Consider the following 72,089-nt stretch of genomic DNA (forward strand, 5'->3'; position numbering starts at 1 on the left):
GACTCTATTATTAGGCAGACAGACAGGTTCATCTGCTGCTGAGGCAGTGAATGTCGAACAGTGTGTTGTCTGCTGGGTGCTGAGGTTTAGCATATTGCAGATTGGATAAACAGACTGTTGGGTGGCTGGAGAAAACCCACTGGTCATGATACACATCAGTACCAATGACAAACTTAGGGGGAGGTGGAAGGTCCTTAAAAATGATTACAGGGAACAAGGAGAGAAGCTGAAGGCCAGGACCTCCAAGGTGGTGTTTTCAGAAATACTGCCGGTGCCACATGCGTTACTAAAAAGATAGAGGGAGCTTAGGGAGATAAATATGTGGCTTAGAAATTGGTGCAGGAAGGAAGGGTTTGGGTTCATGGAGAACTGGGCCGACTTCGCTGTTGGCTACAGGCAAAGGGATAGTATGGGCTTCAACTGAATTAGGAGGGTGCAGCTGTGCTGGTGGAAAAATGGTCAGATGGATGGAGGAGCTTTTAAACTAGGATTTGGAGGAAGGGAGGGTAGTTGTACAAATAAGGGGATAGATAGAGTAGACAGAGTGAGTGAGACAATAGGGGTTAATGATGATTTGGGGGGGCTGGGATATGCAAGGAAAGTAGGGAGCTGAGTAGAAGTAATAAATGTGCTAATAATATTGAATGGAAGAGAAAGGGAGAAAAAGCAGGCTATGTGAAGGACCTGGTAGGTAGATGTGATGGAAACAGCCAAAAGGCCACTCACCTATTGGAGTTGTGCACCCCTGCACAACTCCAGTGTTAGTGTGAGGATGGAAGGAGCAGGCACGTCTCACTGCAAGGTACAGGTAGCTTGGCACACCACGTGCCGTGTGCTGCAGACCGTCGCTCGTGCTCACCGCTTCCAGGTTCCAAAATTGCAGGCCACGTGTCCGCCCACAGATCACGTGACTCAGGATCAGATGTGCATCACCACAGGTCCTGAAAGTTAGGAGAGTGCAGCCCCCAACCGCAGGTCCTGAGTTGAGCAGCCAAGGGGGATTTTATAGTGGGGGGATTTAAGAATGATTAACTAGAAGCTGCTCCTGCTGCAACCCCCCAAATGGGGACTGAAAGTGGTCCAAATTAAAAAAAATAAAAAAGCGGTCTATAGGGCGCTAAAAGAATGAACACTAGAGGTGAAAAAATTTTTTTTAGGGCTAAAAAATAAATTTAATGAGCCCTTTCCACAATGCGTTTCCATAGTGAACTATCTTCCTCAGGTGGTTAAATTCAACTTAAGACCTGTGTTCAATGATATCATTGGGGGGAGCTGTGACAATGTAGAGTCAGTATGGGTAAATGTACATGGGAATGGCAATAATGGAAAGCTGATAAATGGAGTTTGCTAAAACATAGCTGAACAGGTGTAGGATGAAATGCTGCAACTAATTAAAAAGGCAGCATACAATAATAGGGTCTTTACTATGGGAAATTTTAACCCCTTAACAACATTAGACGTACTAATACGCGTCTGTGCCCTGGGACTTAAGAGCCAGACCCGTAATAGTACGTGATGGCGATCGCGCGCGCACACAGGCTGTGCGGGCGCGATCGCCGCCGGTGTCAGCTGATTGTCACAGCTGACACCCGGTACTATGTGCAGGGAGCGGTCACGATCGCAGCATTGCGGTGGCAAGGGGAGGTGATCGCAGATACTCACCTCCTCTTCCGGCTTCCAGCGCTGTCTGCCGTGGCTTCCAGGATGTTGCCATGACGACCCAATGTCGTCATGACAACATCCGGGTCACCAGACAGCAGGAAGATTTTTTGGACATGCGCAGTGCATCTCCAAACAATCTTCTCCGTGTCCAGCTCGGACAGCCTGCATGGCACAGGGATGGTGCTGCATTCCTGTGCCATGCAGGCGATCAGAGAAAATAAAGTGAAAGTCCCATAGTGGGACAAAGTAATAAAGTATAAAAACTATCAGAAAGTGAAAAAAAAAAAAAAAAAAAATTGTAAAAAAATAAAAAAATAAATAAAAAAAATAATCCACCAAAAATAAAAATATAATGTACCCATCAATAAATATTATTATAAAAAATAAAAAAAAAAACAATAAAAGTACACATATTTGGTATCACCATGTCCGGAACAACCTTACCTATAAATCTGTCCCACTAGTTAACCCCTTTAGTGAACACGGTAAACAAAATAAATAAAAAACGAAGCAAAAAACAATGCTTTATCACCATACCGCCAAACATAAAATGGAATAACACGTGATCAAAAAGACAAATATAAATAAAAATGGTACCACTGAAAACGGCATCTCGTCCCGCAAAAAACAAGCCACCATATAGCTCCATCAGCCAAAAAATAAAAAAGTTATAGCTCTCAGAATAAAGCTATGCTAAAAAATAATTTTTTCTATAAAATTGCTTTTATTATGTAAAAGTGCAAAACATAGAAATACGATATAAATGTGGCACCGCTGTAAATGTACTGACCTGAAGAATAAAGCTGCCTTATTAATTTTACCACACGCGGAACAGAATAATAAAAAACAAAAAAAACAATTCCTGAATTGTTGGTTTTTGTTTATTCTGCCTCCCAAAAATCGGAATAGAAAGCGATCAAAAAATGTCACGTGCCTGAAAGTGGCACCAATAACAACGTCAACTCATCCCGCAAAAAACAAGCCGTCAAATGACTGTCTGCCAAAATCTGGAAAAATTATAGCTCTCAAAATATGGCGATGCAAAAACTAGATTTTACAAAAAATGCGTCTTTTAGTGTGTGACAGCTCTCAGTCATAAAAACCCCATATGATTCTGGTATCGCTGTAGTCTCACTGACCCGAAGAATAAGGTCGTCTAATCACTTATACCGCATGAGGAACGGCGTAAAAAATAAACTCTCAAGTTAGGGTTGTGCTAGGGTTAGGGTTGTGCTAGGGTTAGGGTTGTGCTACGGTTAGGGTTGTGTTAGGGTTAGGGCTGGGGTTGGGGTTAGGATTGGGGTTAGGGTTGTGATGGGTTTGGGATTTTTTTCAAAAGTAAGAAAAAATGATGACGATATGGCGACTAGTGTTAAGCGCAAGTGCTCGCTACTTGAGTTTGCATCAGGTGTTCTGGTATGCATTGAGTATCGTGGGTATTTGAGTGACATGCTCGAGTCTCTGCCCCATATGCTTCACGGCCCAAAAAACTTTGCGGGGATTGCCTGCCATGCACGAGCGATCTCCGCATGTTTTTTTTTGGGTGTCTAATAACCGTGAAACATCCTGGCGGGGACTCAAGCATGTCACTCGAGCACACGCAGTACATGGTGCATACCTGAGTACCCGATGCAAACTCAAGTAGCGAGCACTTGCGCTCAAGACTAATGACAACTTATTCAATATGATGACCTAATGTTATCAAATTCTTTGTCGTACCTCTGGGTTCAAAATGTTCACTATACACCTTAATAAAATTCTTGAGGGGTATAGTTTCCAAAATGGGGTCACTTGTGGGGGAGCTCCACTGTTTAGGCACATCAGGGGCTCTCCAAACGCGACATGGTGTCCACTAACAAATTGAATGGAAAATCGGCTCAAATTGTTAGCGGACGCCATGTTGCGTTTGGAGAGCCCCTGCGTGCCTAAACTTTGGAGCTCCCCCACAAGTGACCCCATTTTGGAAACTAGACCACCCAAGGCACCTATCTAAATGCATAATGAGCACATGGTGTCCACTAACAATTTGAGCTGATTTTCCATTCAATTTGTTAGCGGACACCATGTTGCATTTGGAGAGTCCCTGTGTGCCCAAACATTGGAGCTCCCCCACAAGTGACCCCATTTTGGAAACTAGACCCCCCAAGGCACCTATCTAGATGCATAGTGAGCACTTGGAACCTACAGTTGCTTCACAAATTGATTCATATAAATGAAAAAGTGTTTTTTTTTTTTCACTTTTTCATTTTTACGAATCAATTTGTGAAGCACCTGGGGGTTCCAAGTGCTCACTATGCATCTTGATAGGTGCCTTGGGGGGTCTAGTTTCCAAAATGGGGTCACTTGTGGGGGAGCTCCAATGTTTGGGCACACAGGGGCTCTCCAAACGCAACATGGTGTCCGCTAACAATTTGAGATGATTTTCCATTCAATTTGTTAGCGGACATCATGTTGCATTTGGAGAGTCCCTGTGTGCCCAAACATTGGAGCTCCCCCACAAGTGACCCCATTTTTATTTTGGAAACTAGACCCCCCAAGGCACCTACCTAGATGCATAGTGAGCACTTGGAACCCCTAGGTGCTTCACAAATTGATTCGTAAAAATGAAAAAGTGAAAAAAAAAAACACTTTTTCATTTTTATGAATCAATTTGTGAAGCACCTGGGGGTTCCAAGTGCTCACTATGCATCTAGATAGGTGCCTTGGGGGGTCTAGTTTCCAAAATGGGGTCACTTGTGGGGGAGCTCCAATGTTTGGGTACACAGGGGCTCTCCAAACGCAACATGGTGTCCGCTAATTATTCAAGCAAATTTTACAATCAAAAAGTCAAATGGCGCTCCTTCCCTTCCGAGCCCTGCCGTGCGCCCAAACAGTGTTTTTTACCAACATATGGGGTATCTGCGTGCCCAGGGGAAATTGCGCAACAGATTTTGGGGTTCATTTTTTCTTGTTACCCCTCTGAAAATAAAAAAAATTGGGTCTAAATTACTATTTTTGTGAAAAAAGTTAAATGTTCATTTTTTTCTTCCACATTCCAAAAATTCCTGTGAAGCACCTGAAGGGTTAATAAAGTTATTGAATGTGGTTTTGAGCACCTTCAGGGGTGCAGTTTTTAGAATGGTGTCACTTTTGGGTATTTTGTGTCATAAAGACCTCTCAAAGTGACTTCAAATGTGATGTGGTCCCTAAAAAAATGGTTTTGTAAATTTTGTTGGAAAAATGAGAAATCGCTGGTCAACTTTTAACCCTTATAGCTCCCTAACAAAAAAAATTTTGGTTCCAAAATTGTGCTGATGTAAAGTAGACATGTGGGAAATGTTATTTATTAAGTATTTTGCATGACATATCTCTCTGATTTAGGGGCATAAAAATTAACATTTTGAAAATTGCAAAATTTTCAAAATTTTTGCCAAATTTCAGTTTTTTTCACAAATAAACGCATGTGATATTGAAGAAATTTTACCACAATCATGAAGTACAATATGTCACGAAAAAACTTTCTCAGAATCAGGGGGATCCGTTGAAGCGTTCCGGAGTAATTACCTCATAAATTGACAGTGGTCAGAATTTAAAAATTGGCCTGGTCATTAACGTGCAAACCACCCTCGGGGGTTAAGGGGTTAACTATCCAGACATTCAATGGGACATAGAGTCTTCAGTTTGTACTAAAAACTGCAAGTTCTTTTCTGCAGTTCAGGACAATTACCTCTCTCAGCTGCTAGATGAACCAACCAGGGGAGGTAATCTGCTAGATCTGGTTCTGACAAATAGACCAGATACAATTTCAGATCTACAGGTCTGGGAGCATTTGGGATGCAGTGACCATAATATAGTAAGTTTCAATGTAATATGCAATAAAACTTTTCAAAGGGAAAATGCAAAAGCTGGGAACATTAGGAAAGCCGATTTAAAAAAATTAAGGGAAGTGCTTAATCATGTAGACTGGGACCATGTCATGGTAACTGAGGATACCGAACATAAATGGGGCATGTTTAAGGATATACTACTAGAATACTGTAGATAATTTATTCCCTCTGGTAATAAAATGTCCAGGAAAAAAAAGAAACCATTATGAATAAATAAGACAGTACAAATTTTAATAAGACAAAAACAAAGGGCTTTCAAAATTTTGAAGGTCGAAAATACAGAAATAACTTTTCCGGAGTATCAAGATCTCAATACGAAATCTAAAAAAGATATCAAGCTAGCACAGCTATCTACTGAAACACAAATCACCAGCGACATTAAAATAAATCCCAAATTTTTTTATCAATACATCAATGCCAAAAAGAAAAAAATGTATGGTATCGGTCCCTTAAAAATTGATAATAACAAGATATTTATAGAGGACAAAGAAAAGGTTGAGATATTAAACAGGCACTTTTCATCCAAGTTCACCAATGAACTGACTGTTCCAGGAATCATTCAACGAGGCAAAAATCAAAGTTCACCACCTGATATAGCACGTTTAACACAAGAAGAAGTACGCCTGTGTGTCACCCCAGGCCTGGATGCCACAAATAATAATCTGTGTCTGAGAGCACGAGGGAGGTTCCCTGGTTAGGGACCATTAGCATGCAGCACCTCCTGTCCCTGGCCAGTAGGGGGAGCTGGCTGCCCTATAAAAGCTAGAACTGGGGCAGGGTTAGAGAGACCAGAACCCACTTCTGAAGTGACCAGAAGGGTTCTCAGAGAAGAGGGACAGGTCAGCAGCAGCTGAGGAGTCCGTGAGGCAGAGGAGAAACTGCAAGCCAGGGACAGAGGAAACGAGAGCCGGTCCTGGCAGAGAACCAATCTACCGGACATTGGGGTCCGAGGATGTCAGGGTTATAAGCCCAGCAGCAGAGAACCAACCCGTGAGGGATTTCAGGTCCCTTGGCCTAAGAAGCCTGGAGGCTCCGCCACACAGAGGGACCAGTACAGCGAGGAGAAAGCAAAAGGTACCCAAGGCCCGAGTCACAAGCCATACTGGTGAGAAGTACACGGCCAGCTCAGGGATGTGGGCTATTACACCACGAAGAGGGGGATAGTCAGAAAGAGCATAGAGAGAACGGTAGACCTACACACTCACCCTGACCAGTGGGGCTCGCCCGAATGCTCTCAGACACCCAGTCCCATTCCTAACCGGTACCACTGTTGGATCATTAATAATACCTACAATAAAAACCCTGGACTGTTTGAAGCGGACTCTGAACTCTTACTATTGCGGCCTGCACTATCACCCCCAGCATCCACCTACACTGCCCTGAGGCTACACTCTTCCCGTGGGGAGTTGTCCTACTCCTGTGCTTCACACCAATACCAGCCTCAGCGGTCTGCCTTGCAGCGGCAGTTATCACTGACCGCAATCCACGGGTGGCATAGTCGGACATTCACAAAACACTGATAAATAGACTGCCACCATTTGGTCTGACCACCCTGAGCCACGGGATCGGGTTGCCACTACTACCCCCAGCATCGTACAGAAGCCCGGTTCTGGGTACCCCATGGCCCAGGGAGCGAGTCACCTGGGTCTGAGCAAATTAAACATTGCCAAATCCCCCAGCCCAGGTGGAATTCATTCATGGATATTGAGGGAATTGAGCTCAGTAATTGACAGACTGCTGTATCTCATATTCTTAGACTCTCTTGTAACAGTGTTGGTTCCACAGGATTTGTAGGATGGCTGATGTGGTACCGATATTTAAGAAAGGTAAAAAGGTGGATCCAGGCAACTACCATCCAGAAAGCCTGATCTTAGTAGTGTGCAAAGTTTGTGAGGGCAATATAAGCTATGACCTGCACACAGGGCCGGCTCCAGGTTTTCGTGTGCCCCGGGCGAAGAGTCTCAGTGCGCCTCTTTAACACATACCATGATTCATGATGCACAGATACAGCAGAGAAATATAGGGATAATACAATGCCAAACATTTCACTGACTTCTTACATTACATGAGTGATATCTATTGTAAACTCTACAATAGCTCCGAAACCGCCGAATCCTCAGAGCGCACAGGGAGTGCCCTGGAGGGATTCAAAAGTTTTCATTTTAGACCGGACAGTCCTCCATACAGTATTATGGGCACCACATAGTCCTCCATACTGTATTATGGGCACCATATAGTCCTCCATACAGTATTATGGGTACTACATAGTCTTCCATACAGTATTATGGGCACCACATAGTCCTCCATACAGAATAATGGGCACCACATAGTCTTCCATACAAAATAATGGACCCCATATAATGCTCCATGCATAAAAATGGACCCCATATAATGCTCAATACAGAATAATGGACCCCATATAATGCACCATACAGAATAATTGACCCCATATAATGCTCCATGCAGAATAATGGACCCCATATAATGCTCCATACAGAATAATGGACCCCATATAATGCTCCTTTCAGTATAATGGACCTCAGATATTGCTCCATACAAAATAATGAGCCCCATATATTGTTCTATACAGTATAATGAACCTATATAATGCTCCATACAGAATAATGGACCCAATATAATACTCCATACAGAATAATGGACCCCATATAGTGCTCCATACAGAATAATGGGCATCATATAATGCTGCATAAAGAATATTGGAACCCATATCATGCTCCATACAGAATAATGGGCCCCATAAAATGGTTCATACAGAATAATGGGCCCCATATAATGGTCCATTCAGAATAATGGGCCTCTTATTATGCTTCATATAGAATAATGGATCCCATATAATGCTCCATACAAAATAATGTACCATGTATAATGCTCTATACAGAATAATGGGCCCCATATAATGCTTCATACAGAATAATGGACCCCATATATTGTTCCATACAGAAAAATGGGCCTCATATATAGCTCCATACAGAATAAAGGAGCCCATTTAATGCTCCATACAGAATAATGGGCCCCATATAATGCTCCATACAGAATAATGGGCCTCATAAAATGCTGCATACAGAATAATGGACCCCATATAATGCTCCTTACAGAATAAAGAACCCCATATATTGCTCCATACAGAAAAATGGGCCTCATATATTGCTCCATACAGAATAAAGGAGCCCATATAATGCTCCATGCAGAATAATGACCCCATATAGTGCTTCATACAGAATAATGGACCCCATATAATGCTCCATACAGAATAATGGATCCCACATAATGCTGCATACAGATTAATGGGCCTCATATTTTGCTCCATACAGAATTATAGGCCCCATGTAATGATCCATACAGAATAATGGGCCTCATTTAATACTGCATACAGAATAATGGACCCCATATAATGTTCCATACAGAATAATGGGCCCCATATAATGCTCCATACTGAATAATGAGAATAATGGGCCCCATATAATGGTCCATACAAAATAATGGTCCTCATAAAATGCTGCATACAGAATAATGGAGCCCATATAATACTTAATAAAGAATGGGCAACTTATAATGCTCCATACAGTATGGGCCCCATATATTGCTCCATATAGAATGGGCCCCATATTATGCTCCATAGAGAATGGGCCCCATATTATGCTCCATAGAGAATGGGCTCCATACATTTAAAAAAGAAAAATCAAATACTCTCCTCACTGGCGGCAGGTCAGGATTCTTCAGCATCCTCCGGCTTTCTGCACTGTCAGAGCAGAGGGTTCACTGTACTGACATTATTGTGCCCTCTGCCCCTGACACGTCACAGTGTCAGAAGACGCGGAAGATGCTGGAGCTGCAGAGGATAATGGTGAGGTAAATATAAGTGTCCGGGCCCTGAGCAAAGCGGGGGGATCTCACTCGCTCGCTGGCACCATGCTCCCCCAACTCACTGGCCCCATAGCGTGCCGGGGTGCCTGACGGCGAGTGGACCGTCCTCTTGCTCAGGCACTTGCCCGGGTGCGCCGGGTGATGACGCCGGCCCTGCCTGCAGAGACATATTGCAGACAATCATATAATAAATGACAACCAGCATGGATTCATGAAGAATAACTCATGTCTAACTAGCATGTTGGGTTTCTATGAGGAGGTAAGTGCAAATCTGGATATTGGAAATGCGGCTGATGTGATTTATCTGGAGTTTGCAAAGGCATTTGATACTGTACCACATAACAGCCTTAGGCCACTACCACCCTATATGTGTTTGGTCAGTATTCGGTCAGTATTTTTTCTCAGGAGTGGGAACCAAAACCAGGTGAGGGACAATCAGAGAAAAGGTATAATAGAAACAAGTCACCAATTCTGCATTTATCACCCACTCCTAGTTTTGGCCCACATCTAAGAAAAAATACTGACCGAATACTGACCAAATACTGATAGTGAGGCCGTGGCTTTATACTGAAGCTACAAAAACAGGGACTGGGGGAAATCGTATACAGATGAGAAAGGAATTGACTAAAAGACAGGAAACAAAGAGTCGTCATAAATGGAACATTCTCTAAATGGGATATAATCAGCAGTGTGCACCGCAGGGATCTGTATTAGGACCAATTCTTTTTAACCTCTTCATTATTGATCTTGTGGATGGGATTGAGGGTAAAGTGTCAGTCTTTGCTAATGACACTTAAGTATGTAGGATGTTAAAATCTGACATTAAAATATTGCAAAATGATCTGGATAAGATGTCTGAATGGGCAAACACTTGGCAAATGAGATTTAATATTGATAAATGTAGAGTAATGTACCTGGGATGGAGTAATCGTATTGCTGCATATACATTAAATGGGAGTATACTCGGGACTACAGAACAGGAAGGGACTTGAGTATTCTGTTTACAAGTAAACTGAGCAGCAGTACTCAATGTCAAGCAGCAGCCGCAAAAGTAAAAAAGATTTTAGAGTGTATAAAAAGAGAGATAAAATCCTGTGATCACAACATATTGTTACCCCTTTATAAATCACTGGTGAGGCCACATTTAGAATATGAGATCCAGTTTTGTGCTCCACATTTTAAAAAAGATATTCAGAAGTTAGAGTCAGTTCAAAGGCGGGCGACTAGATTATTACAAGGGATGGAAGGACTTGCATATGATGAGAGGTTGGAAAAGTTGAGCCTGTTTTGCTTAAGAAAAAGACATCTCAAAGAAGATATCATCTAATGTATATGTATAAATATATGTGTGGTCAATACAAATGACTGGCACATGACTTATTCCTTCCAAAGTCCATACTAAGGACCCAAGGGCGGGCGAAAGAAAGGCGATTCCGGCAGCTAAATAGAAAAGGGTTCTCTACAGTTAGAGCAGTCAGACTGTGGAATGCCAGACCGACCGCAAGAGGTAGTGATGGCAGACACTATAATAACTTTTAAAAAAGGGCTGGATGATTTCCTTAGTAAAAATAATATTGTGGGTTATAGTTAAATTAGTGACAAAATGTATAATTGGTAGAGAAAGGTTGAACTTTACATTTTGCTATAGAAATTTGTGAATGAGGGTAAAGTCATATTTGCATGTAGCTGAAAAGTGGGGCCCTGGAATTGATGTCACTGGTGGGCCCTTGACACCCCACTGCGACACTGCATAGTAATAGGGGAATTATACTATATATAGAGGAGCTGTGAACCCATAATACTCTATATAGGGGAACTGTGGGGACATCATACTGTGTAGAGGAGAGCTGTGGGGCCATTTTACTGTGCATAGTGGAAGTATAGGGACATTACATTGTGCATAGGGGAGTTGTGGTGTATCAAACTGTGTAAAGGAGAGCTGTACATGGGGTGATTCAGGAGAAATTATTATTATACATGGGAGGGAATCAGGGGACATTATTACATATTATTTGGGTACTTAAGAAGAATTATTGTTTTGGAGCACTCATTACTTTCTGAGGGGAAAAAGGTGGGTACTGCTTTTTAGGGCACTTGCAGCGGCCATTAATAGTTTTTATTAGGCAATTTTGCCATCTAGATGGCATAAGGGAGGCATTTTACTTTGTAAGGGGCATGGTACAGGTGTGGGAATTATTATGTGGGTCCTAAGAGAAGCACTAATTTTGTGCCTTACAGTAACAAGGACAAATACGGCAGCTGAAAGCTCAGCATTCGAGTGACAGTAGGATGATGAGTTTGGATAGGTTGAAAATAGATGTGGATGGTGAGGGAAATATGAAAAGTCAAATGTATCTTTGTTGTAATCTCTGGAGATAAGTCATGACAGGAAGAAGTTGTCATGTTGGTCTGAGCCAAATTGAAAAGATGGGAAAAGTGAATGACTCCACAGTAAGAATGTCAGTTGTAAGTCACTATAACTGTGCTGTAATCTCTTACATGTTTTTCATGACTGGTATCTACCACTATACAGTCACCATATTGCAGTAATATCTGTGTTGGCCTTTGTATAGTGATTGGTTTACAGTAACAGTATAGTCATCTACTGAAGTTCCCACTATACTCATTATTATGGTGCGCCACTATAGTTGTAAGCATGGTTACCTTGTTAGGGGCTCATTCGGATGTGTGTCCCCTACACACTGATCCTGTGCTGAATAGCTATGCTTCTGATTATAGACTATATATCTGTGTTGTTGAAGGTAAAAACATAAACTGCGCATAACAGTAGTCAATTAAGTAGTTTGGCACAGAGAAGTTATTTGTGACCTGGACTATGAGCCTATTATGGCCTGAAACAATAAAGAAGACCTGATGGTATTTTCAGCATCTCCAAGTTCTGTTTTACCCTAAATATTATAGATTACTACTGTGAGAGATCAACACCTAACTTTTCTGGGTATAATTTAGTGCAAGTTGCTCCTTGATAACTGGCCTGAACCCAAAATTGCAGGGCTGTGTTTGTTGCAAGCAGAAACTGTCTGCTGTTTGTGCTCAAGAGATTATTCTTTTAAATTGCTATCACTGACTCTTGCAGCTAAGATTAGTGCCTCAAATTTGAAGTTAATCCATAAAGTACGGTTTCATCCCTGATGTGTAGTTATTACAGATGTTTTCCATTTTCAGGAAAATTGTGTTACCAAGTGCAGTTTGTTACAATAAAATAACTGTGCAATATGCACCCTCCCCTGGTCCAACACTGTCTCACTCATAGCCCCAGTTTCCGTTGCTATCTGCAGCACAGTAAAACTCCATTTCCTTTTTTTAACAACAAACTGTGCCCAGGAAAAACAACTTTCCCGAGAATGGAAAACCCATTAAAATGTAATTATCAAATGATAGACCATTATTCTTTCCTGACTCAATTTGAGTAAACCTCTTACATCTCATGCCATATTTGTTTCCTGCACTGCTCCATCCTCCATTGACCTCATATAGGTTCAAAGCACCTCTATATAAGTTCTGAACTGCTTAAAGGTGCCACTGGCTAATACAGAGGAACTACCACATTCAGGTGGACCACTTACAGCTACTGTTAGTTACAAGTGAAATGTTTAACTCACCAAAATACAATACAATACAATACAATACAAATAGCCTTTATTGGCAGAACCAAAATGCAATTAGTGTTGCCAAAGAAAGAAAAAATAAGTGTGATGGGAGGGGGCTTGTGGGGTTGGGATGTTGGGGGAAACAATTTGGGTGGTAATAGACCATTCGGGAGTCTTACGTTCCTCTCAGCTTATGGCATGTGGTGACACATTGGGCTGCAATCTTCACCGTTGATTCCTCTTCCCCCAGTAGGATGCAGAGTATTCTTTCCTTGTCTATGGATGAGAAGTCTGGCATGTGAGTGGAGAGTCTCTGGGAATGGGAGGCCCTCACTGCTGAGTATTTGTTGCAGTGCAGCAGGAGGTGCGCTTCATCCTCCAGGGCCCTGTGCTGGCAGTGTTGGCACAGTCTGTTCTCCCACGACTTGTATGACTGTTGGTGCTGCCCTGTTTCCACCTCTAGGATGTGGGCACTCAGTCTGTACAGACTCAGGGTCTGCCTGTCTTTGGGGTGGTGTAACCTCCCCAGATATGGAGCCAAAGTGTACTCCCTCTGCAGTGACCGGTAGATGATGAATTTCTGGGCTTTCTCTAATTCACTTTTCCATTCCTTCATGTATTGCTTCTTGCAGCTTCTGACGTCCCCCTTATTTGGCCTTTTGTCAGGGTGTGTTGCTGACTTTGGCTGGACTGGCTGCTGGGGTTCCTGGCTTGCTCTGGGCTCTGGCTCAGCAGGGCTTTATGATGGTAGGAGTTGGGGTTGCTGCTCTGTATGTGCGCCTGGAGTGGATAGTGAGCCAAATGGGGAATCAGCCCAGCTCAGCCCCACAGGCTATGTTTGAGGTGCTGTGATGGACCTGGAGAACATATTTGCAGAACTCCAAGTGGAGGACTTCAGTTGGGCTGAAATCCCACTTTGTCTGGTCTGGGTAGGTCTCTGGGTCCCATACTTCGCTGCTGTACAGCAGTATAGGGGTGATGATGCTGTCAAATATGTTGAGCCAGACTCTCACGGTGGTTTCAGGTGGTATAGTTGTCTTCTGATGGCGTAGAAGGTTCTGCACGCTTTTCTTTTCAGGGCTTCTGCTGCTTGCTTGAGGCTCCCAGTTTGGGAGCTCCAGACTGAGGTAGGTATAGCTGCTGCTCTTCTCCAGCATGGTGCCATTTAATGTGAGAGAGGGAGTGGGGGTTTTGTTCTAGTTCCTTCTCTGAAACACCAACCAAGACTTTGGTCTTCTTTTGATTGATAGTCAGCGCCCATGTGGTGCTGAATGTTTCCAGCACTGCCAGGCTATTTTGGAGGCCTCTCTCGGTTGGGGAGAGTAGCAGGAGGTTAGCTGCGTACAGCAAGAACTCTTGGTCATGCAGACTGAGGCTGGGGAAGAGGAGGATTCCAGAGCTACAGCCAGTTCATTTATGTAGATGTTGAACCGGGTTGGGCTCAGACTGCATTCCTGTCTGACCCCTCGGCCCTGTCTGAAGAAAGCTGTCCTTTTCCCATTCACCTTCACGTTGCAATGGTTCTCAGTGTAAGAGTAAGAGCTTGATGACGTCATAAGTAGTGTTGAGCCACCCCCGCAGTGTTCGGGTTCGGTTCGGTTCGTCGAACACCGGGATGTTCGAGGAACTGTTCGTCGAACTGTTCGTCGAACACCTTAGAACACCGTCGAACACCGTTAAAACCAATGGCAGGCAAACAAAAACACATAGAAACACATAGAAAACACCTGCAAAGGTGTCCAAAAGCTGACAAACTGCTCAGAAGACACTCTCTTTAAAAAAGCCGGCCGGCAAATTCAGCAGCGGCATACACCGGTACCCGACAATTTAGACAAGAAGGAATAGAGCATCACACATAGATTAGATAGATAGAAACATGTCAGTCACACATATAAGAAGCACAGTGACAGTGTTGGTTACTGCACTTGTGATTTAGTGTAAAGGATTTATTAAAAAAAATATTAGTGTTTTCATGCACTGTCTCTTTAAAAAAGCTGGCCGGCAATTCAGCATCTGTACCCGACAATTTAGAACAGAAAGAATAGAGCTTCACACATAGATTAGATAGATAGAAACATGTCAGTCACATATATAATAAGTACAGTGACAGTGTTGCTTACTCTACTTGTCATTTAGTGTAAAGGATTTATTTAAAAAAATAATAGTGTTTTCATGCACTGTCTCTTTAAAAAAGCCGGCCGGCAATTCAGCAGCGGTACCCGACAATTTAGAACAGAAAGATAGAGCATCACACATAGATTAGATAGATAGAAACATGTCAGTCACATTTATAATAAGTACAGTGACAGTGTTGGTTACTGTACTTGTCATTTAGTGTTAAAATAAAGGATTTATTAAAATAAAAATTGGCGTGGGATCCCCCATAATTTTAGGCTCTAGCGGAGGTTAAGCAGACGGCTGGGGCAGATGTTTGAAGCCTCGGAAGGGGGTAATACCCACGGAGCTTACCAGGCTACTAATATCAGCCCCCAGCTGAAAACTTAGCCTTTACTAGCTATTAAAATGGGGGACCCCCCCAAAAAAATGACGTGGGGTCCCCCCTATTTTAATAGCTAGCAAAGGCTAGGCAGACAGCTGGGGACTGATATTAATAGCCCAGGAAGGGTGCCATGAATATTGGCCCCCTCCCAGGCTAGAAACACCAGCCGTCAGCCGCCCCAGAAATGGCGCATCCATAGGATGCGCCAATTCTGGCACTTAGCCTCGCTCTTCCCACTGCCCTGTAGCGGTGGCAGTGGGGTAATAGGGCTGGGGTTGATGTCAGCTTATAATGCCAGCTGACATCAAGCCCAGGTTAGTAATGGAGAGGCGTCTATAAGACACCCCCATTACTAACCCCATAGTCAAAGTTAAAAAAAACACAAACACCCAGAATAAAGTCCTTTAATTGAAATAAACACACAATTCTTTATTGTTCTAAATTAAACCATACTTACCGTCACGCCCATTCCAGCTGAAGCCAACGATCTCCTGTAATAAAAATAAAATAATAAACCAACATCATCCTTACCTTTCCATGGTTCCCAGGACAGCTCCAGCTCTGCTACATCGAGATGACTGGCTGGACCGCAGCAGAACGCTGCCATCCAGCCTGTTATCCTGCGGACACTGAGAAGCGCAGGCATGCTTGCGCTCCTCACTGTCTCGCTGTGACGGCATCCAGATGAGCCGAGGTCATGTCCAATGAACTCGGCTCACCTCATGCACGTCACTGACAGCGTGGGAAAATTCTCACGCTGAAGCGCTGAGTGCAGGAGAATTTTCCCACGCTGTCAGTGAGGTGCATGAGGTGAGCTGAGTTCATTGGACATGAGCTCACCTCATGCACGTCACTGACAGCGTGGGAGAATTCTTCAGCGTGAGAATTTTCCCACGCTGTCAGTGACGTGCATGAGGTGAGCCGAGTTCATTGGACATGACCTCGGCTCATCTTGATGCCGTCACAGCGAGACAGTGAGGAGCGCAAGCATGCCTGCGCTTCTCAGTGTCCGCGGGATGACAGGCTGGATGGCAGCGTTCTGCTGCGGTCCAGCCAGTCATCTCGATGTAGCAGAGCTGAAGCTGTCGTGGGAACCATGGAAAGGTAAGGATGAGGTTGGTTTATTATTTTTCTTTTATTGCAGGAGATCGTTGGCTTCAGCTGGAATGGGTGTGATGGTAAGTATGGTTTAATTTAGAACAATAAAGAATTGTGTCTTTATTTCAATTAAAGGACTTTATTCTGGGTGTTGTGTTTTTTTTAAATACTTTACTAGAAATTCATGGCGGTCATGTCTAATACTGGCGTGACCCCATGAATTTTGGGCTTGGGGCCAGCTGATAATACCAAGCTGGCCCTAACCCCTTTATTACTCAGTGAGCCACCGCACCAGGGCCCTGGATGAGTTGGGTACAGCGCCAGAAGATGGCGCTTCTATGAACGCGCCATTTTCCGGGGTGGCTGCGGACTGCAATTTGCAGCGGGGGGGGGGGCCCAGAAAGCTTGGGCCTCCCTGCGCTGCAGATTCCAGCCCCCAGCTGCCTAGTTGTACCTGGCTGGACACAAAAATAGGGCGAAGCCCCACGTATTTTTTTTTTAATTATTTCATGAAATAATGGCTGCCAGAACGCTGCCATCCAGCCTGTCATCCCGCAGACACTGAGAAGCGCAGGCTTGCTTGCGCTCCACAGTGTCTCTCTGTGAGGGCATCCAGATGAGCCGAGTTAATGTCCAATGAACTCGGCTCACCTCATGCACGTCACTGACAGCGTGGGAAAATTCTCCGGCACTCAGCGCTTCAGCGTGGGAGAATTCTCACACTGAAGCACTGGGTGCAGGAGAATTCTCCCACGCTGTCAGTGACGTGCAGGAGGTGAGCTGAGTTCATTGGACATGAGCTCACCTTATGCACGTCACTGACAGTGTGGGAGAATTCTCCTGCACTCACCGCTTCAGCGTGAGAATTTTCCCACGCTGTCAGTGACGTGCATGAGGTGAGCCGAGTTCATTGGACATGAACTAGGCTCATCTGGATGCCGTCACAGAGAGACGCTGAGCAGCGCAAGCAAGCCTGCGCTTCTCACTGTCTGCGGGATGACAGGCTGGATGGCAGCTTTCTGCTGCGGTCCAGCCTGTCATCTCGATGTAGCAGAGCTGAAGCTGTCGTGGGAACCATGGGAAGGTAAGGATTATGTTGCTTTATTATTTTTCTTTTATTGCAGGGGATCGTTGGCTTCACCTGGAATGGGCGTGATTGTAAGTATGGTTTAATTTAGAACAATAAAGAATTGTGTGTTTATTTCAATTAAAGGACTTTATTCTGGGTGTTTGTGTTTTTTTTTAACTTTGACTATGGGGTTAGTAATGGGGGTGTCTTATAGACGTCTCTCCATTACTAACCTGTGCTTGATGGTTGCTGGCATTATAAGCTGACATCAACCCCAGCCCTATTACCCCACTGCCACCGCTACAGGGCAGTGGGAAGAGCGAGGCTAAGTGCCAGAATTGGCGCATCCTATGGATGTGCCATTTCTGGGGCGGCTGACGGCTGGTGTTTCTAGCCCGGGAGGGGGCCAATATTCATGGTACCCTTCCTGGGCTATTAATATCAGCCCCCAGCTGTCTGCCTAGCCTTTGCTAGCTATTAAAATAGGGGGGACCCCACGTCAATTTTTTGGGGGGTCCCCCATTTTAATAGCTAGTAAAGGCTAGGCATTCAGCTGGGGGCTGATATTAGTAGCCTGGGAAGCTCCGTGGGTATTACCCCTTCCCAGGCTTCAAACATCTGCCCCAGCCGTCTGCTTAACCTCCGCTAGAGACTAAAATTAAGGGGAACCCCACGCCAATTTTTTTTTAAATAAATCCTTTATTTTAACACTAAATGACAAGTACAGTAATCAACACTGTCACTGTACTTCATATATATGTGACTGACATGTTTCTATCTATCTAATCTATGTGTGATGCTCTATTGCTTCCATTCTAAATTGTCGGGTACAGATGCTGAAATGCCGGCCGGCTTTTTTAAAGAGACGGTGCATGAAAACACTATTATTTTTTTTAATAAATCCTTTACACTAAATGGCAAGTACAGTAATCAACACTGTCACTGTACTTCTTATATATGTGACTGACATTTTTCTATCTATCTAATCTATGTGTGATTCTCTATTCCTTCTATTCTAAATTGTCGGGTACCGCTGCTGAATTGCCGACCGGCTTTTTTAAAGAGACGGTGCATGAAAACACTAATATTTTTTTTTATAAATCCTTTACACTAAATGACAAGTACAGTAATCAACACTGTCACTGTACTTCTTATATATGTGACTGACATGTTTCTATCTATCTAATCTATGTGTGATGCTCTATTCTTTCGGTTCTAAATTGTCAGGTACCGGTGTACCGCTGCTGAATTGCCGGCTTTTCATGTTTCACTGTGAGCACAGTTCCCATCGATTTGGGCAATCACTCTAATGCCACAACCACCATGGCTGTGGCATTACAGTGAGTGGCAGACAATCCCTGCATGATTGGTGCTCTAAATAGCGCCAGACATGCAGGACACGCTTTTGGTGCACGAACAGTTATCGAACATAACCTCGAACAGCCGAATTTTTTGCAAATCGTTCGGGTTCGTCGAACAACTCGAACACCGCCCAAAACAGCTCGAATTTGAGATTGGCAAACAGTTCTAGTCTAACACCGCTCATCTCTAGTCATAAGTTCTGACGCCTTTTCCGCTCTCTAGGAGTTTCAGGAACAGACCAGGGTGCAACACTGAGTCAAAGGCCTTCTTGAAGTCCAGAAAACATGCAAATATTTTACCTTGTTTTTTGCTGTGGACATGGGTCTTGATGAGGCTCTGCAGGGTGTAGATGTGATCACTGGTGCGGTGGTTCAACATGAACCCTGGTTGGCTTCTGCTGATGATGTCATGTTGGGTGAGGAAGGTGGTGATCCTTTAATTAATGATGCTGTTAAACAGTTTTCCCAGAATGCTGTTGACACAGATCCCTCTGTAGTTTGCTGGATCGTATAAGTCTCCATTTTTGTAGATGGGCGTTTTGAGACCTTGATTCTAGCTTTGAGGGAAGTAGCCGGTACTCAGGATGTGGGTGAATAGTTTTGACAGTGCTGCATGTACAGTGGGTACGGAAAGTATTCAGACACCTTTAAATTTTTCACTCTTTGTTTCATTGCAGTCATTTGGTAAATTCTAAAAAGTTCATTTTTTTCTCATTAAAGTACACTCTGCACCCCATCTTGACTGAAAAAAAAACAGAAATGTAGACATTTTTTGCAAATTTATTAAAAACAAAAACTGAAATATCACATGGTCATAAGTATTCAGACCCTTTGCTCAGTATTGAGTAGAAGCACCCTTTTGAGGTAGTACAGCCATGAGTTTTCTTGGGAATGATGCAACAAGTTTTTCACACCTGGATTTGATGATCCTCTGCCATTGTTCCTTGCAGATCCTCTCCAGTTCCGTCAGGTTGGATGGTGAACGTTGGTGGACAGTCATTTTCAGGTCTCTCCAGAGATGCTCAATTGGTTTTAGGTCAGGGCTCTGGCGGGGCCAGTCAAGAATGGTCACAGACTTGTTCTGAAGCTGCTCCTTTGTTATTTTAGCTGTGTGCTTAGGGTCATTGTCTTGTTGGAAGGTGAACCTTCAGCCAAGTCTGAGGTTCAAAGCACTCTGGAAGAGGTTTTCATTCAGGATATCTCTGTACTTGGCCGCATTCATATTTCCTTCAATTGCAAAATAGTCGTCCTGTCCCTGGAGCTGAAAAACACCCCCATGGCATGATGCTGCCACCACCATGTTTCACTGTTGGGATTGTATTGAGCACGTGATGAGCAATGCCTGGTTTTCTCCACACATACCTCTTAGAATTATCACCAAAAAGTTCTATCTTTGTCTCATCAGACCAGAGAATCTTATTTTTCATAGTCTGTGAGTCCTTCAAGTGTTTTTGAGCAAACTCTATGTGGGCTTTCTTATATCTTGCATTGAGGAAAGGCTCCCGCCGGGCCACTCTGCCATAAAGGCCGACTGGTGGAGGGCTGCAATGATAGTGGACTTTGTGGAACTTTCTCCCATCTCCCTACTGCATCTCTGGAGCTCAGCCACAATGATCTTGGGGTTCTTCTCTACCTCTCTCACCAAGGCTCTTCTCCCATGATTGGTCAGTTTGGCTCTACAGCCAGGTCTAGGAAGACTTCTGGTGGTCCCAAACTTCTTCCATTTAAGAGCCACTGTGCTCTTAGGAACATTGAGTAATGCACAAATTCTTTTGTAACCTTGGCAAGATCTGTGCCTTGCCACAATTCTGTTTCTGAGCTCCTTGGGCAGTTCATTTGAACTCATGATTCTCATTTGGTCTGACATGCACTGTGAGCTGTGAGGTCTTATATAGACAGGTGTGTGCCTTTTCAAATCAAGTCCTATCAGTTTAATTAAACACAGCTGGACTCCAATGAAGGAGTAGGACCATCTCAAGGAGGATCACAAGGAAATGGACAGCATGTGACTTAAATATGAGTGTCTGAGCAAAAGGTCTGAATACTTATGACCATGTGATATTTCCGTTTTTCTTTTTTAATAAATTTGCAAAAATTTCTACATTTCTGTTTTTTTAGTCAAGATGGGGAGCACAGTGTACTTTAATGAGAAAAAAATGAACTTTGTAGAATTTACTAAATGGCTGCAATGAAACAAAGAGTGAAAAATGTAAAGAGGTCTGAATACTTTCCGTACCCTCTATATACCTGAGGAACTGTATTTGATCATGTATGGCAAGATGCCATCACTGCCCCCAGCCTTCTTGCATTTCATCAGTTTGATTCTGTATTTTATTTCCATCACATGAAATGTCAAGAGGATTTTTGAAGTCCTTGATTGTCTCCTCCATGTCCCTCAGTTTTGTGATTAGGTGCTCCTGTTCTGGGGTTAGGTCTTTTTTTGGTTTGTTCCTGTAGAGGCCCTCAAAGTAGCTGTGCCAGATGTTGCCATTCTGAATGTGGAAGGTGCTCTGCTTGGGATTTTTGCCGATGTGACTCCAGGTCTCCCAGAATGAGTTGTCCTGGGGGGTGTCTTCAAGCTACTGTAGTTTGTGGGAGATGTGCCTCTGTTTTTTCTCCTTGAGGATGCGCTTGTATTGCTTCTGCTTCTGTTGCTTTCATGGGCCGCTCTTAGGTATCTGTTGTTGGGGTCTCTGTTTTTTTGGTTTGAGGCTACCCTTAGGGAGTTGCGTATTGTCTTGCATTCTTTGTCATACCATTTTTGGCACTGTTTATTTGTAGGTATCTTGGGGTTAGGTCTTCTGTGACCTGCAAGTTCTGCCATGGTATATAAGATGTTATTAAAGTTATTCACTGCCAGGTTGACCCCTTGCTGATTTGGTGTATAGGGACTTGTGCTAAAAGTTACAAGTAGCTCTTGAATCTCAATTCTGTTGGTCATTTTGGTGTATTTAATGGCTAACTGTTTGTGCCACTTGAAGGATGATGGCAGGTTGTGGAGACCACTCAAGTGTGGTTTTTGTGTGGGTGACTTGTCCGTGGATCTCATGTACAGCAGTGTTTGGTTGTGGTCTGACAAGTGGGTTTCAGGGGTGACTATGGAGTCATTTATGTTTGCTGAGTCCATGTCGGTAATGGCATAATGTACCACACTGCTGCCTGTGTGGGAGTTTAGTGTAAATCTCCCTAATAAGTCCCCTATGAAACGCCCATTCAGTATATACAGCCCAAGGCTCCGCGTGTCCAGCTTTCCTTCTACACTCTATGTCTTTTTCAGTTTCTATCTTGTTAGTATCAATTAACCAGTTGATGGAGATAAGATGGAGATAAGATCCTACAGTTTACAATATAGGAAAGGGGGAATGCTTTTTCTGTGGTCAGACGGACCATTATATTAATATTAACGTCTGTCCGGCTCGTGCCAAGGCTGCTACTTCATCGCAGAAGCCTCACTCCCCTGGTCATTTGGAGGGAGACAATCAGGGTGACCCTGATGGCGTCTCCATGGCTGAGTCTAAACTCCAGAAAATCAGGTGAGATGCGCTGCCGGCTGAGGAGTATTGCTTGGAGTTCCGCAGATGGGCCTCTGACACTCAGTGGAATGACCCTGCACTGAGTAGTCATTTTATTCAGGGTCTGTCAGGTAGGCTGCAGGATTCTCTTGTCCAGTACGCTACTCCGGGTTCGTTGGAGGCCGCCATGGATCTTGATATCAGGGTGGATAGATGCCTCAGGGAGAGACTAAGACCTACATTGCCCTCTGTTGTTGGCCCTAGGGGGGAGGACACACAGTTGTCATCTAAGGAACTCATGCAGTTGCGGGGTACCTCCGTTTGAGCTGGGATGCCTGTTCGTTCCCCAGGGAAAAGGGGCATGGTTTTTCTGTGGTCACACGGACCATTATATTAACGTCTGTCCAGCTCGTGCCAAGGTTGCTACTCCATTGCAGAAGCCTCACTCCCCTGGTCGTTTGGAGGGAGACAAACAGGGTGTATACACTTCTTCCATTAACCGTTCGGCGTTTTTCATTCCAGGTGAAATTGTTGTTGGAGGGAAGATGGAGACCATTCAGGTTTTTGTGGACAGTGGAGCTGAAGTCAATTTGGTGGAATCTCACTTTGCTCAGACCATGGGTCTAACATCTAAGGCTCTGGTGAGTTCCATTCCAGTCTTTGCCATTGACTCAGCTCCTATCAGCCAGAAGAGTCTGACACATGTGATTCATGATGTGAACTTGCGCATGGGTTCTGCCCATAGTGAGTCCATGTCGTGTTATGTGTTTTCGGGTCTGCCTGCGCCCATTGTTTTGGGTTATCCCTGGCTGAAAAAACACAACCCAATCATTAATTGGCGGTCCAGTAAGGTAGTCAGTTGGGGCAAACTTTGTGGTAAAAATTGCCTGGCTACCACTATTTCTACCGTCCTGAGGACACCTACCCGTTCTCTGGTGGGGGGAAGAGGTGCAACCAGAGAATATGGGTGAGTCTCTTCCTATACCCCTGGTTAATGGGAGACTGCGGGGCCCCCCTGGGATGTGTGACCAGGTGGGGGTGGGAATTGCCACAAGTCATCCAGTGGGTAAGAGTTCTTGGATAAGGGGAAACTCTTCCTTAGTCAGACCTTCAAGGGGAGATCCATCTACTCCCAGTCGTGTGTGTGGTAATAAGTGTCCAGGTCCGGACCTGTGTGTGAATGATCACGTATGGGTGTCCACTAGAAATATGAAGTGGAGGTACTCATCAGGGTCTCAAGGTTCTCGGGAGGTTGGTCCATATAGAATTTTGGCCATACTCAGCCCTATGACCTTTCAGGTGGAGTTACCCTCGGTGATACCATGTCATAATGTTTCCACAGGTCATCGCTTATGCGATTAGTTGTGACTTTGAAGCTTGCGTCTCTATCACCTTCTTTAGTGTATTTATGACTATGGGGACCATGTGTTTGCGGCAGTGACCTCTGACATTCGAAGTGTCACTTCTGCATGTCATTTGCCCGATAAATCCGGTCTTGAGTGTCCTGGGGCCACTCGCAGAGGAGGGGGTACTGTCACAAAATATTAAATGATTCGTGGTGGCCCTGTCTTCTTTGCTGTTTTTTCCCTTTTGGCTTTCAGAAGTTAATGTCAGTTTCCTTGCCTAGTTTGATGAGTTGATTGTTCTGCTGATTTGGGTGTGGCCTCTTGCTCCACTTTATAAATAGTCTCATGCCCCTTCAGCTGATGTTGGTGTTCAGATTATTCTGCCTAACCTTGTGTGAGGAATAGGAGTCTGTCATCTGGAGAAATGGAGGTTTTCCTTTTCTTTTATTTTCTGTGTGTTTAGCTGAGTGTTTTCTTATCCTTGGTCCCATTTAGTTTACCTACCTTCTCTTTCCTGATGTTTACCTTTGTGGCTGTATTTTTGGGGAGCTAGCTTTTCTGTTATCCCTGTATGTGTTCCCCTGTTCTGTCGGTTCTGTTCCCTTCTTCCCGGGAGGAGAGGGAGTCACTGACAGGGCTTTGGTAAGACTCAGGGATACGCTGGAGACTCGAACCTCGGCACCATTAGCTGTATCTTCAGATTAAGGGAAAGCCAGGGTTCCCCACCCGTTGCAGGGTCAGGTGTGGGTCCCTGTTCGTAGCCACATCTCACCTATCCGGTGTGACAATAACTCTTGTTTTGATTATATTTTCTTTTGAACAAAAGTTTAATTTGGCATCAAGACTGATTTCACTCGTAAGGTGTCAGTTTTTTGAGGCAGTGCTGTCCCAGTGATACAACCCTCTGTCTGTTTTCTTTCTGACAAAGTCTTGTTCACCTTCTTGATACCTGGCCTCACAAGGAAAATTACAGGTAAAGTTATGGTGTTGGTCTTATCTGATGGATCTAGATGCTAAATCTGTAATGATACTAAATCGGGTGGTGAGGCTGGAGGCTAGAGCGGAGTTTAAAAAAACAGTAGACACTACCTCCTGAAAGGTTCCTCCCTAATCACTTGACCTCTGACCTTAGTGATTTACTCGGCTATCTGCTGATGTGCAGTCCAAAGGCTCATTTGATTTTATGTAAAATTTTCTTAAAAAAACAATAAAAGAGAAAACTATAAAAAAAAATCATATTGTAATATATTTTCAATTATATAAAACTAATTCTGATGTGCTTTATAAAGGCCTACTTAACCTAACAAATACAACCTCAATTTACAAAAAAGTTGGAACGCTGTGTAAAATGTAAAGAAAATAAGAATGCAATGATTTGGAAATCTCTTACAGCCCTGTCTTATTCATAACAAAATATAGACCACATTTCGGAAGCTGAAAGATTAGGTATTTTTGTTTTATTTGAAAAAATTAATTAATTTAGAAATTAACGGCAGCAACACATCTCAAAAAAGTGGTCATCGGGCCATGTCTGCCATTGTGCAGCATCCCCCCTTCTTTTTACAACAGTCTGTAAACATCTGGGAAGTGAGGAGACCAATCTCTAGAGTTTGTGGAGAGGCATGTTGTCCCATTTTTCTCAGATGCAGGGTACTAGTTGCTCAACAGTCCTGGGTCTTCTTAGCCAGATTTTTCATTTCATAATGGGCCAAATGTTTTCTATTGGTGAAAGATAGGGACTGCAAGCGGCCAGTTCATCAGCGAACTCTTCTTCTGTGTTCTTATGCAAAGTCATGCAATTGTGATGGTTGCAGTATGTGGATTAGCATTATCTTGCTGAGATATGCAAGGTCTTCCCTCAAATAGACGTTATATGGATGGGAGCATATGTTGTTCTAATACCTCCATTTACTACTCAACATTCATAGTGCATTTCAACATGTGTAAGCTGCCCATCCCATAGGCACTAAAGCAACCCCATACCATTGGAACAGAAGACTTTTGAACTGCATGCTGATACCTAGCTAAAAGGTCCTTCTTCTCTTGAGTCCGCAGGACATGGCGTCAGTGGTTTCCTCTCCTTCAAGAATTTCACATTTTGATTCATCTGAAGGCAGAACAATTTTGTTAATTTTGCCTTAGTCCATTTTAAGTGAGCTTTAGCCCAGAGAAGAATGCAGTGTTTCTGGATTGTGTCAATATATGGCTTCATCTTTCCATTATAGAGCTTCAACAAGCACTTGTGGATTGCATGGCTAACTGTGTTCACAGACGACAATTATTTCTGGAAGTATCCTTGAGCCCATGAAGTGATTTGATAACCAAATTATGCCTGTTTACAGTGAAGTGCCGGGTGAGGGACCATAGATCAGGAGCATCCAATATTGACCATCGGCCTTCTCCCTTTTGCATCTTTGAATATGTTGATGAAATTATGCACTGTAAATAGTGTGATATTCAAAGACTTTGCAATTTTACATTGAATATTTTTATCAAATTGTTCCACAAATTTTAGACATAGTTATTCCCAGATTAGAGAACCTCTGACCATCTTTGCTTCTGAGAAATGCTGCCTCTCTAACAAACTTTTTTTGTACACATTATGCCACTTAGTTAAAAGTTCACACCTCAGCTGTTTTTCATTAGCAACTTTTCAAGCCTTTTGTTAGCCCTGTCCATACTTTTTTGAATTGCCATCAATTTCTAAATGAGTTATTTTTTCAAATGAAATTGAAAAATCTCTAACTTTAATCTTCTGATCTGTGTTCTATTTTCTGAATAAAAAATGACTATAAGAGATTTCTAAATCTCCATTTTACAGTGTCCCAACTTCTTTGGAATTGGGGTTGTATATATACTGTATGCTACACAAGCTTGAATAAACTAATAAAATTATGGTGTCAACACTTTTTATAATCTACTTCAATTTTACTGCTACATTTGTTAGGGCTTGCTTGCAAATTACTCTCACCCTTGCTACCAGATCAGAATGATAAGGAGAGACAAGAATGACAATCTTGAGAAAGATGCATTATGTATTCAAAGATCAAATGATAGCAACCAGTGCTAGAACAATATTAAACCACTACTCTCAAATTGTTCTTACAGTTTAAATCCCTTCTATTCTCCTGCAACAAAATACATCATTTATATTGATGAGGATATATTAGTTTTCCTTAACACTACTCAATGTTTTCCATCAGAAACCTAATAAAAAGAGTTTAATGCCAAACATTTAATGAAAGCAAATAGAGCAGACATGAAAAAAGCAGGTCTTGTAATGAATAAATCTGAATAATAAAACTCCCTGTGGGGAACTGAGGCAGACAGGTTAATTCTTTCACTTGAATTTTAAACTTTTACATACAAATGTGTATACTTTCATACATGGGTACTTAACACTTGGGATTTCTCATTTTACAGCAAAATCTGATCACTGCTGGCTGGATTATATATGCAAATCTAAACAGAAAAACAAAACTTCAGGTGAATTACTAATTACATTAGTATGAAAACAAAGGTTTCAAACAAAGATACATGTAATAATAATAAATAAAAACATTGATTTTTATCAAAGTTTGTATAAGATAAATGCAAAAAATGACCCACATTTAAATAAATTAAATATTCAAAAGCATTGTCCAAGAGCATAAAAAGTCCCTTGATCTTTTGTACAGAGTTGTGAACTAATTAGAAACTAATGACTAGAGATGAATGAATTAATCAGTAACCAATCAAATTCATTATGAATTTCCCCAAAATTTGGTATTTTGGACAGACCAAAATTGTGGGTATTCACTTCACACAAATTGAATGAAATTGACTTGAATATTAATGACATGCATCCCCCCAATGTGAGAACTGGCCTCAGTTCTGAAAGTGTTCATACTTGGATAATCATAGGCATCAAGGTACTGTTAAGTAGATATGCAGTCACAATGATGAAAAACACAGAGCCAACATGCAGTTTTAAGGCAAGTTTTCAAATTATTGTTATTATGTATGCATTACCTGCAAGAAAATCATCCATATGTTAGAAATCATATGATCAGCCCATAGACAATACCATAATATCATCAGAAAGTTGCAGATATCTTGCAAGTTAATGTTTTGCAAGCAGCGAGATATTGTTTTTCATGATGTATAAATTATAAACAAGCCAAAAAGTAAAAATACAATTCTCAACTTTGAAAATGCAACACCAAGAAGGAAAAGTTGTGGAATTATGGAAATCACAGGATGATATGCAAATGATTAAGACATGGAAATAAAATGTTAAAAATATCTTGATTTACATGTCTTGGCATGCTATCAATGAAGTTGTTAATGTTCTACCATGCTGAATGCACTCTAACAAGCAAATCATCAAAATCCACTAATGGCAGATCCCTTTGCATTTTACGAACAATGACACAGATGTGCTTGATTAAAGACATATCCAGAGACGCTGCAGGCCATGGTAGCACATTTAGGCCATGTAGACTGTTTACAATAGCTCTAGCAATATGCAGCCTGACATTGTCATGTTAAAAAAATGGTTCTTGGGATACTTTGGATAAATGACTGTGCCATGGTTCCACATCAAAATCAATGTAATGCTGTATCTGAAATAAAGACTAAACCATTCTGGCTATCATACATCATCATCCACACCATAATTCTGAGAGTAACTTTACCTTGCGAAGGCCTTTTCATAGCATTGCCCACATGATCTCCAGGTAGAGACTACAGCCTGGAATGGAGGTCGGTCCTCTTCAGCAATGAGACCCACTTTTGACTTGGAAGAAATAATAGGGATTGATTGGTCAGGCAATCATGTTGGCAAGTGCATGTATTTCTTCACAAGGGCCCACACTCAAAACTGAATAAAAAAAAGGTTTAGAAATGTTTTTTCCATTTTTTCATCATTTACATATTAATACAGCTATAAATCCTGTTAATGACATTATTCCACGAATTTTATTTCTTGATGCTACAATTTCAATGTAATGTGATTATGTAATAAATGACACTTAATCTTGAAGACAAATTCATGCAAAGGTAAGTTAATAATAGATCATTAGTATTACATTTATTTAACATAATTGGACTGTAATAAATAAAAAAAATAATAATATTAAATATCATAAAGCAAAAGTTTAAAGTGGTAGTTTCTGTGAAAACTTGTAACGTAATAGATAGAGACAGAACACTTTCTATTCATTATAACAAGTCCAAAACCATCTGTTAGAACAAAATAAATCAAATATGATATTCAACAGAGACTCTTACCTGGTTTCTTTGCCAACCATACTTACCCATCACTTTCAAATGAAGTTGTAAAAAAAGTAATTAAATTAAATTGACAGGTAATTGGACACAGCATAGGATTTTGCGGACATGAATTGTCTGTGTAAAAATAGACATGATGTCTTGCAGAATTTTTTCTTGCCTTGGGATACATGAAAGTCTTAGATAAATTAAATAATCTAGAAAGTTAGTTTTAAAAGGACAGAAATAAATGTTTTAATTTTTTTTAAAACAGTGCAGATACTGAATAGAAAACAAAGTTAATGACGATATTATCATTGACTCATACATCATTTGCAACTTTTTAAATCACTTTTCCTTTTTTGTCTTGTGTTATTTGCTGCTGTTATTTTGCATCATATTCGTCAATATGGTACACATAGTTAATGAATTTTGTATAAAATCAGAAATTATCTTTATTATTGTCATTAAAGCACCATTCCAGCTTTTTTTGCTTTTATTTTACCACTGGATTGGTGTCACTAATATAAACTCCCTGCCCCTAGTATTATATTCACCAGCTGCTGTCTTCATCTTTTATCATAACTCTTTTGATTGCTCCAGTGCTTGCTAGGAGACCTGAAAGTCACGTCTCAACGTGAGTCTATGAGACCAAGAATCAGGCCAGAAAAAAACTCTCAGAAACTTGCATTGAGAGCTTGTGAACTTTACCTCTGACTTCCGGTCAGTCAGAAGTTGCTGTGACAAGATCATGGTGCAGGAGCGGTGCTGGGAAGAGCAGAATTCAGGGAACTTAGATTAGTGGCACCACTCTAGCACAGAAATAAAAAGAAAATGCTGGAATGGTGCTTAAACCTGTTTATCGACTTTTTAGCTAACAGTGGTGCACCAAATTTTAGGCATACATAAAACTACTGCACGAGGGCAACTGTGAAACATTTCTGGCAAATTTTGCAACTTTTTGAGAAACTGTAAATGATGAATCAGGCTATAACAACTGGAAACCAAAAACTTCGCTCACAAAAGGAGTAAATGGAAAGATGGATATAGTGCAAACAAAATGGTGCAAAATGATAAAAAAAATCAACAAAAAAACAGGAAAAAATGCAATAATGATATTGGCCCCCTATTTTTTCCTACAAATTCAAACATTTGCAGCTATATATATCTGCTTTTTCATTTCAATGCAAAAAAAATGTTTAACTTGTGAAAATGTCCCCTTAACATTTTTAAATTTATTTTTTAGTCCAACATGCTGTGTTAATAAATTTCTTAATGTCGTAATGACAATCTGAGCCCTTTTTTTCAGATATAGACAAATTCCCTTATATAGATGCATATTAAATTATAAAATTCCTTCTGCATCAACCACTCTCAGAAGCTTGGTAGATAACTGCATACTGTTTATCTTTATAGTCAATGATAGTCAAAAAAGTTAGATATCCCCTAAAGTTCCTGCATTTAACTAATACACTTTTTCTTTAAAATAATAGGACCATATCAAATGCTTTAAAAACATCACATTGTCCCTGTAAAATTCTGTATTACGCAGCAATAGCATATTCAATTATTTGTGCTTTTAAATTATATTCATTACAGTAGCTCCACAAAAAATTATATAAATATATACCTAAAGTAGTTATGTGTACATTGCAGTTCAAATACTTAAACTGTGCTATACAGTTGGACCAGTAAAGATATCAGACCTTCTAAGTTTATTCTATTCTGACATTTAGAATATGTTGTAGGGTCTTTTAAATAGTAGGATAAGAACAGTTATTTCAGGCAATTGCAAGTTACTATTAGAGATAGGCAAATTTATTTGAGTGGAATTGAATTCTACTCTGGAAAATATGGATTTTTTTTTCATTTTCTCTGCATGAATTCAGCAAAGTGGTGTCCATAGGTTAAAAAGAAATAAAAACATACTCATCTCACTACTCACCACTATGGCTGCTGTCCAGTCCTGCACCTCCAAAGCGTCGCATCTCTGGCCTGGTGTTCACTCTCAGCCTGGGCTTCTGGTTACGAGCAGACCAAGGAGATTATTGCTAATACACAGTGACCCCCAGGGCCCATGGTCTAAAATTGAGACCTATATTTCACTTTAGGCCAATGCCCCAGTATCAGTATTTGGTCAGTATTCAGTCAGTATTTTTTCTCAGTAGTGGGAGCCAAAACCAGGAGTGGGTGATAAATGGAGAATTGGTACACTTGTTTCTATTATACCTTTTCTCTGATTGGTCCTCACCTGGTTTCGACTCCCACTCTTGAGAAAAAATACTGACCGAATACTGACCTAATACTGATAGTGGGGCTGTGGCCTTAGGGTGAGACTTCCAGGCACGAGTACGCTCGGAGTATGCGCAGTGTTCTCTGGGGCCTCCTTGCAGCTAAAAGCCCTGAACTAGAGTGAATATCAGGTCAGATACTTGACAGAGGCATGGATGATAAGACGGCATAGAGAAGTCAGGTATTGACAGGTAAAGGTGAGCAGTCAGGAATTTTTTTTTATCTTTTTAACCTTTTGCCGGCCTCTTACAACTCCTGCTGCCTACACAGCACTCTGCCCACTGTCCGGTCCTCCGTGACCTCATAGCAGCGCATCTCTGGTCCTGTGTTCACAGGAGCAGGTCATTTACAATGTTTACTACTACCATTTACTATGAGTTTACTATGCATTCGCAGGGGCCTACTAACGATCTTAATGTACAGCCAAGAGTGAACACCAGACCGCGACTTCCCCAAAAGCCCTGGAGGTCATTGCACATGTATATTTAACTCAGCATAAAGAGAACACCAGGCTGTAGATGTAACATGATGGAGACATAGAGGACCAGATAGAGGGCAGGGAGCAATGGGAGCTGTCAGAAAGGTGAGAGGTGAGGTAAATATAAATTTTATCTTTTTTAATTTTTACATCTCAGGTTTATAAAGAACATAAAGAAAAGCAGACATTAAATTCACAGAGAATGACTTATTTGCGATCTGAACATTTTTAGTTAATATGTTTAATGCAGGCCACTAAGTTCCATGCCTCCAAGTAGGGTAATCATTAAAACCTTTTATTTATATTGTGTAACCATAACCCCCAAACAAAGTAATTCAATAGTGATGAGCGAGCATGCTCGCTACTGCTCGGTGCACACCCGAGCATCTCACTGCTCGAGATGCTCGGCACTCGCACAGTATTTCCGGGGTTGCTGGGCGGGAGCTCGGGTCTCCTCCCAGAATGTTTGGCGCTCTTTGCAGAGTCAATGAACATGCAGGGATTGCCTGCAACTCACTGTAATGCCGTAGCCATGTTGCTTGTGGCATTACAGTGATTGGCTGGCCGCACAGCATCGTCAGGTCTATATCAGACCTGGCGCCGCCATGCCCGTCACAGTCACTCCGGAATCAGACAGTGTACGGAGAGCTGCTGCTGAGCTAGGGAGAGATTTGCTTGTTGCTAGTTAGTGTAGGTGTACCAAACTATATTAGCATCTCAACAAACAGTCCTTCTGAGGACTAATCCATCTGCAGATATATCAGGCAGGCAGTGTATATAGGCAGGCAGGCAGGGTATATAGCAGACTGCAGTGCACATAGTACAAGAGGCTCCATTCCAGTTTTGTCTGCTGCTGCTGTTAGAGATTTCTAGAAATAGGCCCAGGTCTCAGGGGCCAGGAATAATTTTTTTTTAATCTTAATCCTCATTATTTGCTTAAAAAGCAATCCTGAGAACACTGTTTTTCTGTCCCATTTGCTTGTTGGCACTGCAGAATACAGCCAGGTCCTTTCCATATTACAGCGCTAAAAATCCAGCTATTTAAAACTGTGTTTTCTCCATCACATGGATCACATATATGTTTTCAGAAAATATTGCCATTTCTGGCCTCCATTAAATTTTTTTTTCAGTGTATCAGCAAAGTTTTTCACACCGGTTTGCTGTTCAAAATAGTTACCTACAGCCCAGGTATTTACAACTGGGTTTTTTGCGTGACACGGATTACATATACATTTTCAGAAAATACTGCCATTTCTGGTCTCCATTAAAAATTTGTTTCAGTGTGTCAGTGAAGCAATTCACACCAGATTGCTGTTCAAAATAGTTACCTACAGGCCAGGTATTTAAAACTGTGTTTTTTCTGTCACACGGATCACATATACGTTTTCAGAAAATACTGCCATTTCTGGCCTCCATTAAAAGTTTTATTTCAGTGTGTCAGCAAAGTTTTTGACACCGGTTTGCTGTTCAAAATAGTTACCTACAGGCCAGGTATTTAAAACTGTGTTTTCGGCGTCATACGGATCACATATACGTTTTCAGAAAATACTGCCATTTCTGGCCTCCATTAATTTTTTTTCAGTGTGTCAGCAAAGTTTTTGACACTGGTTTGCTGTTCAAAACAGTTACCTACAGGCCACGTATTTAAAACTGTGTTTTCTCCGTCACAGGGATCACATATACATTTTCAGAAAATACTGCCATTTCTGGCCTCCATTAAAAATTTGTTTCAGCCTGACAGTGAAGCAATTGACACCAGATTGCTGTTCAAAATAGTTACCTACAGCCCAGGTATTAAAAACCGTGTTTTCTCCGTCACACGGATCAATGTACGTTTTCAGAAAATACTGCCATTTCGGATCTTCATTAAAAATTTGTTGCAGTGTGTCAGTGAAGTAATTGACACCAGATTGCTGTTCAAAATAGTTACCTACAGGCCAGGTATTTAAAACTGTGTTTTCTCCGTTACACGGATCACATACAGTACAGACCAAAAGTTTGGACACACCTTCTCATTTAAAGATTTATCTGTATTTTCATGACTATGAAAATTGTACATTCACACTTAAGGAATCAAAACTATGAATTAACACATGTGGAATTATATACTTAACAAAAAGTGTGAAACAACTAAAAATATGTCTTATCTTCTAGGTTCTTCAAAGTAGCCATCTTTTGCTTTGATGACTGCTTTGCACACTCTTGGCACTCTCTTGATGAGCTTCAAGAGGTAGTCACCGGAAATGGTTTTCACTTCACAGGTGTGCCCTGTCAGGTTTAATAAGTGGGATTTCTTGCCTTATAAATGGGGTTGGGACCATCAGTTGTGTTGTGCGGAAGTCAGGTGGATACACAGCTGACAGTCCTACTGAATAGACTGTTAGAATTTGTATTATGGCAAGAAAAAAGCAGCTAAGTAAATAAAAACGAGTGGCCATCATTACTTTAAGAAATGAAGGTCAGTCAGTCCGAAAAATTGGGCAAACTTTGAAAGTGTCCCCAAGTGCAGTTGCAAAAACCAACAAGCGCTACAAAGAAACTGGCTCACATGAGGACCGCCCCAGGAAAGGAAGACCAAGAGTCACCTCAGCTTCTGAGGATAAGTTTATCCGAGTCACCAGGATCAGAAATCGCAGGTTAACAGCAGCTCAGATTAGAGACCAGGTCAATGCCACACAGAGTTCTAGCAGCAGACACATCTCTACAACAAATGTTAAAAGGAGACTTTGTGCAGCAGACCTTCATGGTAAAATAGCTGCTAGGAAACCACTGCTAAGGACAGGCAACAAGCAGAAGAGACTTGTTTGGGCTAAAGAACACAAGGAATGGACATTAGACCAGTGGAAATCTGTGCTTTGGTCTGTTGAGTCCAAATTTGAGATCTTTGGTTCCAACCACCATGTCTTTGAGCAATACAGAAAAGGTGAGCGGATGGACTCTACATGCCTGTTTCCCACCGTGAAGCATGGAGGAGGAGGTGTGATGGTGTGGGGGTGCTTTGCTGGTGACACTGTTGGGGATTTATTCAAAATTGAAGGCATACTAAACCAGCATGGCTACCACAGCATCTTGCAGCGGCATGCTATTCCATCCGGTTTGCGTTTAGTTGGACCATCATTTATTTTTCAACAGGACAATGATCCCAAACACACCTCCAGGCTGTGTAAGGGCTATTTGACCAAGAAGGAGAGTGATGGGGTGCTATGCCAGATGACCTGGCCTCCACAGTAACCAGACCCCAACCCAATCGAGATGGTTTGGGGTGAGCTGGACCACAGAGTGAAGGCAAAAGGGCCAACAAGTGCTAAGCATCTCTGGAAACTCCATCAAGATTGTTGGAAAACCATTTCCGGTGACTACCTCTTGAAGCTCATCAAGAGAATGCCAAGAGTGTGCAAAGCAGTCATCCAAGCAAAAGGTGGCTACTTTGAAGAACCTAGAATATAAGACATATTTTCAATTGTTTCACATTTTTTTGTTAAGTATATAATTCCACATGTGTTAAATCATAGTTTTGATGCCTTCAGTGTGAATGTACAATTTTCATAGTCATGAATAGTGTTGAGCCACCCCCGTAGTGTTCGAGTTCGGTTCGGTTCGTCGAACACCCGTGTGTTCGCCGAACTGTTCGTCGAACTGTTCGTCGAACACCTTCGAACACCGTTAAAACCAATGGCAGGCAAACAAAAACACATAGAAACACATAGAAAACACCTTCAAAGGTGTCCAAAAGCTGACAAACTGCTCAGAAGACACAACTAACACATGGAAAAGTGACAAGTACATATAGTCATGCGAAAAGAAAAGAGGTGGAGGAGTAAAAGGAGGGGGAGACACAGATATAGGCATGTCATGCCCTTCTAAAATCCAAAAAGTGAGAAGCCGACACGTTCAGTCCGCTCCTGCCCGTGCCACCTCCGCGTCGCCGGGTTTGTGCCAGAGCCGCGGTGAACCCTGACGGCCAGCCCCCCTCTCCCAATACTGGTGCCTGTCCGCTGGTGGGTCGAGTGAGCCCCCCTGTGGTGGAGGCAGCTCTAAGCTTTTTAATTTAAATTGTCTCTCTAATTTGAATGAATACACTTTAAATCCATTTACAAGGATCTATTGGAGGGCAAGTCTCATGCCAGCAGCCGCGTAATTCCAGCTCCAGTAGCGTCCACTAAAGCTGCTGCAGTTAAAAAGCTTTTATAAGGATCGAGCTCGGCTGTCCACCGCAAGGCATCCTACTGCCAGTCCCAGCCCCTATGCCTTGGGGTGCCTCCTGATGCTCTTCACTGAGTATCCCGTGGTCCCGAAGCATTTCCTTTGAAAAAATTAAGTGTCCAAACTACAGGTGGTGTAGCTTGCTTAACAGCCGGGATAATCCGCTGACTAGCAGACACTGCTACTAGGCACAAAGTATTTCCTGGGCTAGATGCAGTTAAAAATTTGTAATTAGATACTCTCGTTGGATGCTGAGAAAGCATTCCATAGAGTCTCCTGGCACGCCATATATGATTCTCTTAAAAAGCTTGGGGTAGGGGTCTAGGGGACCCTTTTATAGCCAAAATCACGGCCCTGTATCGCAATACGTCACCTAGGCTGAAGATAAATGGAACTGTAGCACCCTGAGGGCTCGGTTGCTACAGAGGTATTGCACCTCAACCAGAGGTGTGATATCTCACTCTCAGGTAAGGATGTAGTGTGGATCAGGACCCGACACCTGCATGCATTACACCACATTGCCGTGGGGCAGGGCGACCAATATGCCCCTGAGATGGGCACGAGAGTCCCTGTCCCTGGCTGGATTGGGGGGAGGGAACACTGAGAAAGGGGAACCCTGTAGTGCAGGAGCAGGGAGGAAGCAGTTCCTGGGTGCATTGAGAAGGGAGTATAAAAGGTGGGCACCATCTTAGTTCAGTGCAGAGAAGTCTGAGCAGAAGTGGCAGGGAGCAGGGGCTCTGCATGAGCTCTGCTCCGGAGGCGGGCCTAGTAACAGAGGCCCAGGCCTGGAAGAGGGAGAAGGAAGGAAGAGGAGCGGAGAAGGCTCCAGTAACGAGGAACGAAGGGATCCCAGGGGTGCGGACGGGCGAGTCGCCACCGCACGCCCGAATCCACCTGCGTGGAGGGGTCAGGCCAAAGGGGGAGACTGGTCCCCGAAACTAGTGGAGGCAGGAAACGACCCTCAGCTAGAAACAGGAGGCTGTGACATTTTATGTGGCGCAGCCCCTCGCTACACCCGCTAGGAAGGCACCACATAGGGTCAGGGAAACTGGCGCCAAGTTTACCAAGAGGAGGCCCGAGGCAGCCGGACAGAAGGGTTGGTAAGAAAGGCCAGACAAAGGACACACAAAGGGGGTCCTGTGAAGCGCTCCAAAGTTATCTGGGAGTTGTCTGAGCCCCTCACCTGGTGAGCACAGTACGACGTGGGCAGCCGTTACCTGCAGACGTGGTCTGGATAATAAGAACTGTGAGTAAAGGCCCTGGACTGCATCACTGACTCCGTGTCGTTACTGCTGCTGCCCTGCACCATCACCCCCATCCTCCGCATACACTGCCCTGAGGCTATACTCCTCCCGTGGGGAGTTATGCTACGCTCTGCTGCACCCACAACACCAGCCTCAGCGGTCTGCCCTGGAGCGGCGGTTCACTCTGACCGCAATCCACGGGTGGCGTAGTCGGACATTTAAACATCAAAACCACATAAATAGTTCCGCCACTGGTTTGACCGCCCTGAGCCACGGAACCGGGTCGCCGCCACGGAGACTACAACCACAAGCATCCACCAAAAAGGGTCCGGCTCCGGGTGTCCCAAGGCCCAGGGGGCGCATCAGAACATTTTCATCACCTTTCACAATCACCAATGGGACAAGGCAGGGATGTTCTCTGTCCCCTCTCTTATACATCCTAGTGACGGAGCACCTGCTCTCATCAATTTGCCATAACCCCAATATTAGGTGGATTGAGGTGGGAGGCACCGAGTACAAGTGCTCTCTATTTGCTGATGATGTCCTAGTATATATCACTCAATCACATATATCCATCCATGCTGTTATGGCTGAAATAGATCACTTTGTTACATGGTCAAATTTTAAAATCAATGCAGCGAAGTCTGAGGCCCTCGATGTCTCCCTCCCCAAATCCATATAGGATTCCATCCAGTCCAACTTTCCCTTTGCCTGGCCCTCACAGGGTATCAAATACTTAGGAATTCCTATTCATAGAGACCTCTCCCATCTATGTTATCTTAATTTTGGGCCCTTTATTGAACAACTCCATACAGACCACGGTTGGCAAGTTAGAACTGTAAGATTCACTACGTGAACCACTGGTGTTTTGTGGAAAAGCACATGTACACTGTGTTCCAAATTATTATGCAAAAAGTGTTTAGGAGTGATAAGGGAAGAATTTGTTTGTTTGTCAGTTAAACTCATTGATGGTGATGTGTGTCAGGGCTCTTTATATCAATGTAAGCAATTGCAGACACCTGTGCTAATTAGTTTGGCAGGTGTGTCCAATGAAAGGCAAGACTACTTAAGAAGGCTGTCTCACATTATTAAGCAGCCTACATTTTCTGCCAAAATGGGAAAGAAAAAGGATGTGTCGGCTGCTGAGAAGCAACAAATTGTGGAGTGTTTAGGTCAAGGCATGACTACAATCAACATTGTGCGATGATCAGGATGAAGTGTCTTGGCAATCAAGAAGTATGTAGCTGATTCACAGTACACACGTGTGCGTGCTGATAAGGGCAAATTGAGGACTCTTTCCTACAGGCAATTACGTCAGGTTGAAAGAGCAGCGGCAAAAAAGCCTTGTCATAGCAGCAGACAAGTTTTTGAAGCTGCTGGTGCCTCCAACGTCCCCCGAACAACAAGATGCAGGGTCCTTCAGAGGTTTGCAGCTGTGCATATGCCATCCTGTCGACCTCCTCTATCCACTTCACACAAGCAGAAACGGCTCCAGTGGGCCAAACATTACATGAAGACTGATTTCAAAACTGTTTTGTTCACGGATGAGTGCCGTGCAGCGCTCGATGGTCCAGATGGATGGAGTGGAGGATGGCTGGTTGATGGACACCCCACGCAAACACGGCTACAGCGCCAACAAGGAGGAGGTGGAGTAATGTTTTGGGCTGGAATCATGGGGAGAGAGATTGTCGGCCCCTTTAGGATCCCTGAAGGCGCTAAAGATGAACTCCATAATGTATGTGGATTTTCTCAAACAGCACTTCCTGCCATGGTTCAAGAAGAAGAACCGTGTATTTCACAGCAAGATCATTTTTTTGCATGATAATGCACCATCTCATGCTGCACATAAAACATCTGCATCTCTGGCTGATATGGACATAAAAGGGGACAATCTTATGGTGTGACCCCCATGCTCCCCTGACCTCTACCCCATTCAGAACCTTTGGAGCATCATTAAAAGGAGTGTCTATGATGGCGGGAGGCAGTTCACATCTAAGCAACAGCTCTGGGAGGGTATTCTGTCCTCATGCAAAACAATTGAAGCAGAAACCATCCAAAACCTGACAAATTCAATGGACGAGAGAGATCAGAAGCTCCTTTCGAACAAGGGGTCCTATGTGAAAATGTAACATCACCTAGAATAAAGTTTTGAGTTGAAAACTGTTTGATTTCAGTTTCTAACAACCTGCTAATGCTTATAATTTAAAAAATGACCATTTTTTTGGTCTTTATTAAAATGAAAAGGTTGATCGAAAAGTTTGGGGGATCTAAGAGTGTGGCAACCCAGTAGTCATGATTACTTCGAATTCTGACAATATGAGGGTCATGCTGCAGGTAGTACATCAAGAAGGCACTTATGTGTCTTGCGCATCTCGGAGCCCCAAAATTATTTTCCGGGCTAGATGCAGCTAAAAATTATTATTAATTTTAAATCTGGTGAAACTTTAGTATAGATGGCCTAATAGGATCAGTGCTGCATAGTGCTACAAAGCCCAAATTATTTTCCAGTCAAGATACAGATAAACATGATTAGTAATTTTAAATCTGGTGGAGCTTATTATAGATGGCCTAATAGAATCAGTGCTGCACACTGCTACAAAGCCCAAATTATTTTCCAGCCAAGATACAGATAAACATGATTAGTAATTTGAAAGCTTAAAACGGTTGGTAGGGTGATTTTAACCAATCATCAAGCTTTTACTCTCCCCAGGATGACACAGGGGTAGAAAAGTCGTTTCGGATCCATGATTTGTTCATCTTTATGAACGTGAGTCTGTCTACATTATCAGTGGAGAGCCGCGTGCGCTTATCTGTCAGCACACTACCAGCAGCGCTGAACACACGTTCAGACAGAACGCTGGCTGCGGGGCATGACAAGATCTCCAAGGCGTAAGTGGCTAGCTCCGGCCATTTATCCAGATTGGAAGCCCAAAAAGAGCAAGGGTCCAGTGACACAGTCATGGCTTCAATGTTTACTTGGAGATACTCCTGTACCATCGTCTCTAGGCGTTGACTATGTGTCAGACTTCTTGTCTCCTGTGGCCTTGCAAAGGATGGGCTAAAAAAGTGGTGAAATGATTCCGCAAAATTGATGTTACCAGCAGATACTGTGGTTCTGTTACGGTTTGAGTGCTGAACACTTGACGGTCCCACGGTTGGCAAGTTGGAACTGTGAGATTCACTACGTGCACCACTGGTATTTTGTGGAAAAGCACATGTAAGATTCTGCAACAGTCTCTGCTGATACTCCTGCATGCGTGCATCCCTTTCTATGGCAGGAATAATTTCTGCAAATTTACTTTTGTACCGGGGATCTAACAGTGTGGCAACCCAGTAGTCAGGATTATTTCTAATTCTCACAATTCGAGGGTCATGTTGCAGGTAGTGCAGCAAGAAGGCACTCATGTGTGTTGCGCATCCAGGAGCACCAAGTCCCTGTTGTGTTGGTGGCGAGGTAACAATCATGCTTCCTTCCTCTGTCCTCTCCCCCCAACCTCGCACAACAGAAATGTGATCAAGGTCTCCCTCATCTGATGAGTCTTCCATCAGTTCGTCCTCCACTTCTTCCTGGGCTCCTGCACCTTCCTCACTAGTTTGGCTGCTACCATGCGCCCTGGTAAAACCATCTCCCCCACCCTCACATGCCTGCCGCCTTGGTGCTGCCGACCGTCTGGACCTTGCAGATGTTAGCCCTTCCGCATACAACTCCTCCTCCTCTACTTCCTCCACCTCCTCTTGTGCCACCACCTGACTCCGAATTCTGTTTAACATGTGATCCAGCATGTAAATCACCGGAATAGTCATGCTGATAATGGCATCGTCAGCACTAAACATCTTCGTCGCCATTTCAAAACTGTGCAGAAGGGTGCATAGGTCTCTGATCTGAGACCACTCCTCCAGCGTGATTTGCCCCACCTCTGGATCTCGTTGGCCCAGGCTATACGTCAGAACGTATTGCACCAGGGCTTGTCGGTGCTGCCACAGTCGCTGCAACATGTGCACAGTTGAATTCCACCGGGTAGGCACATCGCATTTTAGCCGGTGAAGTGGCAGGCCCAACGACTTCTGTAGAGATGTAAGTCGCTGAGCTGCGGGATGCGAACAGCGGAAGTGAGCACACAGCGACCGTGCCCTCTGCAGAAGGCCATCTAGTCTGGGATAGTGGGCTAAAAATTGCTGGACAACCAGGTTCAACACGTGAGCCATACAAGGCATGTGTGTGACATTGCCCCGGCGAAGGGCCGCACCCAAGTTTGCAGCATTGTCGCACACGGCCTTCCCTGGTTTCAGGTCCAGTGGAGACAACCATTCATGAAATTGGTTCTCTAGAGCTGACCACAACTCCTCAGCTGTGTGACTCACATTTCCCAGACATTTCAATGTAACAACCGCCTGATGACGTTGAGCCCTACTGCCAGCATAGTAAGGAGGTGTGCAGGATCCCTTCTGCACAGTTAGAAAGCTTGTGGCATGACCAGACAGGCTTTGGGTGCAGGTGGAAGACCGAGAGGAGGTTGAGGAGGCAGAAGCAGTGGAGGAACTTTGACATAAAGAGGATTGACGCACAACTCGTGGGGACGGCAAGACTTGGACAGCAGCCCCTTGTCCTGCTGTCACCATAGTTACCCAGTGCCCAGTCAGCGACATGTAACGCCCCTGTCCATGCCTACTCGTCCAAGTGTCTGTGGTGAAATGCACCCTGTCACACACAGAGTTTCTCAAAGAAGCGGTGATGTTGTGTGCGACATGCTGGTGGAGCGCAGGCACACCTTTCTTTGAGAAGTAGTGCCGACTGGGCATCTGGTACTGGGGCACTGCGACGGACATAAGGTCTCGAAAATCCTCTGTGTCCACCAGGCGGAAAGGCAGCATTTCTGTAGCCAAGAGCTTGCAGATGGTGAAATTCAACCTCTTAGCTTTCTCATGGCTAGGAGGAAATGGTCTTTAACTTGTCCACATCTGAGGGACCGAGGGCTGGCTATTGTGCTTAGACGGGGTTGATAAGGATGTCCCCGGCAAACTGCCGGTCTGTGAGGAAGATGCAGGCGGACATGTTAGGTTGCCTTGATCCAAAGGTGGTGCTATCGATGTCGGACAGCGCTCAACACCAGCTGGTGTTACCACCTCCAAAGAAAATGATGACCTGCGAATCACGCTGGCTGTTGCGGGTAAAGAGGTGGCAGGTCTGCGCCCCAAAACAGGTGTGACTGCTGTCCCCCCAGTCACAGAGGATGAAGAGGCCGCGGATGCACAAGATATGGCAGACGGTGTTTGGCCCGGCCGGCTAGGCCGCATTGTAGCACACTGAACTTCCCACTGCAACTTATGCTTCATGTCCATGTGCCGGTTCATGCATGAAGTACTCAAACTATGTATTTTTTGGCCTCTACTTAGCTTTTGCTGACAAATGTTACAGATAACACGAGTTGGGTCATCTTTATCGATCTGAAAAAATGCCCAGGCTATGCAAGGCTTAGCACCCATGCGACCTGAAGAGCCACCACGACTTGTGGTGAGAGGCAGAGTTGTGTTTGAGGATGCAGTTGTTGACGTGCTTCCAGTACTACGTCTCTGTCCAGGAAGGCGCAACCTGACCTCGTTGTCACTAGCATCTTCCTCCACCTCCTCTGCTGACCTCATCTCTTGGCTGACTGTGGGTTGACAGTAAGTGGGATCTCCAACCTCATCATCATCACCCTGTGCGTTATCACACCCGTCGTCCTCAGAGCCAACCTGTTCCTGCCCTGACAAAAAACTAAAGTTGTCGCTCCAATCAGGTATTTGAGTCTTATCATCGTCTTCCTCATTGTCTCCACCAACAGGAGTTACAGTTTGGGAATGAGGGTCTACATTATGGTCAGAACCTTCTGCGTCTGGTCCTGGATCCGACTCATAAAGATTCTGGGCATCAGTGCAGATCATTTCCTCGTCTGGATTCACAGAAGCGCTGGAGTCGACCTCTGATTCCCAGGCTATAGTATGAGTAAACAGCTCTGCAGACTCAACCATCTGTTCTACCTCATACTCAGACGGGCAGCTGGAGATTTGGGAGCTGTGAGGAAGCAAGTGCGATTGGGGTGACACCTTTGAGGACTGGAGTATTTGTGATGTTGAAGTTGATGTGGAGGAGAGCCCACTTAAAGGAGCACTTGATATCCGTTGAAGCACCTGCTGTTTTTGTGCCTCATCTGGAATTTGTAGCGATTGGCGTGGCCGTAAGAAAGGGATCTTATCACATTGTCCGCTAAAAGAAGTAGACATTTTAGTTTGGCTGGAAGATGGTCTTTCTTCTGCAGATGTTACTGTTGCTTTAACACCTACCCCACGGACACAACATTTTTTCCCCTTCCCAACACGCCTATTCCCCTTTCCACCAGCAGCAGGCCTTTTTCCACTCATTTTGGTGGTTAACTAATTCACAACTCTGGAGTTGTTTGCACAAAAAAACAATGGATGGGAACCGAGCAGAGCTGAGTGGCCAAACTGTGGTATTAGGCCAAAACTATTGGCTGGGTTAGATGCAGAAAAAAATTATATTCAATTTGCAACCTGATGGAGGTCAGTATAGATGGACTAATAGAACAAGTCCCACACACAGCTAGAAGCCCAAATATTTTTTCAGAGGTAGATGCAGAAAATTTTTTTATTCAGTTTGCAACCTGATGGACGTCTGTATAGATGGATTAATAGAACAAGTCCCACACACAGCTAGAAGCCCAAATATTTTTTCAGAGGTAGATGCAGATAAAAATTATTTTTAATTTGCAACCTGATGGAGGTCAGTATAGATGGACTAATAGAGAAAGTCCCACACACTGCTAGAAGGCCGAATATTTTTTCAGAGCTAGATGCAGATAAAAATTATATTCAATTTGCAACCTGATGGAGGTCAGTATAGATGGACTAATAGAGAAAGTCCCACACACTGCTAGAAGGCCAAATATTTTTTCAGAGCTAGATGCAGATAAAAATTATATTCAATTTGCAACCTGATGGAGGTCAGTATAGATGGACTAATAGAACAAGTCCCACACACAGCTAGAAGCCCAAATATTTTTTCAGAGGTACTGTACATGCAGATAAAAATTATTTTTAATTTGCAACCTGATGGAGGTCAGTATAGATGGACTAATAGAGAAAGTCCCACATACTGCTAGAAGGCCAAATATTTTTTCAGAGCTAGATGCAGAAAAAAATTATATTCAGTTTGCAACCTGATGGAGGTCAGTATAGATGGACTAATAGAGAAAGTCCCACACACTGCTAGAAGGCCACATATTTTTTCAGAGGTAGATGCAGAAAAAAATATATTCAGTTTGCAACCTGATGGAGGTCAGTATAGATGGACTAATACAACAAGTCCCACACACAGCTAGAAGCCCAATATTTTTTCAGAGGTAGATGCAGAAAAAAATATATTCAGTTTGCAACCTGATGGAGGTCTGTATAGATGGATTAATAGAACAAGTCCCACACACAGCTAGAAGCCCAATATTTTTTCAGAGCTAGATGCAGAAAAAAATATATTCAGTTTGCAACCTGATGGAGGTCTGTATAGATGGATTAATAGAACAAGTCCCACACACAGCTAGAAGCCCAATATTTTTTCAGAGCTAGATGCAGAAAAAAATTATATTCAATTTGCAACCTGATGGAGGTCAGTATAGATGGACTAATAGAATGATGCTATGCCCAAAAGATTTTACTTCACTAGGTGCAGTAAAAAAATTGGTATTCTATACACAGGTGGTATATCTTGCAACACAGATAGGCTACTCCACTGACTAACACACTCTGCAATAGGCCAAAAAGGATTAGCTTTGCTAGATTCAGCCAAATGCTGTAAAAAAAACTTGCACAGCACTGGCACAGACCTGCCTGGCAAAAACTGATAGGAACTGATGTAACCTAGTCCTGAAAAGGACTCCAATTACAATTAGTCTTTACTCCCACAATCTATCTATTTAAGAGCACAGACCTGCCTGATAAAAGTCATAGGAAATGCTGTAACCTAGTCCTTAAAAGGACTGCAATCACAACTATTCCCTACTCCCAAGCTATCTGTAGATTTGTGCGAAAATTGGCTTGAAATTAACAAGGTATAGCGCACACAGCAACAGCGGTGCCGTCTAACACGCAGCTGCAGCAGTGAGAAAATGGTGGCGACGGGGAAAATGGCTTGGTCTTATAGGGCAAGGACATGTGACATACACTGCCAATGACACATGCCCTTGCTTGTGTGAAAAAAAGCACTTCGCTCCGTGTGTGCGCTGCTGATCGGCTGACAGATTGCACCTCCCCACTGTAAATGCGGGAAAGAGAAAAAAAAAATGGAGATCTTCATTGTTCCTGCAGAGATCCATCCCCTGCCCCTCCCCCTACCCCGCTGTACACTCAAACTGCGTATTAACATTAATTTTCATCATTACTGAGAAAAAATCCAGTTATGATTTTGGTGCACGAACATTTATCGAACATAACCTCGAACAGCCGAATTTTTCTCAAATTGTTCGTGTTCGCCGAACGGCTCGAACACCGCCCAAAACAGCTCGAATTTGAGATTGGCGAACAGTTCGAGTAGAACAACGCTCATCTCTAGTCATGAAAATACAGAAAAATCTATAAATGAGAAGGTGTGTCCAAACTTTTGGTCTGTACTGTATACGTTTTCAGAAAATACTGCCATTTCTGGCCTCCATTAAAAATTTGTTTCAGTGTGTTAATGAACCAATTGACACCAGAATGCTGTTCAAAATAGTTACCTACAGGCCAGGTATTTAAAACTGTGTTTTCTCCATCACACGGATCACATATACGTTTTCAGAAAATACTGCCATTTCTGGCCTCTATTAAAAATTTGTTTCAGTGTGTCAGTGAAGTTTTTGACACCGGTTTTCTGTTCAAAACAGTTACATGCAGGCCAGGTATTTAAAACTGTGTTTTCTGCGTCACACGGATCACATATATGTTTTCAGAAAATACTGCCATTTCTGGCCTCTATTAAAAATTTGTTTCAGTGTGTCAGTGAAGCAATTGACACCAGAATGCTGTTCAAAATAGTTACCTACAGGCCAGGTATTTAAAACTGTGTTTTCTCCATCACACGGATCACATATACGTTTTCAGAAAATACTGCCATTTCTGGCCACCATTAAAAAAAATTTTCATTGTGTCAGCAAAGTTTTTGACACCGGTTTTCTGTTCAAAACAGTTACATGCAGGCCAGGTATTTAAAACTGTGTTTTCTCCGTCACACGGATCCCATATACGTTTTCAGAAAATACTGCCATTTCTGGCCTCTATTAAAAATTTGTTTCAGTGTGTCAGTGAAGAAATTGACACCAGATTGCTGTTCAAAATAGTTACCTACAGGCCAGGTATTTAAAACTGTGTTTTCTGCGTCACACAGATCACATATATGTTTTCAGAAAATACTGCCATTTCTGGCCTCCATTAAAAATTTGTTTCAGTGTGTCAGTGAAGCAATTGACACCAGATTGCTGTTCAAAATAGTTATCTGCAGGCCAGGTATTTAAAACTGTGTTTTCTGCGTCACACAGATCACATGTTTTCAGAAAATACTGCCATTTCTGGCCTCCATTAAAAATTTGTTTCAGTGTGTTAGTGAAGCAATTGACACCAGATTGCTGTTCAAAATAGTTACCTACAGGCCAGGTATTTAAAACTGTGTTTTCTCCATCACACGGATCAGATATACGTTTTCAGAAAATACTGCCATTTCTGGCCTTTATTAAAAATTTATTTCAGTGTGTCAGTGAAGCAATTGACACCAGATTGCTGTTCAAAATAGTTACCTACAGGCCAGGTATTTAAAACTGTGTTTTCTCCGTCACACGGATCACATATACAGTTAGGTCCATATATATTTGGACAGAGACAACATTTTTCTAATTTTGGTTCTAGACATAACCACAATGAATTTTAAACAAAACAATTCAGATGCAGTTGAAATTCAGAATTTCAGCTTTCATTTGAGGGTATCCACATTAAAATTGGATGAAGGGTTTAGGAGTTTCAGCTCCTTAACATGTGCCACCCTGTTTTTAAAGGGACCAAAAGTAATTGGATAGATTAAATAATTGTAAATAAAATGTTCATTTCTAGTACTTGGTTGAAAACCCTTTGTTTGCAATGACTGCTAGAAGTCTTGAACTCATGGACATCACCAGAAGCTGTGTTTCCTCCTTTTTGATGCTCTGCAAGGCCTTCACTGCGGTGGTTTTCAGTTGCTATTTGTTTGTGGGCCTTTCTGTCTGAAGTTTAGTCCTTAACAAGTGAAATGCATGCTCAATTGGGATGAGATCAGGTGATTGACTTGGCCATTCAAGAATATTCCACTTCTTTGCTTTAATAAACTGCTGGGTTGCTTTGGCTTTATGTTTTTGGTCAATGTCCATTTGTAGTATGAAACGACGACCAATCAGTTTGGCTGCATTTGGCTGGATCTGAGCACACAGTATGGCTCTGAATATGTCAGAATTCATTCGGCTGCTTCTGTCCTGTGTCACATCATCAATAAACACTAGTGACCCAGTGCCACTGACAGCCATACATGCCCAAGCCATCACACTGCCTCCGCCGTGTTTTACAGATGATGTGGTATGCTTTGGATCATGAGCTGTACCACTCCTTCCCCATACTTTTCTCTTTCCATCATTCTGGTAGAGGTTGATCTCGGTTTCATCTGTCCAAAAAATGTTCTTCCAGAACTGTGCTGGCTTTTTTAGATGTTTTTTAGCAAAGTCCAGTCTAGCATTTTTATTCTTGATGCTTATGAGTGGCTTGCACCGTGCAGTGAACCCTCTGTATATACTTTCATGCAGTCTACTCTTTATGGTAGATTTGGATATTGATATGCCTACCTCCTGGAGAGTGTTGCTCACTTGGTTGGCTGTTGTGAAGGGGTTTCTCTTCACCATGGAGATTATTCTGCGATCACCCACCACTGTTGTCTTCCGTGGGTGCCCAGGTCTTTTGCATTGATGAGTTCACCAGTGCTTTCTTTCTTTCTCAGGATGTACCAAATTGTAGATTTTGCCACTCCTAATATTGTAGCAATTTCTCGGATGTTTTTTTTTCTTTTTTTGCAGCTTAAGGATGGCTTGTTTCACCTGCATGGAGAGCTCCTTTGACCACATGTTTACTTGACAGCAAAACCTTCCAAATGCAAGCACCACACCTCAAATCAACTCCAGGCCTTTTATCTGCTTAATTGAGAATAACATAACAAAGGGATTGCCCACACCTGTCCATGAAATAGCCTTGGAGTCAACTGTCTAATTACTTTTGGTCCCTTTAAAAACAGAGTGGCACATGTTAAGGAGCTGAAACTCCTAAACCCTTCATCCAATTTTAATGTGGATACCCTCAAATGAAAGCTGAAAGTCTGAACTTCAACTGCATCTGACTTGTTTTGTTTAAAATTCATTGTGGTAATGTCTAGAACCAAAATTTGAAAAATGTTGTCTCTGTCCAAATATATATGGACCTAACTGTAATTTTTCAGAAAATATTGCCATTTCGGATCTTAATTAAAAATTTGTTGCAGTGTGTCCATGAAGCAATTGACACCAGTTTGCTGTTCAAAATAGTTACCTACAGGTCAGGTATTTAAAACTTTGGTTTGTCCATCACACGGATCACATATAAGTTTGTTCCAAATTCAGTCATTTGTTGTGCGCGTGGAATATATTGTCCTCCATTTAAAATGTGTAAGGCACATGGCAAGGGACGGGGAACTGGAAGCGATTATGATGATGGTGCATGCAGAGGCCGAGGCCGTGGGCAAGCTGAAATTGTGCCACAACTAACACCCACATCTTTTTGCTCGACCTTCCTGTCCCAATTAATAGGGGACCGCAGAACACCACTATTGAACACAGAGCACTGTCAAAAGGTTATTGGTTGGATAGCAGATAATACTTCCAGTCACTTAGCCACCACCACCACCACCACCTTGTCTTCCACACAGTAAATTCTCAGTAGCTGTGAGTTTGGACCGCATATTCCTCACTCTGAACCTCCTTCCTCCCACCATGCCGAGAGCGCAGAGACAACTGATACCACACTTGGACGCTCCGAAGTGCTGTTCACTTTCCCATTTAAAGATTCGGGCCTCTGGCCCCGTCCACTTGAAGCCGGGCAAGAGGAATAACTCTATGAACATTCCCTTAGCTGCTCATGAGTAGACAACACAGGGCAAGAGGAGATCGCATGTAGCGATGCCCAAATATTTGAGCAGCCACGGTAATACGAAGGCAATGGTGGGAAAGTGTCCCAAGAGGTGGACGACAATGAGACACAACTGCCAGAAAGTCAGGAGGAGGACCAGAGTGCGGAAGTGGAAGACGAGATGGTGGATGACATAGTAACTGACCCAACCTGGCAGGAGGACATGCAGAGCGAGGACAGAAGCACTTAGGGGGAGGGAGGCAGAGCACCCCAACTGGCAGGAAGAAGCATTGTGGTGGCCGCAGAAAGAAGGCAGGCAATCATTATCCGTAACACCAACACGAAGGAAGTTGCCAGTACAACTGTTAGGTCTTCCCAAGTCTGGTTGTTTTTTAAAGACTCTGCCGATAACCCCAAAAAGGCCATTTGCACCACCTGCCAGGCCAGCATCAGCAGGGGTGGCAAAACGACCAGCCTGACCACCACCAGCATGGTGAGGCACATGGCAGCAAAGCACCCGACTTTGTGGGCCAAACCCCAGGGTCCAGGAACAGTGTCTGTGGGTGGCACCATTGCTTCTTCCGCTGTTGTGCATGCAAGCCAATACCCTGTCCATGGTGCATGCAAAGATTCCTCCTGCCCCCTGCACCTATCGTTGCACACTCTCAAGTAGCAGCATCAGGAAGCATGTCCACGTCCTTGTCCCAGCGCAGTGTTCAGATGTCCATACCCCAGTCATTGGAACACAAGCGCAAATACGCAGCCAACGCCCCACAGGCCACAGTACTAAACTAAACTACGAAATTTTCACATTTCACGACTGCTTGCGCTCGAAATATTGCCTTTTAGGCTCCTGGAGACGGAAGCATTCCGCAACCTGATGGTGGCGGCCATCCCTCGGTACTCGGTCCCTAGCTGCCACTATTTCTCCCGGTGTGCCGTCCCCACATTACACAAGCACGTGTTCCAAATCATTAGTTGTGCCCTCAACAATGCAGTAACTGGGTTAACATAGTGCAAGCTGGGACCCAGTCGGAGTTTGGAGCGGAACACGTCTTCCCGACGCTGAGGATTGCGGGCCGTAGGTCAATCAGGGTTGCCCCCACAGTCTACAGCTCCTGCACCTCATCCTCTTCAGCCTCCTCCTCCTCTTCAGCCTCCATCTCCAAAATGACCACATCAGTCACAAGCTGGAAACACTGCAGCACTGCCTCGGCCAAGCTTCAACAGGCTGTGCTGAAGCTAATATCTAATATACTTAGGTGACAAACTGCACAATGTTGAAGAGTTGTGGACAGCTCTGAAAGAGCAGGCAGATCTGTGGCTCACACCGCTGAACCTACAGCCAGGCATGATCGTGTGTGACAATGGCCGGAAGCTGGTGGTGGCTCTGAGGCGAGGCAAGCTCACACACGTACCATGCCTGGCTCATGTGATTAACCTCGTGGTTCAGTGGTTTCTCAAATCCTACCCGGAGCTGGCGGATCTGCTTGTTAAAGTACTCCGCCTGTGTGCCCAATTTAGAAAGTCATCTACTGATTCTGCCGCCCTTGCCGCATTTCAGCAGCGTTTGCAGCTTCCGGCTCACAGAGTGGTATGTGATGTCCCCACGCGTTGGAACTCTACACTGCAGATGTTGGGAAGGATTTGTGCGCAGAGGAGGGCAGTTGTTGAGTTCCAGCATCAACAAGGCCGTCGGTATTCAGTTCAGACTCAACACATAACACCTCAGGAGTGGACATGGATGTAAGACATATGTTCCATCCTCCAAAACTTTGAGGACTCCACCAAAATGGTGAGCGGCGATGACGCCATAATTAGCATCACCATCCCGCTTCTCTGCCTTCTGAAACCCTCTCTGCTCACAATCAAAGAGGATTCATTGCAGGCGGAGCACGATGAGATGGAGCAAGGAACCATACAGGGTGATTACACACAGCCCAGCCTCATCTCATCCCAACGTGGATTATAGACGGTACTACCTGCACAACTGTCATACCGTCTCATCATCAGCATGGATGGCCTGAGGACAGAGAGGAGTAGAGCATGGTCAGTTGTCCTCTTTGTGAGGACACGGAAGTCTTGCCTGTTAGCAGTCTGGCACGCATGGTTGAGTCTATGTTACGCTGCCTTTCCCATGACCCTCGCATTCTCAAAATTTTGGGTGACAGTCATTACTGGTTGGTGACACTTCTAGACCCACACTACAAGGAGAACTTTATATCTCTTATTCCTGAGGCGGACAGGTCTTCAAAAATGGGGCTGTACCAGAAGGCCCTTGTTGCGGAACTATTAAAAAAATTCCCATCTGAAAATGCTGGCAACAGAGGTCACAGTTCGTTGGACAACCAAGGAGTACAGGCGAGAGAGACACAAATGCAATCCAGCAGAGGCAGGGGAACACTGTCAAAGTTCTGGGACAGTTTTCTCAGACCCTCCCATCGCACAGTCCCTGAAGTGCAGGGTACTCTCACAAGGAGTGCAAAGTTTGGGAAGATTCATAGAGAGTACCTTGCCGACCGTACCAACGTCCTCCGTGATTCATCTGTGGCTTTTAATTATTGGGTATCCAAGCTGGATACTTGGAATGAACTGGCTCTCTATGCCTTGGAGGTCCTGGGCTGCCCTGCTGCTAGCGTTTTATCAGAGGGGGTTTTTAGTGCCGCTGGTGGAATTATAGCTGATAAGCGCATCCGCCTGTCAACTGAAAATGCTGACAGGCTGACTCTTATAAAAATGAACAAGGGCTGGATTGGGCCAGACTTCTCAACACCACCGAATTATGGCAGCGTAACATAAATTCAAATCCAGTGTCTTTTTTTGGGAGGTGTATTCCTATGCACCTATTCACACCCACACATGGGTATTCCCTTCCTGATTTTGGCTATTTGCTCTTGTCCTCCTCCTTCTCCTCATCCTCCACCACCATATCAACAGGGTGACCGTGGTCCGTGATAAAACACCCACATAATTTTTTTAAAGGGTGTTCATGATGCCTGTAAAAAAAAATATATATACAGTATGTTCATGTATACCCCCCGGGGTAAATGTTTCTCAGCCCACACACTTAGTGCATGGGCATTCCAAATATAGGAGACCCGCTCCTTTCTAATGGGAACATGTCGTACTTGTTACTGTGGCCCTGCTCTATCTGTCTTTAAATTCTTAGTAGGGTTTTTCCTAAAATTGGTGAGCCGTTCGACTCACTGCATACCCTATAACTGTATAGCAGACCCTCTCCTTTCTAATGGGAACATTTTGTACTTGTTACTGTGGCCCTCCTCTATGTGTCTTTAAATTCTTAGTTGGGTTTTTCCTAAAATTGGTCAGCCATTGGACTCACTGCATACCCTATAACTGTGTAGCAGACCCTCTCCTTTCTAATGGGAGCATGTTATACTTGTTACTGTTGTCCTGCTCTATGTGTCTTTAAATTCTTAGTGGGGTTTTTCCTAAAATTGGTCAGCCGTTGGACTCACTGCATACCTTATAACTGTATAGCAGACCCTCTCCTTTCTAATGGGAACATGTTCTTCTTATTACTGTGGCCCTGCTCTATGTGTCTTTAAATTCTTAGTGGGGTTTTTCTTAAAATTGGTTAGCCTTTGGACTCACAGCATACCCTATAACAGTATAGCTGACTCTCTCCTTTCTAATGGGAATTTGTCGTTACTGTGGCCCTGCTCTATGTTTCTTTAAATTCTTAGTGGGGTTTTTCCTAAAATTGGTCAGCCGTTGAACTCACTGCATACCCTATAACTGTATAGCAGACACCCCTTCTCTAATGGGAACATGTCGTACTTGTTACTGTGTCCCTGCTCTATGTGTATTTAAATTCTTAGTGGGGTTTTTCCTAAAATTGGTCAGCCGTTGGACTCACTGCATACTGTAAGGCAGCGCTAGTCATCATGCTGGGGGACACTCGCTTCACCGCGTCATTAAAGCACACATGCAACGTTTTCCAGTAACATGAAATCCAGCAGTTTATTACACTTCATAACCAATTATAACATAGTCCATCTCAGTGGCTCACCGGCATGTTTACACACATAACATCCAAGAGCCTTTCAAGTGGCAGACAGGCCCACTTGGCTCCAGTTACATCCTTCAGCAAAGTAACTATATCAATGTCCATATAACGCACCACTTTTACCTTTTGCTGGGTCTAGCGGTTTCCATCAGATTTGTTGTGCCACAGCTGTGGCTTTACGGCTTCCCAGATGGGGGTCTCCAGCCCTCATACCTTCCAAGGCTACTGGCATCTCTTTACACAGACAGGGATCCAGTCTCTGCCTTTCAGGACTCTTGTCTTCCAAGCCTCTTGCCCTCCAAGGCTACTGGCATCTCTTACACACAAGGATCCAGCCTCTGCCTTTCAGGCTTCACCATGGAAGACAAAAAAGGGGTGGGGTGGAAAAGCGCGGTGCTTGTGTGAAGGTTAGCAGACGGAGCTTCCAATCACGTGGTTCCGGGTGGGATCACGTGGGTGATGACATCATCGCAGGTCCTGCAGCTGAAAGTGTATCCAGATCTCCACAGCCCCGAGCCACAACTCCCAAAGGAAAAGTGAACAATGTGCAAATCGAGGTGGTCAGAGGGGCGCTAGAAAACTGGATAAGGCGCTGGAAAAGGATAAAACAAACCTCTTTATTGAAGTTCTAATGCCCACAACGCGTTTCAGCAGCGTTCTGAGCGATCAGGTGAAGGCAGCAGATCACTGCAGAAACGCGTTGTGGGCATTAGAACTTCAATAAAGAGGTTTGTTTTATCCTTTTTCAGCGCCTTATCCAGTTTTCTAGCGCCCCTCTGATCACCTCGATTTGCACATTTTTCAGGCTTCACCAGGCCTCTCTAGGCCTCACTAAGCCTCTCCAGGCTAACGGTGTCCCACACACAGGGAACAGGCCTCACGACTTTCTCCCCCTGTTTCAACAGCACCAGGATTGATATATCCTTCAGTGCACACAGGACCTGCAATGATGTCACAGTCATGTGATCAGTCCTTCAGTGCACACAGGACCTGCAATGATGTCACAGTCATGTGATCAGTCCTTCTGAGGGAGAGGTACATGGTCAGCCAGAACACACCATGGACCATTACAGTAATGCCGCAAGCCGCTGCATTACAATACCCAATAACTCTCTAATGGGAACATGTCGTACTTGTTACTGTGGCCCTGTTCTATGTGTCTTTAAATTCTTAGTGGGGTTTTTCCTAAAATTGGTCAGCCGTTGAACTCACTGCATACCTTATAGCGGTATAGCAGACCCTCTCCTTTCTAATGCGAACATGTCGTACTTGTTACTGTGGCCCTGTTCTATGTGTCTTTAAATTCTTAGTGGGGTTTTTCCTAAAATTAGTCAGCTGTTGGACTCACTGCATACCCTAAAACTGTAAAGCAGACTCTCTCCTTTCTAATGGGAACATGTAGTACTTGTTACTGTGGCCCTGCTCAGAGGGAAACATGTCGGTTTCCCTCTATGCCAGTCCTTTCACCGAGCTAAATACAACTCAGCAAAAAAAGCTGTGGACTGGCTCCGTACCGTCCCTGGCCACATTCACCTGTCCACGTGTTTGTGGTTAGGCGGTCCTTCCCAGAAAGTGCACTGGGGAGGGCACGGGTAATGTTTTGGTACCTGTGCTTGAGGAAGGCGGAGACGATACCGGGAGAAATAGTGGCGGCTGGGGACCGAGTATGGACACCCGGCTGCCGCCGGCATGAGGTTATGAAAAGCTTCCGCCTCCATGAGCCTAAAAGGCTACATTTCAAGTGAAAGCAGCTTTAGAGGACTTCCTGGGAAAAATGACAGTTGGGTAGCTATGGTTTCCCAAGTCGTTTCACGAAGCTAAAGAATATGGCTGTGGTGAAATATAACTCAGTAAAAAAAGCTGTGGACTGGCTCCGTACCGTTCCTGGCCACATTCACCTGTCCACGTGTTTGTGGTTAGGCGGTCCTTCCCAGTAAGTGTACTGGGGAGGGCATGGGTAATGTTGTGGGACCCATGCTTGAGGAAGGCGGAAACGATACAGGGAGAAATAGTGGCAGCTGGGGACCGAGTATGGACACCCGCCGCCGCCGGCATGAAGTAATGAAAAGCTTCCGCCTCCATGAGCCTAAAAGGCAACATTTCAAGAGAAAGCAGCTTTAGAGGACTTCCTGGGAGAAATGACAGCTGGGTAGATATGGTTTCCCAAGCCCTTTCACCAAGCTAAAGAATATGGCTGTGGTGAAATACAACTCTGCAAAAAATGCTGTGGACTAGCTCTGTACCGTCCCTGGTCACATTCACCTCGTCCACGTGTTTGTGGTTAGGCGGTCCTTCCCAGTAAGTGCACTGGGAAGGGCACGGGTAATGTTGTGGGACCCATGCTTGTGGAAGGCGGAGACGATACCGGGAAAAATAGTGGTGGCTGAGGACCAAGTATAGACACCCGGTCACCTCCGCCATAAGATTGTGGACAGCTTCCATCTCCACGAGCCTAAAAGGCCACATTTCAAGTGCAAGCAGCTGTCAAAAATTTGGCAGGATAGTATTGCAGCTTGTGGGAGGGTGGGTGGCTGGCTGCATACTTGCGATTGCATTCCAAGGAATGGGGTGGGGACAACTGAATGCTGCACTGGGACAAGGACGTGGACGGTGATTGTTGCAAGTCTGCAACGACAGGTGCATGCCGGGAAGCATCTTCACATGAGCCAAGAATCACTTATGATGGGCACACTTTTAGGCAGTGACCTGGGAGTCAGAAATTCTTCCAGACGTCTTCCCCATGCTGTACCCATGTCTTTTCAGCACTGTTTGCATGTGTCTGATGATGTGTCACACACCACATGGCCATATAAGGTTGTAAAATGTTAAAATGACATTTCCCAGTGAATGCATTTGTCTTGGTTGAAAGCAATACAAAAACGCATCAAAAACGCTACGTGTGAACATAGTCCAAGGTGTGGAGGAGTATTTTTGGTTTTAGTTATTTATTTTGCTTTATATACAAGTCATTACCCTGGAAAGGATGTTCCTTAACATATTTCCCGGGAAAATCCATTTTGCTTTTGTATGTTTTATTGTGAATCAGTAAAAGTGGCGTAATACCTCTGACAATGTTGTTGACAGCAGTGACCTGGGAGTCATAAATGCTTCCAGGGGTCTTCCCCATGCTGTCCCCATGTCATTTGAGCACTTCTCCCATCGATTTGGGCAATTTTTAAGGCCCTCTGCAGACCCCCGGGTGGAGCCGCCTGAAAAATGCTTGAGTTTACCATAGACTTACATTGGGCTCGTTGCTCGAGTCAAGCACCCGAGTATTCCAATTTGCTTGACCCGAGCAACGAGTACCCGAGCATTTTAGTGCTTGCTCATCACTAATAAGTACACATTTCACATAATCATAGTGTGGCCATGAGACAAAAACAAAAACCTTACTTTCTGCTGGATAATGTGTATAAAGAGGTTTAGCCTGTGCTTTCAAGCAAGTAGGACTCCTGTGGTGGTACACTGTGGGGTAGAGGTATGATAACATTGTAGGATCAGGTGCTGCTGTTATGAGTAAAGTGGTGAAGTACAGGAGGTACCTTATTGTAATCCAGGTGGCGCTGGCTTTGGGTAAGTCTAAGAGGAATGGGACGATGAATGATTATTGGGGTTTTATGAATATAGGTATAGGTTATATAGCAGTGAATTTTGTGGAGACAGGTATATTGGCAGCCATTAGATAGTTATTACCTTATGCGTGGAAGTCGGCCGTTGTGTGTAAGGGGAGGAGGGCCCTTCTAAAAGTCCGAGCGGTCGCCGGACCGGAAGGGGCGGGCTGTTGGATATGGCGTGGCTGTGCAGGGAAGGTTGCTATTCGTACCAGCTAAACAGTGAGCCCACTGGCACCTATGTAGTGTGCGCGACTATGGGGGCGTGTGCATCACGGCGCTCAATGGTGGGCGCGTGCGCAGTAAGAAGTATAGGATACTTGTGGGTGGCTGTATTTAGACTGCAGGAGTGGCGCCACATGAGCGCTAGTGCAGCATACATGGTAGGCATATGTATAGAGGCAATGGGTGGATGTATCCAGGGAGTGGGAGCACAGTCAGATTTACATATGGGTTGGGGAGGGGAGGAGATATGATGTTGTTAATAGGGGTGGACAAGGGTGGTTAGTGCTATTTGGGGAACGGGGGTACCTAGACTACTAGGGGTGGACAGAGGCTGGTTAGTGCTATTTGGGGAACAGGGGTACCTAGACTACTTACCCCAAAGGAGGAGTTGGATCATTGTGTCTGTAAGGGAGAGAAAATTAAAATGATTATTAGTTGATCCAATCGATTTCCCTATTCAGACCTTTTGGGGAAAGCATTTGTAGGGTATAGATCCAGTATGCCTCACGTTCCTTCAATATCCTAATGTGGTTACCTCCCATCCTTGGTCTAGAGACATGTTCAATAACCTGGAATCGTAGTTGCGCTATGGTGTGTTTAAATTTGGTAAAGTGATCTGGTAGTGGAAGCCAGTTTTACCGCAGTGGATTGTAGATTTGTGGCTGGCTATGCGATCCCTTATGTGCTGCGTTGTCTCACCTACGTAGAGTAGGCCACATGGACACTTGATTACTAGTGTTGAGCGAGCACTAAAATGCTCGGGTGCTCGAAGCTCGGGCCGAGCTCGCCGTGATACTCGGGTGCTCGACCCGAGCAACGAGCCCAATGATAGTCTATGGGAGACTCGAGCATTTTTGCGGTGGCACCCCCGGCAGTCTTTTAAAAGCCTAACAAGTGCCCAAAACGATAGTGACAGTGCTCAAATGACATGGGGACAGCATGGGGATCACCCCAGGAAGCCTTTCTGACCCCCAGGTCACTGCTGTCAACAACGTGGTCAGAGGTATTAAGCCACTTTTACGGGCTCACAATAAAACGTTCAAAAACGAAAGTGAAACTTTTTTCCTGTGAAATATGTTAAGGAACATACTTTCCAGGGAAAAGACTTGTGTATAAGTTAAAATAAATGACCAAAAACAAAAATACTCCTCCACACCTTTGGCTATGCTCACAAGTAGCATTTTTTATGCGTTTTTGCACTTTTGTATTGCTTTCAACTATGACAAATGCATTCACCGGGAAATGTCATTTTAACATTTTACAACCTTATCTGGCCATGTGCTGTGTGACACATGCATAAAGTGCTGAAAAGACATGGGAACAGCAAGGGGAAGACCCCTGGAAGCATCTCTGACTCCCAGGTCACTGTCTACAAGTGTGCCCATCATAAGTGATCCTTGCCGCATCAGAAGATGCAGACTTGCAACTATCCCCGTGCAAGTTCTAGTCCCAGGGCAGTGTTCAATTGTACCTCCCCCATTCCTTGCAATACAAGCCCAAGTATGCAGCCTGCCACCCACCCACCCCCAGGCTGCAATACCATACTGCTTGCTTGCTTGAACTTGAAATTGGGCCATTTAGGCATGTGGAGGCAGCATCTGGCCACCACGTCATGGCTGTGTTGGCGGCCTGGAATCCATACTCAGTCCCCAGCCGCCCGGCGGCCGGGTGTCCATACTCGGTCCCCAGCCGCCCCGTGGCCGGGTGTCCACACACGGTCCCCAGCCGCCTGGGAGCAGCCGGGTGTCCATAAATGGTCCCCAGTCGCCCCTATTTCTCCTTGGAACATCCCCCCACACACTTTTCTTAGCCCGGCCTGCTTTATGTAGCATTGGACGAGCCCACCAGAGAACCAGACTCCTCCGGTGGGCCCTGACTTCTCCATCGGTGGAGTTGATAGTGCCAAGGTGAGGAGCATGATGATGATGACAGAAGTTAGCATCTGCTATGTTTTCTTTTAATGCAAGTGTAAGTGTGCAGCCTGCCACTCACCCACCCCCAGACTTCAATTCCATACTGCTAGCTTGCACTTGAAATGGGGCCTTTTAGTTTGGAGGATACCGAAGCTGGCGACAACCTCATGGCTGCTTCGGCAGCGAGGTATCCATGCTCAGTCCCCAGCCGCCCCTATTTGTCCTGGTGTGCCTTATACATAAGATTAAGCGCGTATACTAAAACATTAGCTGTGCCCTCCCCAGTGCATATAGTGGGAAGGAGAGAATATTCCACTCTAGTGTGTGCATGCCAAACCCCTGTTCATGGTACATGTGAAGATGCCTCCCACCTTGCACCTGTCGTTGCAGACTTGCAACTATCCCCATTCAAGTCCTTGTCCCAGGGCAGTGTTCAATTGTACCTCTCCCATTCCTTGCAATGCAAGCGCAAGTATGCAGCCTGCCACCCACCCACTGCCAGGCTGCAATACCATACTGCTTGCTTGCACTTTAAATTGGGCCTTTTAGGCATGTGGAGGCAGAATCTGGCCACCACGCCATGGCTGTGTCGGCGGCCTGGTATCCATACTCAGTCCCCAGCCGTCTGGTGGCCGGGTGTCCCCGCTTGCTCCCCAGCCTCCAGGGGGTGGCCGGTGTCCATACTCGGTCCCCAGCCAACCCTATTTGTCCCGGTAACCTTTCCCACACTTTTCTTAGCCTGGCCTGCTTTAGGGCAGCATTGGCCGAGCCCACCGGACTATCAGACTCCTCCGGTGGGCCCTGGCTTCTCCATCAGGGGAGTTGAGAGTGCCAAGGTGAGGAGCATGATGAGGATGATAGAAGTTAGCATCTGCTTTGTTTTGCTGGAATGCAAGCGCATGTATGTAGTAGCGGCTAGGCCTGAGGTGGTCAGCGTTTTGGCGCATATCCTACCTCCTCCGAGGATTGCTGGATGTTTTCCTGCTACTATCCAAGTTCTATGACTCCCGTTAAAACAAAGCTTTAGGTGATAAATGATGGATGAGGTAGTGGCAAAGGAGAAAGAGCAGGAGGAACAGGGACAATTCACATTAATATCAGGCCAGCCAGATATGTCTTGTAGGATATGTTTCTGTAACAAAAGGAGCGGTTCGGCTACACAGTTATAGGGCATACAGTGAGTGCAATGCCTACCAAAAATTTCGAGGCACTCCAATGCCCCTTGGAAATGACATGGAGGTCAGAGGGCGTTAACTAAACCTTTTTTTCCATTTATAGCAACTGGGTCTCCTGTGAACTGTTGGCCTAAGCAGTGACTGGAAGGCTTTCCAAAAATTATGAGGAACAGCAATGCCCCTTACAAGAGCCATGTGTGGCAACCCAGGGGTCTGGTCACCACAGTAATAGAGATATTACGTCGGAGAGCAAGTGGGAGGTTTCCTCGTCAGGATCCCTTAAACATGCAACATCCTCCTGCCCCAGTCCTGGGAGGGGAGTATTCTGCCCTTATAAACTGGATCTGGGGCGGGGTTGAGTGAGTCAGAGAACAGAGAACAGTCAGAGTCAAAGTGAGAGCAAGGGAAAGTAACAGCAAGGAGCCATGTAGGAGCTAGGAGTTAAAGACCAGGGGCTGGAAGCTGAGCAGAGCTTGCCCTGGCAGAAGACAATAGGAACCGGACACAGGAGTCCGAGGCTGTGAGGACTTATATATCCAGCAGCAGAAACCAGCCGGCAGGGGATTTCAGGTCCTCTGGCCATAGAATCCCGGAGGCTCAGTCACAAGCAAGGGACCAGCACCGCTGTCGTGGAGCGGAGGCTAACAGAAGGCCCCAAGTCACCAGCAATATGGGTGAGTACTACACGGTACACTCAGGGATGTGGGCTACTTTTACCCGCTTACAGCAAGGTAGCCAGGAAGAGTGCAGACAGACGGGGAGGCATACAACTCCACCTGGCCAGGGGAACTCCTGCTTGCTCACAGACTGACCAGGCCTCTTATGCTAGCCAGTACTCCCGGGAGGGTCTACCTTATAATCATCAGTAAAGACCCTGAACTGCACTGCAATGACTCTGAGTCGTTCCTGCTGCGCTCTTGCACCATCAACCCCATCATCCACACTCACTGCCCTGAGGCTATACTCCTCCCATGGGGAGTTATCCCATTCTCGGCTGCGCACACAACACCAGCCTCAGCGGTCTGCCTCGCAGCGGTGGTACTCCCTGACCGCAATCCACGGGTGGCGCAGTCGGACAATTAACCTCAAAACCTAAGAAAGACTGCCACTGGTTTGACCAGCCTGAGCCACGGGACCAGGTCACCGCCACGGAGACTACAGACCCCAGAGACCCGACACAGCGCATCCCACACACGGGTACACACGGCCCAGGGGGCGCGTCACATGCAGTACAGCATATTACAAACATAAGTCCCATTATTGGGGAGTGGGTGTCCCATAGTATTTGCTTATGCCTTGCAAGCAAAAGCTGCCAAAAATTAGGACGGAGCAACTTGCAATGCCCCTTACAAGAGCCATGCAGTACAGCATATTACAAACATAAGTCCCATTATTGGGGAGTGGGTCTCCCAAAGTATTTGCTTATGCCTTGCAATAAAAAGCTGCCAAAAATTAGGATGGAGCAACTTGCAATGCCCCTTTCAAGAGCCATGCAGTACAGCATATTACAAACATAAGTCCCATTATTGGGGAGTGGATCTCCCATAGTATTTGCTTATGCCTTGCAAGCAAAAGCTGCCAAAAATTAGGACGGAGCAACTTGCAATGCCCCTTACAAGAGCCATGCAGTACAGCATATTACAAACATAGGTCCATTATTGGGGAGTGGGTCTCCCATAGTATTTGCTTATGGCTTGCAAGCAAAAGCTGCCAAAAATTAGGACGGAGCAACTTGCAGTGCCCCTTACAAGAGCCATGCAGTACAGCATATTACAAACATAAGTCGCATTATTGGGAAGTGGGTCTCCCATAGTATTTGCTTATGCCTTGCAAGCAAAAGCTGCCAAAAATTAGGGCGGAGCAACTTGCAATGCCCCTTACAAGAGCCATGCAGTACAGCATATTACAAACATAAGTCCCATTATTGGGGAGTGGGTCTCCCATAGTATTTGCTTATGTTTTCCAAGCAAAAGCTTCCAAAAATTAGGACGGAGCAACTTGCAATGCCCCTTACAAGAGCCATGCAGTACAGCATATTACAAACATAAGTCCAATTATTGGGGAGTGGGTGTCCCATAGTATTTGCTTATGCCTTGCAAGCAAAAGCTGCCAAAAATTAGGATGGAGCAACTTGCAATGCCCCTTACAAGAGCCATGCAGTACAGCATATTACAAACATACGTCCCATTATTGGGGAGTGGGTCTACTATAGTATTTGCTTATGCTTTCCAAGCAAAAGCTGCCAAAAATTAGGATGGAGCAACTTGCAATGCCCTTACAAGAGCCATGCAGTACAGCATATTACAAACATAAGTCCCATTATTGGAGAGTGGGTGTCCCATAGTATTTGCTTATGCCTTGCAAGCAAAAGCTGCCAAAAATAAGGACGGAGGAACTTGCAATGCTGGCACCCTGGTGGTATAGTGGTGGTGGAGGCTGAGGATAAGGAAAAGAAGATAAAACAGCCGAAACGAGGAAGCGTATACCCATGTGTGGGTATGAAGCGGTGCATGTGAATACATCTCCCGAAATAACACAGTGGATTTGACTTTATGTTACTCTGCTGTCATTTCTGGTGATGAGAAGTCTGGCCCAATCCAGCCCTTGTTCATTTTGATAAGGGTCAGCTTGTCAGCATTGTCAGTTGACAGGCAAGTGTGCTTATCAGTTATAATTCCCCCAGCGGAACTAAAAACACGCTCCGATAACACGGTAGCGGCAGGGCAGGCCAGGACCTCCAAGGCGTACAGAGCGAGTTCATTCCAAGTGTCCAGCTTGGATACCCAATAATTAAAAGGCACAGAGGTATCACGGAGGACGCTGGTACGGTCGGCAAGGTACTCCCTCACCATCTTTTGAAACTTTCCACTCCTTGTGAGAGTACCCCGCGCCTCAGGGCCTGTAAGCTGGGCGAGTGTCAGAAAACTGTCCCAGAACGTTGACAGTGTTCCCCTGCCTCTGCTGGATTGGAGTTGCATCTCTCTCGTCTGTACGCCTTGGTTGGGCAACGAACTGTGACCCCTGCCACTAGAGTGTTCAGATGGGAATTTTTTTAAGAGTTCTGCAGCAAGGACCTTCTGGTACTGCCCCATTTTTGTAGACCTCTCCACCTCAGGAATAAGAGAGTGAAAGTTCTCCTTGTAGCGGGGGTCTACAAGTGTCACCAACCAGTAATGACTGTCACCCAACATTTTGACAACGCGAGGGTCACGGTTAAGGCAGCGTAACATAAAGTCAGCCATGCGTGTCAGACTGGTAACGGGCAAGATTTCCGTGTCCTCACCAAGATGACGACTGACCATGCTCTCCTCCTCCTCTTCCTCCTCCCCCCTGTCCTCAGGCCACCCACGCTGAACCGACGGTGTGACACTTGTACAGGTACTACTGTCTACAACGCATGATAGCAGCTCCTGTTCTTTCTCCTCCTCCTTTCCTTCATTGTCCCCCAATGCACATTGGGATGAGATGAGGCTGGGCTGTGTGTAATAGCCCGCTACGGCTTATTGATCCATCTCATCATACTCTGGCTGCAATGCCTCCTCTTTAATTCTCTGCAGAGAGCGTTGCAAAAGACAGACAAGTGGGATGCTGACACTAATGATGGCGTCATCGCCACTCACCATCTTGGTGGCCTCCTCAAAGTTTGTCAGGATGGTACATATGTCAGACATCCAGGTCCACTCCTGAGGTCTTATGTGTGGAGTCTGACCTGAATATCGACGGCCTTGTTGCAGCTTGTACTCCACAACTGCTCTCTTCTGCTCACAAATCCTTTGCAACATGTGGAGGGTAGAGTTCCAACGTGTGAGGACATCACACACCAGTCGGTGTGCCGGAAGCTGCAAACGCTGCTGCAACACAGCAAGGGCGGCGGAAGCTGTAGCCTACTTGCGAAAATGAGCTGACAGGCGGCGTACTTTCACGAGCAGATCTTGCAACTCGGAGTACGATTTAAGAAACCACTGAACCACGAGGTTAAGCACATGAGCCAGGCATGGTACATGTGTGATCTCACCTCGCCTCAGAGCCGCCACCAGGTTACGGCCATTGTCACACACAACCATGCCGGGATGTAGGTTCAGCGGTCTCAGCCACAGATCTGCCTGCTCTTTCACAGCTGTCCACAACTCACAAGCTGTGTGAGGTTTATCACCTAAGCTTATGAGTTTCAGCACAGCCTGTTGCCGCTTGGCGGAGGCAGTATTGCAATGCTTCCACCTTGTAACTGACGTGGTGATATCTGAGATGGAGGCTGAACATGAGGAGGAGGAGGATGATGCGCAGGATGCGCAGGAGCTGTACACTGTGGGGGCAACTCTGACTGACATAGGGCCCGCAATCCTCGGTGTGGGGAGGATGTGTTCCGTCCCAAGGTCCGACTGGGTCTCGGCTTCCACTATGTTTACCCAGTGTGCCGTCAGAGAGATGTACCGTCCCTGGCCACAAGCACTTGCCCACGTGTCCGTTGTCAGGTGGACTTTCCAAGTAACTGCGTTGTTGAGGGCACGGCAGATGCTTTGGGACACGTGCTTGTGTAGTGCGGGGATGGCACACCGGGCAAAATAGTGTCAGCTGGGGACCGACTACCGAGGGACGGCCACCGCCATAAGATTGCGGAAGGATTCCGTCTCCACCAGCCTAAAAGGCAGCATTTCCAACGCAATCAGTCGCGAAATGTGCGAATTTAGGACTGTGGCCTGTGGGGCGTTAGCTGCGAATTTCCGCTTTCATTCAAAGGTCTGGGATATGGACAATTGAACGCTGCGGTGGGACGTGGACGTGGACGTTGAAGGTGTTTCTTGAGAAACTGCCATAACAAGTGAAGACTGAGAGGATTGGGCATCTTTACATGCAATATGGACAGGGGATTGACTTGCACACACAACAGGGGGTTCTATTGCACGCACAACAGTGGAAGAAGCAGTGGTGATACCCGCTGACACTGGTCGTGGACCCTGGGTTTCGCCCCACAAAGTCGGGTGCTTTGCTGCCATGTGCCTGATCATGCTGGTGGTGGTCAGCCTGGTAGTTTTGTCACCCCTGCTAATGCTGGCATGGCAGGTGGAACATATGGCCTTTTTGGGGTTATCAGCAGAGTCTTTAAAAAAATTCCAGACTCTGGAAGACCTACCGCTTGTACTGGCAACGTCCCTCGTGTTGGTGTTACGGGGAACGGTTGCCTGCCTTCTGTCTGCGGCCACCACATTGCTTCTTCCTGCCTGTTGGGGTACTCTGCCTCCCTCCCCCTGTGTGCTGCTGGCCTCACTCTGCATGTCCTCCTTCCACGTTGGGTCAGTTACTAGATCATCCACCACCTCCTCCTCTTCCACTTGCGCACAACAATCCTCCTCCTCACTTCCTGGCAATTGTGTCTCGTCATCGTCCACCTCTTGTGACAGATTGCCAAGGTCGACTTCCTGTGGCCGCGGCTGTTCAAATATTTGGGCATCGCAACATGGGATCTCCTCTTCCACCACTTCAAGCGTATCAGGTGAGGGGCCCAAATATGGAAATGGACCAGTGAACAGCTCTTCAGAGTGTCCAAGTGTGGGATCACTTGCTGTCTGACGACACTCGGCATGGTGGGAGGAAGGAGCATCAGGGTGAGGAGGAGTATGCGGTCGAGACTCATGGCTACTAAGAGTTGACCGTGTGGAAGACAGACCGGAGGTGGTGGTGCCCAGGTAACTGGAAGTATTATCTGCTATCCAATTAATAACCTGTTCACACTGATCAGTTCTCAATACTGGTGTTGTTCTATGCTTCCCTAGTAATTCGGTCAAGAAGTGGGAGCGAGAAGATGTGGCTGTTGGTTGTGGCACATTTTCACCTTGGCCACGGCCCCGTCCTCTGCACGAACCATCACCAGAACGTCCACTTCCACGTCCCTTGCCACGCACCTTGCCCATTGTAAATGAAGTAAAATAGCTTACACTTGCACTATCAATGGAAAAAGGGTAATAAAGAGTAGATTAGAACTGTGGAAGAGGAAAACCACAGTTATTGTTTACTGGGGTATATCACACTTTTTTAAATGGAGATATTTGCGGCTGAACAGTGAGCGACACATTCAAGCTGCTTTTTTTTTAGATACCAAAGGCCCAAAACTGGATAGTACAGCGATTTGACCCATGGAACTGCGAAACCACACTGGGATGTCGGGCCTACACAAGACTATTTTCAACAGATATATTTTTGTGTCACAACAGTCAGGAGACACTACTGTTTTTCTTTACGGAAAAAACTACCAAAAGCTGAATAATAGAGATTTTTTACCGTGGGATGGCAAAACCACAGTTATTGTTTACTGGGGTATACCACACTTTTTAAATAGAGATATTTGCGGCTGAACAGTGAGCGACACACTCAAACTGCTTTTTTTTTTAGATACCAAAGGCCCAAAACTGGATAGTACAGCGATTTGACCCATGGAACTGCGAAACCACACTGGGATGTCGGGCCTACACAAGACTATTTTCAACAGATATATTTTTGTGTCACAACAGTCGGGAGACACTACTGTTTTTCTTTACGGAAAAAACTACCAAAAGCTGAATAATAGAGATTTTTTACCGTGGGATGGCAAAACCACAGTTATTGTTTACTGGGGTATACCACACTTTTTTAAATAGAGATATTTGCGGCTGAACAGTGAGCGACACACTCAAACTGCTTTTTTTTTTAGATACCAAAGGCCCAAAACTGGATAGTACAGCGATTTGACCCATGGAACTGCGAAACCACACTGGGATGTCGGGCCTACACAAGACTATTTTCAACAGATATATTTTTGTGTCACAACAGTCGGGAGACACTACTGTTTTTCTTTACGGAAAATATACCAAAACCTGAATAATAGAGATTTTTTACCGTGGGATGGCAAAACCACAGTTATTGTTTACTGGGGTATACCACACTTTTTTAAATAGATATATTTGCGGCTGAACAGTGAGCGACACACTCAAACTGCTTTTTTTTTAGATACCAAAGGCCCAAACTGGATAGTACAGCGATTTGACCCATGGAACTGCGAAACCACACTGGGATGTCGGGCCTACACAAGACTTTTTTCAACAGATATATTTTTGTGTCACAACAGTCAGGAGACACTACTGTTTTTCTTTACGGAAAATATACCAAAACCTGAATAATAGAGATTTTTTACCGTAGGATGGCAAAACCACAGTTATTGTTTACTGGGGTATACCAGACTTTTTTAAATATATAGATTTGCGGCTGAACAGTGAGCGACACACTCAAACTGCTTTTTTTTTAGATACCAAAGGCCCAAACTGGATAGTACAGCGATTTGACCCATGGAACTGCGAAACCACACTGGGATGTCGGGCCTACACAAGACTTTTTTCAACAGATATATTTTTGTGTCACAACAGTCAGGAGACACTACTGTTTTTCTTTACGGAAAATATACCAAAACCTGAATAATAGAGATTTTTTACCGTAGGATGGCAAAACCACAGTTATTGTTTACTGGGGTATACCAGACTTTTTTAAATATATAGATTTGCGGCTGAACAGTGAGCGACACACTCAAACTGTTTTTTTTTTTAGATACAAATGGCCCAAAATGGATAATACAGAGGTTTGAACCGTGGAAGTGCAAAACAACACTTCTGTTTCTCTAGCCTACACCAGACTATTTTCAACAGTTATATTTGTGCCTGAAAAATCAGAGACACGCTTTTTTTTGGGGGGGGGGGAGGGGACACCAAAAGGTTAATAAGACGGGTATTTGTACAGTGTGAAGGAGGAAAAAAAAAGGAGGATTTAGATGAAAAAAAAAGGATTTTTCCTGGCCCCCGACACCTGGTGCTAAGTCCAGCAATTTCAGCAACAGGAGCACACAGGACTGTAGTGCAGCGTTTGCTGGTATAACCACTGTGTCTCCTATACAGCCTGCCTGCTTGGTATCTGGGATGGATATTAGTCCTGAAAAGGACTGTTTGTTTGTTCTGGCAGCCTTTACAGACCCTACACTAACTATTTCGCAGTTTATATCTCTCCCTAAATCAGCAGCGCAGTCCCTACACTGTCTAATCCGGAGAGACTGTGTCCAAGATGGCGGCGCCTGGTTTTAAATACTCGAGGTGACGCTGTGCGGCCAGCCAATCACTGTAATGCCCACAACCAACATGGCTGCAGCATTACATTGACTGGCTGGCAATCCCTGCATGTTCATTGGCTCTGTAAAGAGCGCCAAACATGCAGGGTGGAGACCCGAGCTCCTGCCCGAGTAACCCGGAAATGCTCGGTGCTCGCCGAACATCCCGAGTAGTGTGATGCTCGGGCAAGTACCGAGCAATGTCGAGCATGTTCGCTCAACACTATTGATTACATACACAACAAAGTTCGAGTCGCATGTATAGAACCCTTTGATTGGGTAGCTTTTACCCGTACAATGTTATCATACCTTTACCCCACAGTGTACCACCACAGTAGTCCTACTTGCTTGAAAGCCCAGCCTAAACCTCTTTATACACATTATCCAGCAGAAAGTAAGGTTTTTGTTTTTGTCTTATGGCCACACTATGATTATGTGAAATATGTACAGTACTTATACAATACATACTGATGTCTCTCTCCCTATTCCTTTCTCCCTTTCCTTTCTCTCACCCCAACCCCCTCACCCTGTCCCTGGGATTAGATGTTCTCCCTGAACAACTTGGAATTCTATGTTTTATTTTATCATTGTTTTATTTGTTGTACCACTGTCACTAAACCATTTTATTGAACTGATCAATACCACCTTTTATTTATGCACCTATTCTTTTCTTACAGTAGCTACTGAATTGAATAAGGACAGTTCAGGCTGAAACGTCTCAATCTATTGTCACCACCCACCTCTGGTTTGATTAATTGTCTTGGTTTGTGCTGTATAAATAAATTACACTTTGTATCATCATAATTATGAGAGTGCGATGAATTAACTTTATTGTGTGAGCTTGGGCAAACAAGCCCATTGCATCTGCACCTCGCTTCTAGACAGAGTGCACGCCAACTTAACCCCCCTTGTTCAGTTGTTGTGGTACCTATGATTGTTATTATTATTATTATTATTTACTATAGCGCCATTTATTCCATGGCGCTTTACATGTGATAGGGATATACATAGCAAAAACATTTACATAATCTTAACAAAACGAGTCAGCGACTGGTACAGGAGGAGCGAGGACCCTGCCCGCGAGGGCTCACATTCGACAAGGAATGGGTGAGGATACAGTGGGTGAGGGTAGAGGAGGTCATGCAGTAATGTGGTGGAGCGGTGGTTACTGCAGGTTGTAGGCTTGTCAGAAGAGGTAGGTCTTCAGGTTTCTTTTGAAGGCTTCCATGGTAGGCGAGAGTCTGATGTGTTGGGGTACAGAGTTCCAGAGTAGGGGCGATGCACGGGAGAAATCTTGTATGCGATTGTGGGAAGAGGAGATAAGAAGGGAGTAGAGAAGGAGATCTTGTGAGGATCGGAGGATGCGTGCAGGTAAGTACCGGGAGACTAGATCACAGATGTATGGAGGAGACAGGTTGTGGATGGCTTTGTATGCCATGGTTAGGGTTTTGAACTGGATTCTCTGGGCAATGGGGAGCCAGTGAAGGGATTGAAAGAGGGAGGAGACTGGGGAATAGCAGGGGGACAGGTGGATTAGTCGAGCAGCAGAGTTTAGGATAGATTGGAGGGGCGCAAGAGTGTTGGAAGGGAGGCCACAGAGCAGAAGGTTGCAGTAGTCGAGGCGGGAGATGATGAGGGCATGCACTAGAGTTTTTGCAGAGTCTTTGCAGAGGAATGAACGGATCCTGGAGATATTTTTGAGTTGAAGTCGGCAGGAAGTGGAAAGGGCTTGGATATGTGATTTGAAGGAGAGATCAGAGTCCAGGGTGACCCCAAGGCAGCGAGCTTGTGGGACTGGGGAGAGTGAACAGCCATTGACGTTGATGGATAGGTCAGATGGGGGATATGAATGAGAGGGTGGAAAGATGATGAACTCTGTTTTATCCATGTTGAGTTTTAGAAATCTGGCAGAGAAGAAGGATGAGATGGCGGACAGACATTGTGGGATTTTGGTTAGTAGGGAGGAGATATCGGGTCCAGAGAGGTAGATCTGTGTGTCATAAGGATAGAGGTGATACTGAAAGCCGTGAGACTCTATGAGCTGTCCCAGGCCAAAGGTGTAGATGGAGAAGAGCAGAGGTCCTAGAACTGAACCTTGGGGGACACCGACAGATAGGGGGCGAGATGAGGAGGTGGTGCGTGAGTGGGAGACGCTGAATGTCCTGTCTGTTAAGTATGAGGAGATCCAAGATAGGGCCAAATCCGTGATGCCAAGAGATGAGAGAATCTGTAGTAAGAGGGAATGGTCCACTGTGTCGAAGGCAGATGACAGGTCCAGAAGGAGGAGGATGGAGTAGTGTCGCTTGGATTTGGCAGTTAGTAGGTCATTGGTGACTTTGGTCAGGGCTGTTTCAGTTGAGTGATGCGGTCTGAAGCCAGATTGCAGGCGGTCGAAGAGGGAAGAGGAGGAGAGGTGGGAGGACAGTTCAAGGTGGACATGTTGTTCTAGAAGCTTTGAGGCAAAGGGGAGAAGTGATATGGGGCGGTAGCTAGTCAGAGAGGATGGGTCAAGGGAGGGCTTTTTGAGGATGGGTGTGATTGCAGCATGTTTGAAACATGAGGGGAAGACACCGGTTGTTAGTGACAGGTTGAAGAGGTGGGTTAGGGTTGGCATGAAGACTGTGGTAAGGTTAGGGATGAGATGGGATGGGATTGGGTCAAGTTCGCAGGTGGTGAGGTGTGATTTGGAGAGTAAAGAGGAGACTTCACCTTTTGTAATGGTGGAGAAGTGGGGTTTGGAGGAGGAAGGTTGAGTTGATATGAGGAGGGGTTGTGCGGGCTTTAGGCAAAAGCTTTGTCTGATGGTATAAATCTTCTGCTTGAAGAATGAGGCAAAGTCTTCGGCTGAGATGAGAGAAGAGGGAGAAGGTGCTGGGGGACGAAGGAGAGAATTGAAAGTGTTAAATAGCTGTTTAGGGTTGTGAGACAGGGAGGACATGAGAGATGAGAAGTAGGTTTGTTTTGCTGTAGTGAGTGCGGACTTGAAGATAGTGAGGGATTGTTTGAATGCGATGAAGTGCTCGATGGAGTGAGACCTTTTCCATCTCCTCTCCGCAACCCTGGAGGCCCGTCGCAGTTCTTTAGTAAGTTTGGTGTGCCAGGGTTTCCTGTTGATTGTGCGAGATTTGGTATGTGTGAGAGAGGCGATCGAGTCGAGAGCTGCAGCTATTGTGGTGTTATATAAAGCAGCAGCAACATCTGCATTGTGTAAGGAATTTATGTCTGTAAGAGGGAGGAGGGATTCAGAGAGTGAGTGTAGGTCAAGGTGTTTGGGGTTTCTGCGAGCGTGTGTAAGATTGTGGAGTGGGGATTGCGCACTTGGAGAGGAGAGGGTAGAGAATGTGAGGAGGTTATGGTCAGAGAGAGGGAGGTGTGAGTTAGAGAGGTTAGATAGGGAACATAGGTGGGTGAAGATGAGGTCCAGTGTGTGGCCATCTTTATTTG

Source organism: Phyllobates terribilis, unplaced genomic scaffold (assembly GCF_046119375.1).
Source record: "Phyllobates terribilis strain yellow unplaced genomic scaffold, ASM4611937v1 Scaffold_3__8_contigs__length_932513732, whole genome shotgun sequence".
Lineage (NCBI taxonomy): Eukaryota > Metazoa > Chordata > Amphibia > Anura > Dendrobatidae > Phyllobates > Phyllobates terribilis.